General features: G+C 47.0%; 2 protein-coding genes and 1 pseudogene across 2 annotated transcripts; 1 reads left to right on the top strand and 2 right to left on the bottom strand.

The window, feature by feature from the left end:
• Positions 1–18,859: 18,859 nt before the first annotated feature.
• Positions 18,860–22,908, bottom strand: LOC124666763 (subtilisin-like protease SBT3.5). The gene is made up of 10 exons (XM_047204090.1): positions 22,775–22,908; positions 22,595–22,686; positions 22,426–22,523; positions 21,479–21,640; positions 20,764–21,392; positions 20,577–20,647; positions 20,209–20,463; positions 19,995–20,112; positions 19,617–19,788; positions 18,860–19,518 (listed from the first exon to the last, which is right to left on the bottom strand). Exons 1-10 carry the CDS (start codon positions 22,874–22,876, stop codon positions 18,974–18,976), a joined length of 2,244 nt encoding a protein of 747 aa, XP_047060046.1. The 5' UTR covers positions 22,877–22,908; the 3' UTR covers positions 18,860–18,973.
• A 21,426-nt stretch (positions 22,909–44,334) lies between these two features.
• On the bottom strand, positions 44,335–48,306 carry LOC124666762 (annotated as a pseudogene).
• Positions 48,307–63,294: 14,988 nt separating this feature from the next.
• Positions 63,295–71,463, top strand: LOC124668655 (probable nucleoredoxin 2). Its single transcript, XM_047205758.1, has 3 exons — positions 63,295–63,402; positions 69,929–70,399; positions 70,537–71,463. The coding sequence occupies exons 1-3, from the start codon at positions 63,295–63,297 to the stop codon at positions 71,155–71,157; spliced, it is 1,200 nt and encodes a 399-aa protein (XP_047061714.1). The 3' UTR covers positions 71,158–71,463.
• Positions 71,464–72,089: the final 626 nt, after the last annotated feature.

The raw sequence follows: 72,089 nt of genomic DNA, 5'->3' as shown, positions 1-72,089 counted from the left end.
ATTAGTGAATGAGTTGCAAACGTGCATGATAACAAAGTTAGGAAAAACAGGGGCAGCCTCAGTTAGAGTGGACACGATTATATGTCTACAAGGACGGTGTAAGCGAACCAAAGCTCATGCACAACAGATTTGTACACGTAAATGGTTCGCTGAACCCTCCCCGTAAAAATCTGTGCCCACCGATTCATCATAGGCAAAGAAACGATTCCGGATCTGAACTTGAACACATTCCAGATTATTTGCAAAATTAAACGGTTGATATCTTTTGATTCGTGCATAAAATAACTGATTGAGATCCTATGATTACTTGCATAAATTAACCGATTGAGATCCCATTATTACTTGCATAAATTAACCGAACGGCCGAAACCCAAATCTTGAACGAAATCAAGGAGGGATCAAAGCAAAATGGAATAAAATTGGCGCAAATATTAGCCCAATACTCATCCATCCACAGATCCATCTACACCAGCACAAATAGGGTTCAAAAAGGAATGGGGAAACAAAAAAGGAAGCAAACCGTAGTTACCTCGTTCCATGGGTCCTCTATGGAGGTGTCGTAGCGGTTCGGGGGCGGGACGTACGGCACCGGCTCGTAGGGGTCCCATCCCGGCGGGATCTGACCGCGACCGGCGGCAGCAGCCTCCGATGCACCGGCGGAGGCGGCGGCGACGTCCGTTGAGGGGACGGCGGCGACGTCCGTTGAGGGGACGGCGTCGAAGAGGGAGGCGTCGCGCTTGGAGCCGACGGCGCCGTGGACGATGGGATTGGCATTCTCCTTGTCCATCTCGCCGGCAGGAGAGGGAGAGGGAGAGGGTTTTTTGCTTTGGAGAAGATGATGGGACGTGAGAGAGGCGGCGTTGCGTAGGCGAGTGAGAGTGACAGAGATAGTGGGAGGAGGCGTCTATAAAGGCAAGGGGTGGTTAATGCGACCCGCGTCCTACGCGTCCACCGCCGCACGTCCGCACGTCTTGGACTTCGCAATGCGCCACGCGTCCACGATTGCACGTCTTCGACTTCGCACCGCGACCGGCGTCTACGCGTCAAATATTGCACGTCTTTCATTTCGCACCGCAACACGCGTCCTCGAGTCTAACCCCGGAAATTTAGATATACTCGTGTATAACCTCGAGCATTATACTAGCATTTTTTGTGTGCTCGGTTTTCCCCTTGAGTGCTAATACCGGCTAGTGCAATATGCTCAGTTTTACCCTCAAGTAGCTGGTCAACGGACAAGTCAACAAATGGGATTAACTAGTTAAATGAGTCATTTAATGTGCAAAAATTCCGAAAAATAGTGGCACATACTCATGGAGTCTTCACCACAAATTGCCAGTTCTCAAAACATAGATAAGTCATAGATAAATCAAGTTTTACCACAAATTGCCACTTCTCAAAGGCCTTCTCAAATCACCTAGTAGCTATGAAGGTGCATGGTTTTCCACAATAAGCCCTTCCCAAAACAGCTTTCCCCAAAACATACTTTGTCTAAATGAGGCCACAATTCTCACACTCATGTATATTTGTATTGCAAATAGTTTGAGATAGGCCAAGATGGGTTTTATTCTACAAAACACGCATTTTCCATTTTTTAAATCTCATATTTGAATCCCTTAGTCTGTTTATTACATAGGTGCCCTTGGTTTCTTGATACTACTCAGTTTTTTCCCTCTCCCTCCACAAATTCTCTCACACGTGCAACATTGCCCTGATTGGTCTAGCCCATGTCACGCGGATCGTGCCCGCCGACCGTTGATCGTATGATCTAACGGCGGGATAACCCCTCTCTCTCTGTCAGCGGTTACCTTCCACTCTCTAAGTATGCTAAAGGGCGGTTTTCTGTATTTATTTTCACGCGCTAAAAATTATAAACTCTTTTAGGCATTACTTTTCACGCAAAAAATGATAAACCATCACCGATTTGTTGTAGCCATAAATTTTCACGCAAAAAATGATAAACCGTCACCGATTTGTTGTAGCCATTAATTTTCACGAAAATCCCAAATGATAAACCATCACCGATTTATTGTAGCCATTAATTTTCACGCAAAAAATGATAAACCATCACCGATTTGTTGTATCCATTACTTTTCACGCAAAAAATGATAGACCATCACCGATTTCTTGTAGCCATTACTATTCACGGTAAAAATGATAAACGAACCAATCTATCTATCTCTCGTATTTGAAGTTTGGAAGGGTTCACCATCTAGTTATGTTAACTTTCGAGGTTTTGACCTGAAAACAAATGGGTATTATAAAGGGAAATAAAAGTTCAAAAAATGTAAAAACGAAACAATCTACCTATCTTTGTATAGAAGATCGTCCGTATGATTTTTGAGGTCATTTAGAGAAGGTAGAAAAAAATCCCTTTTGAGAAGGTCGAAAAAACCTAACTTGTTACAAAAGCTGGTTTCAAGTGAGACCTAACCAAATTTGGCATACATTATGCCATATCTATAACAACAAGGAATATCTAAAAGGGAAAGTTTCACAAAATTTGAAATTTATGGCGAAAATGATGCCATACATGATGTTGTTTTTCGAGGTTTTGACCTGAAAATCAATTGGATATTATAAAGGGAAATAAAAAGTTCGAAAAATATAAAAACGAAACAATCTATCTATCTATGTATAGAAGATCAGCTGTATGAAATTTGAGGTCATTTAGAGGAGGTAGAATAAATCACCTTGTTAGAAAAGCTGGTTTCGAGTGAGACGAAACGGCATGCGTTTAAGCAAAGTGATTTTTTCGAACATCTCCAAATGATCCCAAATTTGCCATACATGATGCCATACGTGTAACAACAAGGAACCCTATCTAAAAAGTGTCAAAAAAGTTTGCCCAACCGTATAGCTCTATCAAAAAGAACCTCACCATGGCGCTAGTATAATTTTGGGCTTAGTTACAAACTTTCGTTACCTAACCTTCAACACGAAACTTGTTTCAAATCACTTTTGGCGTACAAGAAACAAATCCCTCCTTGATTCGAGCACCACAGCCTCCAAACTTTGCCGATGCCGATATCGGCATGGTCGAACGGCTATGCTCGACGCCACTTGCTAGGTCACCGTCGGGATGCACCCTCAATCCCGTCCCCTCATTCGATCACTGACACACCAGAGATACCACCGAGGCCAATGCCGAACGTACATGCCGATGCCAATGCCGAACATGCATCCACGCCGATGTGGGCACGGCCACGCCGCCCCGCTATGTTGGACGCCACAGACCACCGCGAGGTCTTTCCCTTCGCCACCACACTCTTCTAGCACCCATCTATACACGCCGTAAAGGAGAGACACTAGTTTTCTCTACATTGCTCGCGTTCGTGTCGGACACGGTCAGTCAAAGTTTTGAGGTAGTCGTCGATGTCGTTAACCATTTCTTCTCTTCTTTGCATGGTTAAACGCGTCTAGTTCATATCTATCTAATGCGTCTGGTCTCGCCTCATGCAGTTCTTTGTGGACGTCGATCTCATCTCGGCACTCCGCAGGCCACCTCCTCCGTGCCATCGCTGTAGAGCTCCGTTTAAAAATCTATTCCTACCCGTGTATTGCCCCTTGTATCAGTGCCATGGCCCACTTGTCATTCGATATACTGAAGCCCCACTCGTGCGTGTTTTGGTCAGGGATACAGCGATGCTTACGGTCAAACAAAGATGGATGGTCTAACGTGTCTTTGCGGGCTCTACGTGGCCTCACTAGTCAGAAGATAACGGTCAACCGTCGGGCAACCGGCCGTTACAGCATCTGTGATGGTTTCAGACAAGGTCTTGGGGAAAACTGAGGAAAAACTAAGGAGCTGGGGAAAACTGAGCACAACTAAGGAACCGAGGGCACGAAAATAGAAATCCCTATTCCATAATGGACTTACAGTAAGGAGTGTTTGGATTTTCCAGCATATGACTCTCAGCCAACTGGCGAATCTCTTTGAAATAATTCATAGTGCCATATAAAATACCCTCCACAAGGGCTGTCAGCGGCAATGCCCTATTTCCTCTAAGCACGAAGTTGTATGATTCAGCTAGGTTGGTAGTCATCACACCATACCTAACTCCATGTGTGTCATGCAGCAAAGACCACCTTTCTAATGGCTCGTGCTCTATCCACTCAGCAATTTTTTAATCCGTCCTCTAGGCCTCCTTCTAGTATTGGGTGGGTCAAATCCAGGCAGGTCACATAGCCCAGTAGGAGCTGGCTCTGTGACTTCCGAAACATGTGTACTCTGGGCTGCAGCCACAACTGCTGCATAAGCTGCTGCTAATGCAGCTCGCGCGACTCTCCTTTGTCGCACATGGTCCTTAGTGAACTCATCCAGCTTGCCACGGATAAAAGTGTACTTGCATTCATGATTCTCCTTGCACAACTTTTTGAATAGATTCATAAGACTCTTGCTCCTAAACTACGAGAAGAAATTGGCCCTCAGGTGGCGCATGCACCACCTACTCTGCATATCCTTCCATGGCATCTCTTCATCAGGTCCGGCTTCTTCCAGTGTCTTGATAGCCACAAGTATACATGCATGCCTGTCGTGGAGCATGCACACATTTGGACGATCTTTCACTATCGATTTTTTTAACTGCCTGAAGAACCATAACGAGCTAGAAGTGTTCTCGCTCTCAACAAATGAAAATGCGAGAGGCACAATTCGATTGTTGCTGTCCATTCCAATGGCTGTCAAAATCTGACCCCTGTACCTGCCAGTCAGAAAAGTTCCATCTACTTACATCACCGGGCGACAGTGCATGAAAGCCTCAATGCATATGCTGAATGCGAAAAACACCCTGTGCAGAACCCTGGCATTAGGAAACTCTGGTATCACAAGGTCTTGTATGTCCACATGGGTGCCCGGCTTCCGGTCCTTCAATGTCAGGAGGAGACGGACGACACGGTCATAAGCATCTAGGAAGGTCCCGAATCTGTTCTCCTGTGTCGTCTGTTTAGCCCTCCATGCCTTGCCATATGAAATTTCATACTGATATTTAAGGTGAACTCTTTCCTGGATGGCTTTAACCCCCATCGCTCTATTCTCTACAATCTCCTTGTAGAATAGGCGAGCAAGCAGAGTGGAGGTAAGGTTTCGGTGATCCTTCAGCATACTCTTAAGGACATAGTGTGCGGCACAAAGTCGCTCACATCCCATGTTGTGTCATACTTCGGACAATACCCATGCGTCCTTGATGGACATCTAGCATTGCTGCAGACCACTGTCAAGAATTCTGACTTGAAACGGTGGTTCTGAATACCCTTTGCGTGTTCATTGCCCACTAAGTGATTTCTTCATGCAGATGTCTCTTGTCAGCATATCTAGCACCAATCGAGATGATGTTCATGTTGTACTCCCAGGCAGAATCATGCCGGTCATCCACTATGATTGCCTCCGACAAATCCTGGTTCCAAGAAGAGGGGATCGGATCCTCCTCCTCGTTGTCATCTGAATTATCAGATCCACCGGATTCTTCCGACTCAAGCTCATCCTCCACTCCATCCTCATCTTCCTCGTCCATCATGTTCTGCATCTGCTCTTCTTCTTCTTCCTCGCTATCAACCTCCGCACTACCATCATGACCACCAGCTGCATGTCTACTCTGCCCGGATTAGAAACTGCTTCCTCCAGCATCATAACTTTGACTGCTCTGGCCTGGATGGAACTCACCCTTGCCTTTGCCTCGGGAAGCATTAAGGCGATGAGGTGAGTTCCCATGCGCTCGCACGCTTCTAACCAGTGCACCCACTAAGAGGTCCGCTCAATCGTCCTAAACCGCTAGAAAAATTGGGTACTTGAGCTGCTCCACAAAACATGCACACCAACAGTGGATTCTTCTGGATTAAGCCCGAAATTCACGGTCAACCACTCCTTCAACTACTAACTCGTCATGTTTTTGGGTTTGACAAATGCAACTCCTCATACTGAAACTCACTCAGATCAGCTTCCATCAGAGTTGTTCGGACCATGCCGTTACAGAAGAAAACAACGAATTTTACTATATCTGACATATCTGCTCACCTATACAAATTACAGACTCATCAAAAAAGTCTAGCACCTACACTCATAAATAAATAAAAATCTAGCACCTACAGTCCTAAATAAATATTTTCTACCGGTACCTATATCAGTAACTAATCTGCGAAGCTAACGAACGCAACTTGCATGATTATACCATCTAATATTAGGAATTAGGCTTATCCTTTAAGCGTGCCAAACACCTCCGTTAGCAGCTCAGCTCCTCCACCACGCAGCTGCACCACCACGCAGCAGCAGCACCACCACCAGCTCCTCCTCCACCACCACCTACTCCAACAGCACCTCCACCAAAACGCCTCAAAAACTAACCCATCTATAGATCAAGTGATTCTACAGCATTTGGTGGTCAAACTACAACAATTGGCTGGACAAATCTCTTACAAATGAGAGAAATGTTGCTAGGCTGAGAGCAAACGAGAGAGAGAGCAGATGAACATAGAGGGCAGGAGGAAGAAGAGAGCGTCGTTGCCCCGCTCGGCTCGGTAGATTTTAATACAGGCGCGCTTCGGGTCAGCGAACTCGACTCTGGGTCAGGGAACCCGATTCCCTCTACTCGGGATTCCTCTGTCCGACAAGCACTGCCCTGGACAGCCGATAGGACGACACGGCCCGCGCCTGGCCGATAGGCCCCACTCGGGGTCAGCCAGCCCGACTTTGGCCTGCTGCACGAGATTCCGTCCGACTCGGGTTTCTGAACCCCGATTTTTCAATTTCGGGTTGGCGGACCCCGACGGTGCATTGTTCCTATAAAAAGTGTAAAACAAATATTATTTCTGAAATTAATTAAAAAAGTGTATTATTTTAAAAATATCGCCCGTAAGTTCGGGCAGAACCAAGCAACACGAACACATCCGGCGCATAAAACTTCGGTAGAGAGCATCCAGTCAGCCAAAGCGCTCCTTTCTTACCCATGTTTCCATTAGAGCATCTCCACCGGCGGCCCGATAGCGGCCTCGGTAGCAATTTGGGGGCCGGGAGAGAAAATGGACTCGCACCAGTGCACCCCAAATGGCGCATTTTTCGAGCCCAATAGAAGGGCCAACAACCCCGTGCAGGCCCCTTCGCCAAGGGCGCAAATCGGGCGCGCCGGCGCATCGCGGAATGACGGTTTTCGCGGGTGGGGATGCCTTGTCAGCGAGCGGACGCGGCGGTTCGCATCGGGAACGACGCGGGGAGGTTGGTCATCGGCGTTAATGGCCTCCCGCGCGGAAACAAAAATGGCGAGGGCGGCGACCACGCGGCATCCACCTACCTCACCCACGCGCCTTCAATGCGCGTCCGTCGCCTCCCATAAAACCCCACCGGCACGCACTTCTCTCTTTTCCCCACCGTCCAACCGTAGCCGCCGCCGTCCTCAACCTCCGCGTGAACCACCACCCATGCACCCCGCCGACGCGATGGCGCACAACGACCATGCCAGCGGCAGCATGCTCCCCTCGATGCAGCTGATGTTCGACGAGGCCGACGTGCTGTACTAGCACCGCATCCCCGTGCCAGTACAGTACAAGTTGCCGCACGGCTGGAACGTCTCCAACGGCGGCTTCGCCGTGCCGCCGCCACCGCGATGAGCACAGACGCGGGCCCTCGCCAGGGAACGGCGGGCCGAGATGACGCCGGAGGAGAGGCGCCTGCCGGAGAACGCCGTCGAAAGCCCGTCCTGGGTAGGGCGCTTCGAACACGAGCGCGCCGTCGAGCTCGCGTGGACGGACAAACCCTCGGGCGGCCGCTTCAACAACGTCGGCCGCCGTGCCTGGTGGTACGGCCGCGACGTCGACGACACGCTCTGCCAATACGACTACCGTCCACGCGTCCGTGGGCAACGGGAGCCGCTATACTTCCCGCAGACGGCGAACATGGCACCGCCGCCTACCCGGCAGAAGGCGCCGGAACGGACCGCGGCGTCCGGAACTTCATGCACCGGATCGTCTACCATCGCGCGCACGCGCTCGGCCACGCCCGTGCCTCCTTTCGGAGGCGGCGTCATCCGCGACTACGCGAGGCGTGCGTCCTCTGCTCCGGCTCGTCGGACGACGAGGTCGGGTCGCCGCTCCCGCGTCAAGAAGGAGGACGCTTCGCCACCACTTCCGCCAGCGAAGGAGCAATGGTGGGAGAAGGAAGCCGAGGCGCAGGCGGCCCTCCGTGGCGATGGCGACGAGGAGGAGTTCCCCGGCAAGAACTTCATCCTCGGCCGCTCCGTCGACAAAGACTATCGCCAGGTAGGCGGCCGTGTGGTCCGCCAGGGACCATGGTGCCAACTACGTCGACCTCGCCGGACCATCCGAGCTGCCGGCGCCAAAGAAGGAGAAGGCCGGCGAGGAGGAGGCCGACGATGTCGACAGCTGGTCCTTTGGGACATCCAACGGCGACGAACTGGACTTCAGCGCCTTCGACTCCCAGCACCGCTAGTTGTTTTTTCTAGTTTTTTCATTTGAAATCATGTTAAATTTGTACAAATTTTGTTCGAACTTCGTATGAATATCGTTTTGCAAATTTGAATATAAATTTCAACATCTACCGGAGCCTCCATTTTGGGGACGCCAGTGTGGGAGCAGCATCCCCAAATAGAGGATGCAGTACCGGCATCCCCAAACGGAGGTGCCGGTGCCCCTGCCGGCGCCTATTTAGGGGCTGCCGGTGGAGATGCTGTTAGTTTTCCTCGTCTTGGTTACTTTTTAGAACCAGGAGAGGAACCACCGAATAATGTTGGAGTGGAGTCTTAAGCATCTCAGTGTTAATTTTGTGTGCTAATGTTGGCCACATCATGCCCGTCAAGGTAATTCTCGTGTTTCACTTCTTAGTGCTCATGGTCTTTCCCAACAATACGTCAACGAAAACAGTAAATCATGAGCCTGCGTTACAAGGGGTGTGTTCCGTGCCGAAGTGTTTTCAACGGTCTTAGTTTCTCATCTATTGGGATGGGGGACTCACACATATTTCAAACCCTATGAGGTTACTCCAATGTATGCAAGTTTCTCCTTCTGGAATTTCTGCCCTAGAGATTCAGAGGAAAATCAGAACAATATATGAAGCTAGAGGCAAGGACTCCGAATAATTTCAATGTAAATTTTGGTTGTATCATTGATAATTTTTTTACATGTGTGTTTCAGTTTCTTTGACTTGATACAATTTGTTTCAATATTGAGCAAAGTTAGACCATTCTAAAAAATGATAAAACTATAGCAACCTGGGCTGGGATTATATCATATGGGCGGCCCACATATGTGTTTCCCTTACATAATTTGGGCAATAAATTAGTTCGTCCGCAAAAGTTAAACCTCAAAAATAAAAATCCAAGTTCTAGAAATATATAAAAAAAATATGGATACCACATGTTCATATTAAAATTTAGGATTACATATTTTCAAATTCTTCTTCATTCTCCCACTACTTATTTCCTTTGTATGCTAGACCTTAAGAATATTCTTCTCACAAGTAGAAATTTTCTTTATAATTTTGTGTCGACTCTCAAGTGTCTTCAATGGTTGTTGAGTCACCGAACTCATTGGTTTCATCCCTGTCAATAATATTCTCAACTTCTATAATTTTGCGTCGACTCTCAAGCGTCTTCAATGTAATCTTTTATAAAAATTAACTATTAACAAAGTAGTAAAAGCCGCATGCATCAATAGATGCAGAGGCTAGGGGGTCACTTCCATTTCAAAAAAATAAAACTTAACAACCTCCTCAGATATATAACCTTCTACATTAGGCCAACGTCAATTCTGAACATGTTTCATTGATTGTTTCTATGGGCTGTTCAACAGAGCATGCTCCATGATTACGGGTGTAAACGGATCGGATCGGACCGGATTTTGCTCATACCGTATCCTTGATCATATATTTTTCTCGATTTGGATCGGAGAGGATACTGATCGATCTTGGATTTGAATGCAGATATACAAGATTGCGGATTCAAATCGGAAATGGGGCAGATTCGGACCAGAAACAAAAAGAGTCAGATATATACTTGTAGTTCTTGCAATCTTAAGAGAGATTTAAACTTCAATGTTGTATAGTTAAAAAAAAAAGAGACACAATGCGCTAAACTTCGAGCATTGATATATAGAGCTAAACATACTTGTCAAATAAATATGGTAACTCAATAACTACTGATCTTGCAAGATTGACCTTGGCTTTTGACTCAAAAGTTGAATTATCTGGTTTAAAACCTTCGGATTATCCTAAATTTCTGAGAATCCATACGTCCGGAGCACCACTCCGGAATCAGATATCCTTATCCGCCGGATTTTTTAAAATCGGATATGAATACCATAAAACGGATTCAGTTCTGAAATTATCCTATCCGTTTACACCTCTATGCATAATACATGACCACGCACATCTTTATCGCATACGTTAGGTGCGTAGTGAGATAATTGCAGAGATTTGCTTTAGAGCTCGAGCTACATAGAGCTCGATTATTTAAAAAAATATAATAACATTTCAAAGTTCCAAAAATTCTAAAAACAAACCTTGATATAGAATATGATGTACTCTACCAACACATGAAATCTGGACCTGAAATACCTTATAATTTGGACTTAAAAAAATGACAGAATCTGATAGAATTTGGAGGATTAAAATTTTGCACTATTCTTTAGAGGTCATATTTTGACATTTTTGTGCAGCCCAAAATACGGGGTAATTTCAAGTTGAGTTTTTCATGTTGGTACAAGTACATTATTTTCTACATCTAGATTTTTTTATGAGATTTTTTTGCAACTTCAAAATGTTATTTTTGAATTTTTCTAAAAAGGCTCCGCGTAGCCTGAGACCCACACTCGATATACTGTAACATCAAACAAAGATGGCGGGAATACCTCATGCTGTGTAAAGAGATCTATGAGTCCGAGAAATTGTGTTGAAAAATCTCACAACCTCAAGAATACGTCTTGAACACATCCTGCGTAAACAGTTCTACGAGACGGAGAAATTGTGTCGAAAAATCCCACGACCTCAAGAATACATCTTGAACACATCCTGCGTAAAAAGATCTACGAGACCGAGAAATTGTGTTGAAAAATCTCACAACCTCAAGAATACATATTGAACATTGTCTGGCAATCTGGCACACTTCACGTGCTACAAAAGTTGGTAGTACTAATACGGATGCAACGAAATTAAACCTCGCCATAATTGTTCCTCATTACCGCGACAGCACACACACTGGACATGTATTATCCTGATGCTTCCAAGTTTCCAACTCCCAATTGCACACCACACAAATCACTCACATACAGCTGCTAGTGCTAGCCATCCGTATCACACAATCGCTAGGCGCTGACTGATGCAAAGCAAACAGCTACAGGAGCATGGCTGCGGCGGAGCCGACGCACGCCGCCCAGGTGCCGCCGCCGAGGCTACCGGCGCTGCCGCTGCTGCTACTGTTGTTACTGCTTCGGGTGCCGCCGCCAGGGCCTCCTGCGCCTCGGAACCTCCCTTCCGTGACGTCCATGAGGCTCGCCAAGCAGAGCAGGACGAGGAGGAGCATGCACAGAGGCAAGAAAGCTCTCATCTTCTTCTAATGTTCAAGCTAGGCGGCTAGCACAGGCGACTCCTAAGATCTGATGTCTGTGGTTCCTCTCGGATGTCGTGGGCAGCTGCTGCACGCATGGTTTATTTATGCCTGAACCAGAGTTAACTCAGCATGATCTGCTGGGCAGTACACACCACGTGCCCACAACAGAGTGGTTGTGTTTCTGCGTTTTAATATTTGAAAGCATGTGCAAATGTCCTTTTCATCAACGAAAATTCTTCTTTCTCTTGTAAATAGTATGCCCGGTTGGACTACCGCGTCTGCAGATTAACGCGCGGCCGACTAGCTCTTTTTTTCTCTCTCTCACGGAGTCACGGTAAATGGGAAGTTTCTTACTCCCAGCATGGAATGCACACAACTGTAAGAAACACAAATGATGAAGGCAAAATACATAGTCACTTACGACTGATATAAAACCTAAGAGCATTTCTAGTAGAGTTCGTAAACAAGTGAACTGAAAATGCAAGTTCGGCTCGTGTTTACGGGCCGAAAAGCCCTTGTGACAGATTAAAATCCGTAAAGAGAAACTGAAAAAAACGGAATTTGAAATGTCGCGAGTAAATTAGGCAATGATCATGTATATAGATGAATTTGATGCTCCGATTGAGCATCAAATTTTACATAGTTCGAGAAATTAAACCTAAATTACTTATACACCAGCGAGCGCTACTTAGTTTAAGCAAAATGCGGCCTAAAATAGTGGCCTATGCACGGTGCTGGTGGTGGCGGAGCGTCTCGGCGGTAGACGGTGTCGACGCTGTCGTGGAGGAGCTTCACTCCTCGTCGGTGTCAAGCTCGACTATTTCGAGCTTGACACGGCGGACGCGCTCCTCCCGGCGGGCCGCCTCGTACTCTCGCACCTGGCGGACGGCGTCCGCCTCCTCCCGACGGAAGGGAGCGCGGGCCTCCGCCTCGCTGATGGCCTTCGTCTGAGCGAGCATGGCCTCCTTCTCGTCGCTGCCGTGGCCGTAGTCGCCCGACGAGATGGTGGGCGGCCGCGCGGGGACGAGGTTGTCGTCATCGCTGATTTCCGCGATGGGGAGCCGCAGTGCGCGGCTTGAGCCACCGGACGAGGACCCCTCGCCCGCGTTGCCGTACCTGGCCAGCTTCCCTAGGGGCATGAGCCCCCAGTTCGTCCGCCGGCGGGCGCTGCACTTGCGCGCGCCCTCCGACCTGTTCCGTTTCCGCTGTTCCGCGTCGGTGCGGAACACGGGGGGACGCGGCGGCAAGTCCCCGCTGTCCAATCCGGCGCCGCGGCCTGCTGAGCCGCCACGGGAGGCCATCACGCCGACGAGGAGGGTGGATCGGTGGCTGGGGATGCTCGATTGCTCGCCGGAAATCGGGGTAGGCGGCGGCGGAGGGAGTGGAAGCGGCAGAGGGGAATAGGGTTTGGAAACCGAACTCCCCTCCGAGGCCCCTTTTAATACGGGGCGACCGCTCGATTTCTCGGGGGCCCGAACTCGTTATACGGGTCAGGCCACGAGTTCGGGCTCCGTTCTAGCCTATTTTCGGCCCGAACCCGTATAACCGTCGGAGTTTTTCAGCCGTTCAGTTTACGGGCTCTGCTAGAGATGCTCTAAGAACCCAATCCAAAAACTACACTCGCATCCATGTTGGGTAAAAACATTATTAGCCACATAGCGGCTCATATCATATTATGTCATATCATATTGTCACTACATGATTGAGATCACGAGTGGTCGTACGTGCTTGTGAATGTGTCATACGAGCAGACAAGACTGGTCGCGCAGTAGGATGTAACATCGAAAACGTCTGATCTAAAAGTTTCGTTTATCATTGATCAAGATTTTTATAGTGTCCATACATATTTTCTTCCTTACATCACATCAAGACGATCCTAAATGATGCAGAAAGGGTTCTCACATGTCACGGCGTAGTTTGCACATTCTTTTAAGGAAATTTCTTGAGATTCAGCAAAAAGGTTAAGAAGTGAAAACATGAAAAAGTTTAGGAATTAATCATATAGGAAAAGGAACATTCGGAAAAATAGAGAAACATGTTAGAAAATTAATATCTATTCAGAATTTTGTAGCAGAAATATGCAAAAACCAAATTACGGAGTGGACAAAATTTAAATTTAAATATAGAAAAAGTAATTGTAAGCACTCGGGAAAGATCACCATGTTTGCTAAAAATCACAATCATTTTGAGCATTCATGGCTATCAAAAATTAACATGTCATTAGGGTTAGCACCCAAGAGTACCATAATTATCTTTGATGTTGCATTTTCACGCCTTCAATTTTTATCCTTGTACTAAATTTTAGGATTTAACTTGTTGGAAGTTTTATGTTTCCAAGTCTAATTAGTTAGTTAACTTCCTATTTCTAAGGTTTTTGAATTTTATCTTTTCAGTTATGTATACATTTTATGTTATTTTCTTCAAATTGAATACCTCTAAAATTTTATCTTTTTTTTGTTTGTAATTTTTTACTAGTCTCCGAGAGCCTATGAAGTTGACTTTTCTATCATTAACATGTGGGGTCGATTGTTTGGCATGCGTGAACGTGGGATTTGTACAATGGTTAAGTGATGATCGCTCCATTCATGATTGTCGTGTTCTCCGGTCAATGTTGCTGGATCAACAACAATGGGTGATAACGGTAACAAATGTAAATAGGCAGCCTTGACGAGTGTTCCTTTTTGGTAGTGTATATAACAATTTGTCTTATCTTTATTAATGGATTGACCACTTTTCTTTTTCTTAATGATATATATGGGATATAACTTTTCTCTTCATTAGAAAAATAGCTTTAACAACATAATTGCGCACTCTATCAAAGTGTATTGCAGAATTAGTTTCAAAAAAGAAGTGTATTGCAGAATCACATTTTGCTGCCTCCGCAGTCTTGTAACCAGGATTAAGCATACTCCAAAAACAAACTGAATCTATGAATCTTTTTACATATGTATGTACAACAACAAACAAATCAATGAAGTATTCAGAACAATGCACAAATGGCGGACGAGAGCACATGAGGTCTAGCTCCTAACAAAGTCGAGCCGTATAAAACGAGTACTAAGCTAGAGCATGGCCGCCGCGACAAGCAGAGAGGAGCCGATGCACGCCGCCCAGGTGCCGCCGCTGAGGCTACGCGGACTGCCGGATGCGCTTCCTCTAACACCGCCGCCGCCGCCGATGTAGGCTCGGCGGCCGCCTCCGCGGCTTCCGCCCCTCCCTTCGGCGATGCACGCTACCATGCAGAGCAGCACGAGGAGGAGCGCGCAAAGTAAGAAACGTCTCATCATCATCTTCTTCTTCTTCCTGGCTTCCCAGCTGCAGTGTACAACGCACGCGCCGATTCTTGTGGTTGTGGTTATGTGTGAGATTTCCTTCCCGCTGTTTATCTGCTGCTCCAACTCGATGTCGTGGGCAGCTGCTGCGCGCATGGATATTTATACAGGATCCAGAGTTGCCTCAGCCTCAGTGTTGACTGGTCTACGTACGCCACGTCGACGACGAGTCCACAGTTTAGGTGCCTGGCACCTGCATATTTTAAGCGTGTGCAGATCAGTAGTGGTGCAGATTGAGTCAAAATTGGTTGAGAAATTGCAGACTTGTAAGTTGTAGCCGTTAGCCTCATTATCTATCAGTTTATGGATGATGAATGGTCTTCCGTGTATTGAAGAGAACGATTTGTAACTGTGTACGTTGACAGGATCATATGCGTGTTATTTAATTGGTAGGAACTAGTAACTACAATACAATATCTGCGAGCCTACACTTGTGGCTAATAATATTGCTTCAGGTTTCTTGACAGCGAAGCTCCGCGGTGGGCGCACGTCCTAAGTAGGTTCATCGTTACCTCACAAATGGTATGGTTTGCCGATTTCTTTTAACAGGGGTCGACCCCGATGAACCGAGAAGCTTCATTCGTTACCGCCAGTGAAGTTATAAATTACATAGGTGATCATGATTAAATAAAAAATTACAACTAGGTCTTCACTTTTTTTGCTTAAAGGATCCTAGATCTAAGCTGGAAAAATCAATCGGGTCAAGCTCCTTCTCCACTGCACGTCGCAGCACAACCAACTGTACCATCGCCACGGATGTTACCACTTTGGGAGTGGGCGTCGGGAGCTCACCGTGTAGCAGAGGGTCCTCCTAGTACTTGGCATATAGGCCTAGAGGTCGAACATGGCCATTTGTCGCCTGCCGAAAGAGGCCAAAGCTGACAACGGAGGTGGGAGTGGTCGCCCTTCGACCATTAAAGAAAGCATCCAAAGCTTCGCTATAGTAGATGCACTCCTGAGAAAATCTTTGTAGCTCCCCTGTTGCATAACCGTCCATAGAAGCCAACAACCTCGACACCTTTCTCCACCAAATGTCCATGAACTCATAAGTGTACATGCACAAATCTAGGGAATCTTAGAAATGCTATGTTTTCTACCCTAGACCTATGTTGATGTAGCTTAACTTTTTAATACTTTCCTTTCCATGCTTTGGACATGTAGTTTCCAAGTTCACAAAAGGGATTTTCCCAAGTCAAGTTCATAGGCATTAGCACTTGTCGTTACTTGCAGTGTGGATATGCAGACCTCATCTCATCTAGTCCGAAAAACACAAATCATTTTTTTGTTCATTCATGACAATAAAAATTAATATGTTAGTAGGGTTAGCACCCAAGAGCAACCATGTTTGTCTTTGATGTTGTGTTTCAAGCCTTTAATTTTCTATCTTTTTACTACATTTTATGATTTAACTTCTTCGACAATTCATGCGTTTACAAATTTCCAACTTTAGTTAGCTAAATAGCTTCCTATCTCTTAGTTTATTGAATTTTATCTTTTCAGTTATGTACATTTTATGTTATTTTCTTCAAATTTGACTACCTCTAAAATCTCAACTTCTTGTTTTGTAAAATTTTGAGTAGCAGCCATGAGAGCCTCGGTTGACGCAAACCTGCATATTTCTCCTAAGCTTCGCAAAAGTTGAAATGCATATCGTTGGTGTGCTTGGTCGATTGTTTGGCATGCGACAACGTGGGATTTGTACAATGGTTAATGATAATCGACCCATTGATGATTGTCTAATCTCAAGTCCGTGTTGCTGGATCGAGAACGATGTGTGATAAATGTGACAGAGATGCCTAGGCGGCCTTGATGGGCGTTCTTCCTCAGTAGTGTCTCGAGACTGTGTGGGTAGCTAGGTCGGTCTGTTTCTTTGTGTTGTGCAGTCGTTTGTAACAATTTTGTCTGATTTTTATTAATGGATTGTGCACAATTTGCTTTTGGTTAATGATATCCTATATGGAAAAAACTTTTGTCTCCATTTAAAATAATACTAGTACTACCTCCGTTTTTATATAAAAGGATGTTTTATATTTGTCAAAATTTAGGCCTCCTTTGATTCATAGGATCTATATAGGAATTGTATAGGATTTAGATCCTATGGAAAAAATTCTAGACAAGTTGTTTGATTCATAGGAATATATTCTATAGGAACTAATCTTATAGGAATATTGTAGTGTAAATCTATAGAAACAAAATATTAGCTCATACCTCATAAAAATTCCTTTGCTACAATTAAATAAAATTCATCTTTCCAGTGAATTCAAGTAGTAGATATGACATCTCAATCCTATGATTTTTTCATTTCTATATTTTTTGTCCTATGAATCAATGGAGGCCTTAGATGACGGAGGGAGTAGTAGTTTTATCGATAGAGTTGCGGCCTCCGACAAAAATAAGTTCACAATCACGTTTAGCTGCCTACGCAGTCTTGTAATCATGATAAAACATATTGAATCCATGAATCTGCTTACATACGTCTGTACAACTGCAAACAAATTAGAGATGGCCCCAAGTCCCAAGAACAATGCACAAATGGCGGACGAGGGCACAGGAAGCCTAGCTCCTAACAAAGTCGAGCCGTATAACTATAAACTGAGTACTAAGCTAGAGCATGGCCGCCGCGACAAGCAGAGAGGAGCCGATGCACGCCGCCCAGGTGCCGCCGCTAAGGCTACGCGGACTGCCTGACCCGCTTCCTCTGGCACCGCCGCTGCCGCCGATGTAGGCTCGGCCGCCTCCACGGCCTCCGCTTCCGCCCTTCCCTTCCGCGATGCTCGCCACCAGGCAGAGCAGCACGAGGAGGAGCGCGCAAAGTAAGAAATGTCTCGTCATCGTCTTCTTCTTCTTCCTTGCTTCCCAGCTGCAGTCTAGAGCGCACGCTCCGATTCTTGTGGCTGTGGGTGAGATTTCTTTCCCGCTGTTTATCTACTGCTTCAACTCGATCGATGTCGTGGGCAGCTGCTGCGCGCATGGATATTTATACAAGGATCCAGAGTTGACCCAGCCTAGTGTTGACTGGTCTACGTACGCCACGTCGATGACGAATCCACAGATTGCGGCTGGGTAGCATTTTGTATCTGAATCCGTGTGCAGATTGAGTCAGAATTGGGAAGGAGTACAACACGTTCCTGCACGATGGATCAGAGGTTGTAATGGTTTAGCCTATTAGTATCGATCAGATTATTGATGCTAAATGGTCTTCCGTGTACGGGTTATTGAAGAGAACGAGTCGTATCCTTGTAGGTTGACAAGATCATACGCGTGTTATCCGATTAGAGTAACTGCAATACAATATCTGCGAGTCTACATTTGTGATTTGTGGCACATAATGTATGCTCCAGGTTTCCTGATAGCGAAGCTACGCGGTAGGCGCACGTGCCATTGTGCCAAGTAGGTTCGTCTTTACCTCACATTACAATGGCTTGCCGACTTATGTCAGTGCATACACGCTTCTAAACTCTACACGGGTGACCATTGCTTGCCGGAGAGAAAGTGGCTTCCCATGCCAGACGAAAATGGGCATGTGGCTCGGCAATGTTAAGATGAGAAAAAAAACGAGCTGCTGAAACGAAGAATATTTGTGGCTTGGAGGGGCCCGAGGCTGAAAGGTTACGTGCTTGAGATTTTCTTTAGGACAAGTATGTGAATCATCCGGATAGACCATAAGGCCCATTTATAAGTAACAAGGCCCATGTGCAGAAGCGGAAAAAGGCGGCGATACCGGCACCGGGAGTCAAGTCGATTCCGGCAGCCGGAGGGCGGCGCACGCGGACCCGCATTCCCATGGCGACTGCAGGGGCGGTGGTCACTCTCCAATGCCAATCCGGCGAAGCTCTCCGCAGCCCACACCCTCCAGGTTCGTCCTAGCCGGCCTCCTCCCTCTGCAGCAATTTCCGTTGCGCGATTTTTTATTTTTTTTTGTACGGAGTTTTCCGTTGTGCGATTCATCGGGGTAAAATCAAGAACCGAGCATGTCCACAATTGTTTTATTGCAAAAAAAAATCTCCAAGTACAGTTACAAATGGGTGCACCCGCCAGACCCACTGTAGAGATCACCAATCTTTATTTTTCATACTGTATGACATTCTTCGTATACTACGCAACATCGGCGTAGAAATCTTGAATTGTGATCCGGACTGCTATCGGGATCCTTACGGAGTGGTGCTCGTTGTGCCAAGTCAGGCTGCCGAACGTGTAGTCTCCTTGCACCTTCCACACAGGTGTTATGCTAACCTTGAAGGTGTGCACTTTCTTTGCGGCACTGAAGACTAGGGTAGGTGGTTCAACTTTGATCTTGACTCCTAGGGGTGACTGTATATCGGATTGGTAAACTGCATCGACCTTGCCAACGTTTGTGACTGCTCGCCGCACTTTAATTGGATGCCTTAGTTCAGGAATTGATATGGAAGGAAGGTTTAGGTGATAGGCTGGCAATGTTGTTGTAATGTTGCAAATACCGTATTTCTGGATCTTGCAGGCGAAGAACTTGTTGTAATCCATTGGATCGATGTCGTAAACAAGGCCAGGATTGGCAGCTGCATCAGGATTTATGTTTCCACCTCCATAGTCAAATGGGTCGGCAACCTTCCGGGGTAGGGCTTCTGCTAACATTGGATTGCCATATTCATCCTTGGTTAATGCTTTACCCATGCAAATAAGAGTAAATCGTTGTTAATAAAGGTGTGTATGTATTGGTCAGGATAGTTTTTCATATGGATGTCATATTTATGAAATTTACCAGTGGTAACAATTGCTGATTTGAGCGCAGCATGAGACCAATGAGGATGGACAGCCTTTAGCAATGCTACGACGCCTGCGACATGTGGGGCTGACATGGACGTCCCTGAGTTGAATACATATGCATCTCCTTTGGCCGCTAAGATGTTGACTCCAGGTGCGGCTATGTCAGGCTGTTAAAGTAGTTACAACAGGGGTTCAGATAATTTGACTGTATGGAAGTAGTGCTAATTTATCAGTCAAAAGCAACATCCCTATTTCCGATAGAAATCTTAATATCACCTAACCTCATGTTTGTTCCAACATTGTTTTATAATTATAAATTATAATATAGATTGCAGTGGAAGCCAACATGATGCGCTCATTTTAGCTTGTGTACCTTGAGAACTGTAGGATATTTGGTGGACGGGCCTCTTGAAGAGAAGAATGCCACTTTTGGCCCAGGAACTTGTTTTCCTGTAATACTTCTTGCTGGCTCAATCTTCACAATTGGCAAGCTGTTTAAATTGAAGCACAGTTTAGCTGAGTCTTCAAATGGTTGCAGAGAAAACAACATCTACTAAGCGTGGCAGGTCTCAGAAAAGTGTTTTTACCTCTCGCTTCCGATGTATGTTGTAGCTTGAAACCCAATAGCATTGTCAACAATTATACATGCCATGCCCTTGCAATCATCAGTGCTCAAAAGAACATCTATGGTATATAGAGCAAATATAAAACCAGATGCCCCACCACTTTTGATGTTTGTTATGGCGTCTGAGATCATGTCTGCTGCTGGGCCAAATTTTTCTGCAATGCATAACACAACTTTTCCATTGATTATTGTGCTATTTAGCGCCTCCGGTGAGCAACTGTAAACAGAAAGACAACAATAATTGCCCAATTGGATTCGGAAATTTAACGCCTAAAGATAAACTAGCATCTATCTACTGTTAATCAAGAAATGAAATAGCAACTGACACACCTTCCTCCATGTACAAGTGGTTTAAACCGACTTGTGGATTCATTTTTAAGCATGTAATAGAGTGACTGACCCTGCAAATATGAAAGAGTTATTCATAACTTTTGCGTGGTTGTTTGAGTATGATTAATGGAACAAAGGTGCTCTAAGCCTCTAACAAAGATCATATTTCTCTAGTATACATACTTACCACTAAGGTTTGATTGTTTCCCAGGGTAATTGCAGTTGGAAAAGACCGGTCGATCTTGCTCGCTGCGACTGTAATGACCCAAGGAGCTGTGTTAAAAATGACTTGTGGTCGAGGCCCGCTATTTCCTGCGGCATAAACAACGGTAATACCCTTCTGGACTGCATGGAGTGCACCAAATGAGTTTTCATCAACCGCAAGTGATAGGGATAGGATGTCAACTCCATCATGAATTGCATCATCGAAAGCTGCTAGCACTGCGGCACTAGCAACCTGCACAGTTATTGTTGGGTCTGTTGTGTCCCACCCGACCTTGTACACAGCAAGGCGCGCTTGGGGCGCACCACCACGTGCCACCCCTACTCCAAGGCCATGGAGGCTGACTCCCTCTACCACTGTACCGGCTGCTATGGATGCGGTGTGTGTTCCATGCCCATTTATGTCCCGTGCAGACATGTAATTCTTCTCTTGGTAAGCTTTGTCCACTCCTGCAGCATAGTACCGTGCGCCTATGATTTTCCTGTTGCAGTTTGTGCCCTCCCAGTCCTGTCCCAGCTGACACACACCCTTCCATCTCGATGGTATTGGTCCGTATCCATTGTCGCTGAAGCTTCTTGATTCAGGCCAGATCCCTGCATAATATGCAGTGTTTAGCAAGAATTTGCTTAGTGAAGAATTTTATAATTAACCTGCTAACAAGTAACAATGAAGGACTGACCAGTGTCAACTATCCCAATAATTACGTCTTCTCCATATTTGCTCCTCTGCAGAAGTTTACTTGCTGGCTTGTGGTTCAGGTTCATGCCAAGGAAATCCCAGCTTCTTGTGGTCATCAACTCATGATGCTGATTTGGAATAACGCTGATAACTTCAGGTAGGTCTGAAAATGTAAAAGAAAAAGTAAGGAGCTATATTTCTTCTGCATCTTAAAAAGCTAAACTGGCCCCTCCTACAAATTAAAATCAGAAGTCTGTCCACTTAGTTATTTGTGTGGTGTATACAGCACAAAGTTACAAGAGAAATGGTCATAACCCGACTTAGAAATAGTCATGTAACAGTCAACTAATGATATTCATCATATTAAAAGTTCCTCACCCTTTTTACATTACACGAAAACTTAATTATGGCCAGAGTAGGTTTGAGAAAGGGGTGCGTGGAAGTTAGCTATGCACGTTCCGGAACCATGACTTGGCTTCGAGATCTTATGGATTTCAACTCTAGCCTACCCCAACTTGTTTGGGACTGAAAGACTTGGTTGTTGTTGTTGTAGAGTAGGTTTGAGAAGAACCATAAAACTATCCCCTGGATCTCACATCATGATTGGAAAGATAAACTGCTTAAAATATGCACTTTCTATAAAGAAGCAAATTTTAATCACCAAAGATCGTCATTTCTTTCTTCAGCTGCATCAGGATAGAATTCTTCAATTTGGCTATCTTAGTATTAGATTAGCAGAGAATTAGACAACGGGTAATTTGTTTTTGTGTGGTCTGTCACACTTTGTTCGTTAGGCTTGATTGAAAAAAACCGTGACCTTTCACACCTTTTGATTAGTATAACTTTTCTTTGGACCAACGACTTGTAATAAGATTTGGCTATATGCATCTAGATGCAGAGGCCAGGGGTAATGAAAACTTTCAGTTCCCAAAATAACAATTAGCACACCTGCAAGATCTTGTGCTTGGTCATCTGTTAGCATCGCCGCGAAGCCTGAGAAGCCATGCTTGTAGCTATAAGTGATGGAGGCCAACGCATCTTGCTTGCTGAAACAGATCAGCAACTGATGAGAAAAATGACAGCCTTACTGGAGAGCTAGGAAGCTAGTTCTTTTTACCTTCCAAGAATGGCGCTGAGCATGTCATGGTGTGAAGCTGTGACCAGAGCAGCGTCGTCATGTTTCTTCTCGCCCAGGTAGACGATATACAGCTATGCGTGGGGAGAACAGAAAACATATGTTAGCATCAAACAGAATCAACGCTATGAAATAAGATGTAGAGTAATGCATCACCAATACCTTTTGAGATCCATCTGCTCTGCTTATGCTTGTGCTTATCGTAAGGCATAAGCAGAATATGATGCAAGCTGAGAAACGCCGAGGAGAAAAGTGAAAATCCATGTTGGTATGGTAGAACACATGTTAATATGGTCCAGTTAGGTAGTCGTAGTTATAGGCGTTTTAGTCTGTCTTTTGTGATGACTGATAAAATGCCCATGTCTAGAAAGAAAGGTCAAACATATAGCCAATTTTCCGCCGTGAAGTTTCCAGGGTGTTGCATTTTCGCCTGCTATAGCATTCAACTTAATTTCCCATGGGCGATAAGTCCATACAATCATCCGGAGTGGCATGGAAAAATGGACATACGGACCCGCCGGAACCTTGGCTGTTTTTGCCTGCTGCAATCAGCATCATGTTTTTCAATTTTCAACCCAGGGGGAGAATAGTTGCAACGGGGGAGCCCTGCAAGCCAATCGTGAACGGAGCGACGCAGGCCCTGGGGGAGATGCACACAGCACATAGAGCGGCGGCGTCTCGACAAAGTTTGGGGGTGAGCTGAAGAGAGGGAGCGGCGGCCCGCTCCGTTACTTGTCTTCGAGATGAGCCAGGGCAGAGCATGATGAACGCATGCGCCGTATCCGCAGTGACCGCGGGAGGGGGCGCCAGGAGATGAACTTGGTCGAGCCTCGTGCGGCATTTTGTTGGGCAGGCAGCAGTGCAGCATCATGTGGCTAGCCGTTTCTAGAAGTGGCACTGACGATTCTCATTTCAATAATCCTACCTACCCCGCTTTGTCCTCGGTGAGGCCTTATTTGATTCTAGAGTTTGTTGTGGGGATTAGTGGATAATTTTTAAAGAACTATAAATCTTCACTTGCTTCTAAAAGCATGTTTGGTACTATAAGTATTGAAGAGTTTAATCCCCACTTATTTCCGCTTTTTTCAAATTTTACTGTATTTTTTTTTCAATTCTCAATACTCTACTTTTACTTAGTGGATCGGGGATGGTGTTTTGTGGGGATTGAATGACGGTAGCGGTTTCACTCAAACTCTAGAGTATTATCCCCAATAATCCTCGCAAAAACTCTAGTACCAAACAAGACCTGACATGTTGTGCACTCTCGACTAGACCAGAAGCTAGGAAGAGAACTTCACCCGAGAGTGGGCCCAAGATGCGCTGCTGCCCTAAAGATGTGTTTGGTAGCATGGGCCAACAGAGAATCTCCATCTCCCCCTCATACATGGCGACCCCAGTTAAGTTGGGTTGAGATTTTGACATGTGTTTGGTAGCACGTGTGTGCTGATACCTGCTGAGTTGCGATGTTATTTGCTGGGCTTGTATGTGCTAAGACATGCTCACTCTCATGTTCAGAAATATGAATTTACAAAAGGTCCAAATTTTACACAAAGCACCTTGAACAGAAAATAAAAGATTCAACTAGGTCCTTAGATCCATGGCCAAGCTTTTCGCCGGCGGGCCATGGCGGAGCTTGCTGTTGGCGGTCGTGGCGGCGCGAGGCCATGGCGGAGCTTGGTGCTAGTGGCTGTTGTGGCGCAAGGCAACGAATGAGCTTGCTGCTGGCGGTGCGAGGCCGTGGTGGAGTTTGCGGCTAACAACCATGCTTGTGGCAGGCAGCGGCGGCGTGAGATCATGGCGAGTGGTTGCAGCGGCGGCGTGAGATCATGGCGAGTGGTTGCAGCGGCGGCCTTGGAGACGAGGGGGAATAATATAGTGTTTTCGTGTGGGCGGTGAGCCTAGCGTGCTGTGTTGCCCACACGGGGGACATTTCGGGCAGACTCAGCTAGGCGGAGGTGAGATGCTTAAATCGAGCTTCTTTGTTGGGCAGGGCCGAGGGCTATTTTTCGTATGTGGTGGATAATGGATAGATGAAAAAATTGGACTATTGAAATGAAAATTTCTCAGTTGGTCCGGACTATCAACCACACCCTAAATGAATTGCGCGAACGTGGCCAAAACGGCATAGCTTGTACCACTCCAGAGACCGGAATCATTCTTGGGCAAGGCGCATATGTGTAGAGTCCATGTCATCAAAGAGGGACAGGGCCTGTTTGGAAGCCTAGATCGATTTCGTGCACCACTGCGTCAGGAAGAAAACGCCCCTGCGCGTTTTAGACGGGCCACCTGCCAGAAACAGCCTGTTGTTTGGTCGACTAGGCCGCTCATATCTGCACCTGGTAGGGAAGCGAGCCCCCATTGTTTGATTGCCTGCTTCCAGCTCAATTTCACGAAAACACGAATCTTGTTTGGTTACACAAATGACAGTTCCATATCCTTACCATAGTTTAACAGTGAGAATACCATGTCATAGCATGTTACATACGATCACACACCATTCAGAAGAATAAAATCCTCAAGATCATGACGATCAGGAAGACGATGATGTAATCTTTGACTCGTCTCGCACGTACCTCTGATGCTCCTTGTAGAGCATGCATTGTCTCCGACGGTGGTTGTGCTAACGGCAGTGGCCAATTGATTGCCTTAATTGTCATGGCCCCATGATCCAAGAAGCTCTGCTACTCTTCTTGTGCCTCCTCCAATGTTTCATAACCTCTGTAGTTGTTGTTGGAGTAGCCAATAACTTGGTCCTGGCAGATCCTTCATGAGCTGTAGATTCCTGGAACCCATCCTCGGAACACCACATACCACTAGCATGGCATAATAAGAACAAGTAATCGATCACAACCATGAACCAATTCATAACAGAGTAATATAACTTCAACAAAGTCGTAAGAGAACAACACAAATGTTGACAACAAATGATAAACTACAAATAGAGGGCATGCATGATCATTGCAAAAGTGGATCACAAGTTCATCCTACACTACTATGGTGTCATCCTACCACCACAAACAAAGTGGGTGTCATCCTAACACCGCAAGTTCACCATCACTTGAGGGGTTAGTATACTATATACTACCTCATCATAGTTACAAAAAGGGGCCATCAAGTGTCTTTCAACCCTAGCTACTGCCAAAATATACATCATCATCATCATCAAGTCCATCACCTCCACGCATGCATCCCCTAAGCCACGCTCTTAAGGGCACCACTATAGCTTAGTACTTGGCAAGGTAGTTCCTTAGTTAGAGGACGCGATGTGGCTCGATCATGCCCACGAAGCTGCAACCCTAGGCCTTGTGGTCAACGAGGTGGCTCAACGCCGCCATGAGATCCTTCTCGGAGAAGCCTAGCATGTCCATGAACGCATTGTACATGTCCAGGTGCATGTCTGTGGGCTTGTTGTCTCGGATGGCCCGTGCAACGTCCTTCACAGCAACAATCATGTTGGTGAAGGCCACCAACTCATCGTCAGCGAAGGCACCTCTCTTCCTCTTGCCGGTGGTTTGCTTATCAGGCGCGTCGACAGCCCTTCTCAGGTGGCCGATTGAGGATGACCGTGTCAGACTCCTGAATTCAGCATCCTCAGGTGAAGGCGTAGCTACAACCCTGCCCAGGGGATCAGTTGATCCCATGGCGTACTTGCCGGTGGCGAGGCCGAAGGAGAAGATGGCATGCATCTCGTCGTAGTTCGCAATGGGCACATTCAGGTACTCCGCGTCCTTTGGGTGATTCTACGATATGAAGGGACAATGATGTTAGTTGTGCACGTCGGTGATGAAAAGAGTTAGTGAGGTGGACAGAGCGTGCTCACCGCGACATGCCCGTAATAGTGCTTAGCCTCAAGGATGATACATTTGCTCTCGTTGCACCACTGAGCCCCACCTAGATCGCGGAGCTTGCTAAGTTGAGCCACCTCTGCCACCACTTCCTCGGGTGGTTGTACACCTGAGTGGAGCTAACGTCTACAGCACAATGTTCAAATAGGGCCATCGCCACAACAGTCAGATGGACTTCCTCGAATCCTTTCATCCTTTGTCAGTTCCCACTCCGCTCTTGATCAAGACGCACATCTTCTCCAACACGAAGCTGGACATGAAGGGAAGGCATTTCATGGCCGCGTTCGCCTTCTGTGAGGCTTTCAAGACCTTGGCCGCTTCACTATTGTTCTTGCTCTTCTTTGTGGAGGCCATCCTCGCCGCCACCTCTGCTGCTACCTGAGCCACCAGGTCAGCCACATGCCCATTTATGGCCGACACAGGGGTGACCGCCACCTTGGACTCATAGAGGGGCTGTGAATCGACAACTTGCGAAGGGATCTGAGAGTCTCCAATGCAGACAAGCATCTGACTAAAGTTATCACAGAAGGAGTCCTACACACATCGTAGTACATATAATGTGAATCTAATTGGGAACAAAGACATGGCTAAAGTGGACAACACAAACCATACCAACATCATCCTAAATTAGATAAGCAATACATTATACTTGTAGACAACACAAACCATAGCAAGATCATGATAACTCAACACATTTGGATAAACAAGGAATGGAAAATATGGCACCCTAGCAAGATTATGATAACTCAGCACATTCGGGACTATGGTTGGGGGTCGCTGCTAGTGCTTGCCCGTCTATGCGATCCTACGTGAAAATATTTTTCGACGCTTCCAAACTGGTCACTATAGATTGGGGCTGACGTGAGAGTGGCAGACATAAAATTAGGCCACCCGGGCTGCCAAAAATCATGTGTAAACAAGCCCTTTAGGCACGCAGGTGGAGATGCCTTTAGTGCCATGAGGATAACAGGAGGTGGACAACTTAAGATCCGATGATTTGTCCCATAGCTCATCTATCGGACCAAACTTAATTGGATCCATGATTCTCCAGTAGTAGTATGCATACATGTGGAGTATGTGAAAAACTACAAATATAGCTTGGGTTACATGTAGACCTTTTTTTTAAAGGAGAAATACCATTTCAAAGTTTCATAAAAAATTAAAAAAATCTAAACGTCGACAGGTGATGTATTCAATGTTTACTACTTCTGATTTCCATTTTTATTATTTCCGCACTGCCGGAAATATAAATCATTTTGAGTTATTGCACGTTTAAAGAATACACCATTTACCTAAATCTATAATTTGTATTCAGATTTTTGTGAAACTTTAAGATGCTATTTTTAATCTTTTCTGAAAAGGGAGCTACATGTAGCTTGGCTTACAAAATGCCGCACCTAAGTATATGTACACGACAAACAAATCAACGAAAGAATTTTTTTTAACAGGGATGGGTCCTGAAGGACCTAGAAGCTGGGTTATATTCCAGCAGTGGGATGCCATTTTATAGGAAGGTTCAAAATGTAAAGAACATTAGAGCATCTCCAGCCGCGTCCCCCAAAGCGTGCCCCAAAGGGATTTGGGGCGCGCCGGACACAAAAACCATTCCAGCCGCGTCCCCCAAAGCTCGTTTTTGTCCGGCGCGCTCCGATACGGTGTCCGGCGCCCCAAGCCCGTCCCCGTCCAAAAGGGGACGCATCAGGGACGCCGGACACACCGAAAAGCGAGGCGGGGAGTGGTGGGGCCGACTCGTCAGCGGCACAATAAATTTTAACCTAACCGTCGCCTACCTCGCGACGGAAGTTATTGGCGCGTAGCGACGGTGCAGTTCCCGCAGAGCCGCAGCGACGCGTCCCGTCGCGCCTAGCTCTGCGTGTCGGCGTTGATGAGCGCCACCGCTCCTCCGCCTCCCTCCGGCCTATAAAAGGGCCGCCTCTCATCGTCCCTCTCACACACAAACCCTAGCGTCTCTCTCCCAAACCCTGGCCGCCACCATCTCAACAAGACTGATACGCGTACAGCACGCGTCCATTGGGAACCCCAAGAGGAAGGTGTGATGCGTACAGCGGCAAGTTTTCCCTCAGTAAGAAACCAAGGTTTATCGAACCAGTAGGAGCCAAGAAGCACGTTGAAGGTTGATGGCGGCGAGATGTAGTGCGGCGCAACACCAGGGATTCCGGCGCCAACGTGGAACCTGCACAACACAACCAAAGTACTTTGCCCCAACGAAACAGCGAGGTTGTCAATCTCATCGGCTTGCTGTAACAAAGGATTAGATGTATAGTGTGGATGATGATTGTTTGCAGAGAACAGTAGAACAAGTATTGTAGTAGATTGTATTCGATTAAAAGAATGGACCGGGGTCCACAGTTCACTAGAGGTGTCTCTCCCATAAGATAAATAGCATGTTGGGTGAACAAATTACAGTTGGAAAAAATGACAAATAGAGAGGGCATGACAATGCACATACATGATATGATGAGTACAGTGAGATTTAATTGGGCATTACGACAAAGTACATAGACCGCTATCCAGCATGCATCTATGCCTAAAAAGTCCACCTTCAGGTTATCATCCAAACCCCTTCCAGTATTAAGTTGCAAAACAACAAACAATTGCATTAAGTATGGTGCGTAATGTAATCAATAACTACATCCTCGGACATAGCATCGATGTTTTATCCCTAGTGGCAACAAGCACATCCACAACCTTAGAACTTTCGTCACCGTCCCAGCATTTAATGGAGGCATGAACCCACTATCGAGCATAAATACTCCCTCTTGGAGTTAAGAGTAAAAACTTGGCCAGAGTCTCTACTAATAACGGAGAGCATGCAAGATCATAAACAACACATAGGTAATAGATTGATAATCAACATAACATGGTATTCTCTATCCATCGGATCCCAACAAACACAACATATAGCATTACAGATAGATGATCTTGATCATGTTAGGCAGCTCACAAGACCCGACAATGAAGCACAATTAGGAGAAGACGACCATCTAGCTACCGCTATGGACCCATAGTCCAGGGGTGAACTACTCACTCATCACTCCGGAGGCGACCATGGCGGTGAAGAGTCCTCCGGGAGATGATTCCCCTCTCGCGCAGGGTGCCGGAGGCGATCTCCTGAATCCCCCGAGATGGGATTAGCGGCGGCGGCGTCTCTGGAAGGTTTTCCGTATCGTGGCCCTCGGTACTGGGGGTTTCGCGACGAAGACTATATGTAGGCGGAAGGGCAGGTCAGGGGGGCACACGGGGGCCCCACACGCTAGGGCCGTGCGGGCCCCCCTTGGGCCGCGCCGCCCTAGTGTGGCGGCGCCCCGTGGCCCCACTTCGTCTTCCCTTCGGTCTTCCCTTCGGTCTTCTGGAAGCTTCGTGTGAAAATAGGCCCCTGGGCGTTGATTTCGTCCAATTCCGAGAATATTTCCTTACTAGGATTTCAGAAACCAAAAACATCAGAAAACAGCAATTGGCTCTTCGGCATCTCGTTAATAGGTTAGTGCCGGAAAATGCATAAATATAACATAAAGTATGCATAAAACATGTAGATATCATCAATATTGTGGCATGGAACATAAGAAATTATCGATACGTCGGAGACGTATCAGCATCCCCAAGCTTAGTTTCTGCTCGTCCCGAGCAGGTAAACGATAACAAAGATAATTTCTGGAGTGACATGCCATCATAATCTTGATCATACTATTGTAAGCATATGTAATGAATGCAGCGATCAAAACAATGTAAATGACATGAGTAAACAACTAAATCATAAAGCAAAGACTTTTCATGAATAGTACTTCAAGACAAGCATCAATAAGTCTTGCATAAGAGTTAACTCATAAAGCAATAATTCAAAGTAAAGGTATTGAAGCAACACAAAGGAAGATTAAGTTTCAGCGGTTGCTTTCAACTTATAACATGTATATCTCATGGATAGTTATCAATGTAAAGTAATATAACAAGTGCAATATGCAAGTATGTAGGAATCAATGCACAGTTCACACAAGTGTTTGCTTCTTGGGATGGAGAGAAATAGGTGAACTGACTCAACATAAAAGTAAAAGAAAGGCCCTTCGCAGAGGGAAGCATCGATTGCTATATTTGTGCTAGAGCTTTGATTTTGAAAACAAGAAACAATTTTGTCAACGGTAGTAATAAAGCATATGTGTCATGTAAATTATATCTTAGAAGTTGCAAGCCTCATGCATAGTATACTAATAGTGCCCGCACCTTGTCCTAATTAGCTCGGATTACCTGGATTATCATCGCAATACATATGTTTTAACCAAGTGTCACAAAGGGGTACCTCTATGCCGCCTCGTACAAAGGTCTAAGGAGAAAGCTCGCATTGGATTTCTCGCTATTGATTATTCTCAACTTAGACATCCATACCGGGACAACATAGACAACGGATAATGGACTCCTCTTTTATGCATAAGCATTCAACAATTATTAATTTTCTCATATGAGATTGAGGATATTTGTCCAAAACTGAAACTTCCACCATGGATCATGGCTTTAGTTAGCGGCCCAATGTTCTTCTCTAACATTATGCACGCTCTAACCATTCTAGCGGTAAATCTCCCTTACTTCGTACAAGACGGACATGCATAGCAACTCACATGATATTCAGCAAAGAGTAGTTGATGGCGTCCCCAGGAACATGGTTATCGCACAACAAGCAACTTAATAAGAGATAAAGTGCATAAGTACATATTCAATACCACAATAGTTTTTAGGCTATTTGTCCCATGAGCTATATATTGAAAAGGTGAAGGATAGAAATTTAAAGGTAGCACTCAAGCAATTTACTTTGGAATGGCGGAGAAATATCATGTAGTAGGTAGGTATGGTGGACACAAATGGCATAGTGGTTGGCTCAAGGATTTTGGATGCATGAGAAGTATTCCCTCTCGATACAAGGTTTAGGCTAGCAAGGCTACTTGAAACAAACACAAGGATGAACCGGTGCAGCAAAACTCACATAAAAGACATATTGTAAACATTATAAGACTCTACACCGTCTTCCTTGTTGTTCAAACTCAATACTAGAAATTACTAGACCTTAGAGAGACCAATTATGCAAACCAAATTTTAGCAAGCTCTATGTATTTCTTCATTAATAGGTGCAAAGTATATGATGCAAGAGCTTAAACATGAGCACAACAATTGCCAAGTATCACATTATCCAAGACATTTTAGCAATTACTACATGTATCATTTTCCGATTCCAACCATATAACAATTTAACGAAGAAGATTCAACCTTCGCCATGAATATTATGAGTAAAGCCTAAGGACATATTTTTCCATATGCAACAGCGGAGCGTGTCTCTCTCCCACACAAAGAATGCTAGGATCCATTTTATTCAAACAAAACAAAAACAAACCGACGCTCCAAGCAAAGTACATAAGATGTGATGGAATAAAAATATAGTTTCACTAGAGGAACCTGATAATGTTGTCGATGAAGAAGGGGATGCCTTGGGCATCCCCAAGCTTAGACGCTTGAGTCTTCTTGATATATGCAGGAGTGAACCACCGGGGCATCCCCAAGCTTAGAGCTTTCACTCTCCTTGATCATATTGTATCATCTCCCTCTCTTGATCCTTGAAAACTTCCTCCACACCAAACTCAAAACAACTCATTAGAGGGTTAGTGCACAATCAAAACTTACATGTTCAGAGGTGACACAATCATTCTTAACACTTCTGGGCATTGCACAAAGCTACTGAAAGTTAATGGAATCGAAAAATCCATCAAGCATAGCAAAACAGGCAATACGAAATAAAAGGCAGAATCTGTCAAAACAGAACAGTTCGTAAAGACGAATTTTATTGAGGCACCAGTCTTGCTCAAATGAAAATGCTCAAATTAAATGAAAGTTGCGTACATATCTGAGGATCACTCACGTAAATTGGCATAATTTCTTGAGTTACCTACAGAGAATTAGGCCCAGATTCGTGACAGCAAAGAAATCTGTTTCTGCGTAGTAATCCAAATCTAGTATGAACCTTACTATCAACGACTTTACTTGGCACAACAATGCACAAAACTAAGATAAGGAGAGGTTGCTACAGTAGTAACAACTTCCAAGACTCAAATATAAAATAAAAGTACTGTAGTAAAAACATGGGTTGTCTCCCATAAGCGCTTTTCTTTAACGCCTTTCAGCTAGGCGTAGAAAGTGTGTATCAAGTATTGTCAAGAGACGAAGCATCAACATCATAATTTTTTCTAATAATAGAATTAAAAGGTAACTTCATTCTCTTTCTAGGGAAGTGTTCCATACCTTTCTTGAGAGGAAATTGATATTTAATATTACCTTCCTTCATATCAATGATAGCACCAACAAGACGTAAGAAAAGGTCTTCCCAATATAATGGGACAAGATGCATTGCATTCAATATCCAAGACAACAAAATCAACGGGGACAAGGTTATTGTTAACGGTAATGCGAACATTATCAACTCTCCCCAAAGATTTCTTTGTAGAATTATCAGCAAGATTAACATCCAAATAACAATTTTTCAATGGTGGCAAGTCAAGCATATTATAGATTTTCTTAGGCATAACGGAAATACTTGCACCAAAATCACATAAAGCATTACAATCAAAGTCATTGACCTTCATCTTAATGATGGGCTCCCAACCATCCTCTAGCTTCCTAGGAATAGAAGTTTCGCATTCTAGTTTCTCTTCTCTAGCTTTTATGAGAGCATTTGTAATATGTTTCGTGAAAGCCAAATTTATAGCGCTAGCATTAGGACTCTTAGCAAGTTTTTGTAAGAACTTTATAACTTCAGAGATGTGGCAATCATCAAAATCCAAACCATTATGTTCTAAAGCAATGGGATCATTATCCCCAATGTTGGAAATTTTTTTAGCAGTTTTATCACAAGCAGTTTCAGGCAGTTTTTCGCGCTTTGCTTTAGAAGTGGAAACATTGCCAACACCAATTCTTTTACCATTATTAGTAGAAGGTACAGCAACATGTGTAGCATTAGCATTGCTAGTGGTGGTAATAGTCCAAACTTTAGCTATATTATCTTCTTTTTCATTTTCCTCCTTTTCCCACCTAGCACGCAATTCGGCCATCAATCTTATATTCTCATTAATTCTAATTTGGATGGCATTTGCTGTAGTAACAATTTTATTATTATGATTTTCATTAGGCATAACTTTCGATTTCAAAAGATCAACATCAGCAGCAAGACTATCGACTTTAGAAGCAAGTATATCGATTTTCCCAAGCTTCTCTTCAACAGATTTGTTAAAAGCAGTTTGTGTACTAATAAATTCTTTAAGCATAGCTTCAAGTCCAGGGGGTGTGTTCCTGTTATTGTTGTAAGAATCCCCATAAGAATTACCATAGCCGTTGGCATTATTATAAGGATATGGCCTATAGTTGTTACTAGAATTGTTCCGATAAGCATTGTTGTTGAAATTATTATTTTTAATGAAGTTTACATTAACATGTTCTTCTTGAGCAACCAATGAAGCTAACGAAACATTATTAGGATCAACATTAGTCCTACCATTCACAAGCATAGACATAATAGCATCAATCTTATCACTCAAGGAAGAGGTTTCTTCGATAGAATTTACCTTCTTACCTTGTGGAGCTCTTTCCGTGTGCCATTCAGAGTAATTAATCATCATATTATCAAGAAACTTTGTTGCTTCACCAAGAGTGATGGACATAAAGGTACCTCCAGCAGCTGAATCCAATAGGTTCCGCGAAGAAAAATTCAGTCCCGCATAAAAGGTTTGGATGATCATCCAAGTAGTCAGCTCCATGGGTTGGGCAGTTTTTAACCAAAGATTTCATTCTTTCCCATGCTTGTGCAACATGCTCATTATCCAATTGTTTAAAATTCATTATGCTACTTCTCAAAGATATAATTTTAGCAGGAGGATAATATCTACCAATAAAAGCATCCTTGCATTTAGTCCATGAATCAATATTATTCTTAGGCAGAGATAGCAACCAATCTTTAGCTCTTCCTCTTAATGAGAAAGGGAACAATTTTAATTTTATAATGTCACCATCTACATCCTTATACTTTTGCATTTCACATAATTCAACAAAATTATTAAGATGGGCAGCAAGCATCATCGTAACTAACACTGGAAAATTGCTCTCGCATAACAAGATTCAAGAAAGCAGGTTTAATTTCAAAGAATTCTGCTGTAGTAGCAGGTGGAGCAATAGGTGTGCATAAGAAATCATTATTATTTGTGGCTGTGAAGTCACACAACTTAGTATTTTCAGGAGTACCCATTTTAGCAACAGTAAATAAAGCAAACTAGATAAAGTAAATGCAAGTAACTAATTTTTTTGTATTTTTGATATAGCAAACAAGACAGCAAATAAAGTAAAACTAGCAACTAATTTTTTTGTATTTTGATATAATGCAGCAAACAAAGTAGTAAATAAAATAAAGCAAGACAAAAACAAAGTAAAGAGATTGGGATGTGGAGACTCCCCTTGCAGCGTGTCTTGATCTCCCCGGAACGGCGCCGTAAAAGAGCTTGATACGCGTACAACACGCGTCCGTTGGGAACCCCAAGAGGAAGGTGTGATGCGTACAGCGGCAAGTTTTCCTCGCAAGAAACCAAGGTTTATCGAACCAAGTAGGAGCCAAGAAGCACGTTGAAGGTTGATGGCGGCGAGATGTAGTGCGGCGCAACACCAGGGATTCCGCGCCAACGTGGAACCCGCACAACACAACCAAAGTACTTTGCCCCAACGAAACAGTGAGGTTGTCAATCTCACCGGCTTGCTGTAACAATGGATTAGATGTATAGTGTGGATGATGATTGTTTGCAGAGAACAATAGAACAAGTATTGCAGTAGATTGTATTCGATTAAAAGAATGGACCGGGGTCCACAGTTCACTAGAGGTGTCTCTCCCATAAGATAAATAGCATGTTGGGTGAACAAATTACAGCTTGGGCAATTGACAAATAGAGAGGACATGACAATGCACATACATGATATGATGAGTATAGTGAGATTTAATTGGGCATTACGACAAAGTACATAGACCGCTATCCAAAGCATGCATCTATGCCTAAAAAGTCCACCTTCAGAGTTATCATCTGATCCCCTTCCAGCATTAAGTTGCAAACAACAGACAATTGCATTAAGTAGGTGCGTAATGTAATCAATAACTACATCCTCTGGACATAGCATCGATGTTTTATCCCTAGTGGCAACAAGACATCCACAACCTTAGAACTTTCTCGTCACTCGTCCCGCATTTAATGGAGGCATGAACCCACTATCAAGCATAAATACTCCCTCTTGGAGTTAAGAGTAAAAACTTGGCCAGAGCCTCTACTAATAACGGAGAGCATGCAAGATCATAAACAACACATAGGTAATAGATTGATAATCAACATAACATAGTATTCTCTATCCATCGGATCCCAACAAACACAACATATAGCATTACAGATAGATGATCTTGATCATGTTAGGCAGCTCACAAGACCCGACAATGAAGCACAACTAGGAGAAGACGACCATCTAGCTACAGCTATGAACCCATAGTCCAGGGGTGAACTACTCACTCATCACTCCGGAGGCGACCATGGCGGTGAAGAGTCCTCCGGGAGATGATTCCCCTCTCCGGCAGGGTGCCGGAGGCGATCTCCCTAAATCCCCCGAGATGGGATTGGCGGCGGCGGCGTCTCCGGAAGGTTTTCCGTATCGTGGCTCTCGGCATCGGGGGTTTCGCGACGAAGACTATATGTAGGCGGAAGGGCAGGTCAGGGGGCCACACGGGGGCCCCACACGCTAGGGCCGCGCGGGCCCCCCTTGGGCCGCGCCGCCCTAGTGTGGCGGCGCCCCGTGGCCCCACTTCGTCTTCCCTTCGATCTTCTGGAAGCTTCGTGTGAAAATAAGCCCCTAGGCGTTGATTTCGTCCAATTCCGAGAATATTTCCTTACTAGGATTTCTGAAACCAAAAACAGCAGAAAACAGGTCGTGGTCGTGGTCGTGGTCGTGGTCGTGGCCGCGGCAGAGCTGAACGCTCGCCGTCGCCTCCCACGCCGTCGGCTTCATCGTCGGAGTTGGACGTGGAGCCGGACGTGCTGTTCGAGTTCGTCCTCGTCCTCAAGGGCGACCCGCGCGGCATCCAGAGGCTGCCGGACTCCTTCGCCGACTACGTCGCCGGCGACGACCGCCCGCGCACGATGCATCTGCGGGAGGCTGCGTGCGGCTACTACCGGTGGATCGTCGACGTGATCTACGACGCTCGCGGCAAGATGTACCTCAACATCGGCCGGGAGAAGTTCGCGCGGCACCACAGCCTCGAAGCCGGCTTCATCCTCCTCGTTCTCCTACTTCGGCGACAGGGACATGAGCGTCAAGGTCTTCGACGAGACGCGCTGCCGCCGGGACTACCACGGCGACATCACCGACGAGGAGGACGACTGAGTGTTGCTTCTTCGCAGCGAACACGTGCACGGAAGTTTCTAGATGTTCGCCTCATCGGTAGAACCAACAAGGGCACCATCCTCCCGCTGGATTTTCCAGTTTAGGTGACTGGGTGTGCCCTCGAGTGTTCTTTCTTAGCAGCGAACACATGAAACCTTCGATGCACGACCTAGTTAGATTCTGCAAAATTTTATATTTGTGTCCACGACGGTTCAAACTATGTATTAGTTTGTGGAAAACCATGTTCCAAACTGTGTCTTCGTGTAAACCACGTTCCCAATTATGTATTAGTTTGTGGAAATTGAAATAAAAATGTCAAAAAAGTATTTTAAATGTTTGGGGGACGCGGCTAGGGAGCGACGTCCCCAAAGGCGGCACGAACAAAACACGTCCCCCAAACGCTCAATCCGACGCGGTTTGGAGGACGCTTTGGGGGACGCGGCTGGAGATGCTCTTACAACCACAACCAACAACTTTGCAACAAGAACTCGAAGAAAACCAAGAAATCGGCTCAACCCCTGTGCCAGCACCATCGCCATATCCGATGAACCACTTGGAGAAACGTCGCTATGAAGAGCTCTGACAGAGAGGATGAAGATACTCCATAGTGGCACCAAACATAGATGAAGAATATTCATTGCCATGTGACCACAGAGCGGACCTTAATGGGGGCGAATTGGGCTCTCGCCCCCGCCCCAGCAAAATACTAAATTTTCCACTACCTAGTACTATTTCCAGCCCACACAAGGCCTTGGCCTTTTTCCTTTCCCACAAGGCCATAACTCAGCTTACGTTAAAACGTAAAAGACTGTTAATGGGAAACAAATGGTCTTTATGGTTGCAGTTATGCCGAAGACTTATGAGGATTAATTTATCGGATGAGAAGGATAAGTTTGTTTGGAAATTGACAACAAACGGCGTATTTACAGTGAAATCTATGTACGAGGATCTTATGAATGACCATACCCCTTTTCTGCGAAAGTATCTTTGGAAAGTTAAAGTTCCTCTAAAGATAAAAATATTTATGTGGTTCTTAAGCAATAAAGTTTTACTTACTAAAGACAATTTAGCCAAAAGAAGGTGGAATGGGTGTACAAAATTTGTTTTTTGTGGTGAGCAGGAGACTATTGAGCACTTGTTCATCACTTGTCCTTTAGCTAAAATTCTTTGGCGTACGATTAATTTTACTTTTGCTCTCCCACCTCCAACCAATATTACCAATATGTTTGGTAATTGGTTAAAAGGAGTTGATAGACAATTTAAGGCCTTCATCCGTATTGGGGTTTCTGCCTTATGTTGGTCTATCTGGAAGACAAGGAATGATATTATTTTTAACAAAAAGCCTTCATTTAACTTTTTGCAGTGTTACCCATATGGTGTCACATTGGGTCCGAGCTTATGGGCTCTCCTGTCACCGGAGGGACAGCGGGATGCTATGGTTACCGGATGCACTCGGCTCCGTATGGTCGCTCGAGATATCTTGTGCCAGGCTGGCTGGTGGCACAATAGACAGATACAATGATGTGTAGTCCCTCTGTTTTAGTTTTCTTTCGCTGGTTGATTCTTGTATCAATTCTAGGCGATGCCTGAGATGTTTTAACTTTGTACTCTTATATTTTTAATAAAAGGCCGTGTGCATCATCATGATGCAGAAGCCGGGGTTTCATTCCCCATTTCGAAAAAAAGTTAAACAGAAAAGAGGAGTCTGCATCGTCCCCAGAACGCGACCGACTCCTCTGTCCCGTCGATGCTGGTTCTCTCGCCGTCTCGCACGCACAGCGACCAAGCCAATCGAGCTCCGCCTCCATCTCCTCCTCGCTGAGCTCCGCCTCCAGCGCCCCGCCGCGCGAGCACCCCCGCTCCGCCTCCGGCCGCCCCCGGCTCCGCCTCCGCCGGCCCCGCTCATAGAACTCCATCTCCGCGCCGCCCTCCACCGGCCGCCGACCGACCACCACCCACAGGCGACGGCGGCGAGGCGAACCCTCTCCATTCCCGCTCTCCCTGTCCCTGATTGATGGTAATTACTTGCTAATTTTTTAGTTCTGATTATTCAATCTTAAATTTGGGAAGATTTCAGCTAGGTCATGGAGTGATTTAGAAATTGAAATTGATAGTTCCGATTTTTTTGTTTCTCTGTGTAGGTAGGAAGTAGTGATGGGCAAGGCAAAACCCATTGATTCATTTTTCATAAAAAAGAGAGATGAATGTGAAGCAAATGAACTAGTTGTTCCTCCGTAAGAACCCAATGTTCATGTCCAAACCCTCTCGTTGTTGCTCGAATTTGAACAACAAAGTAATGAAGAACAGGTGCATCAAACTCAAACAAATGATGTTATATTCTGTGGTATTAAATCTTTGGAGCGGGATCCAGCCTTGCGTCCACAGATTTGCCAATATCCCGCTAATCAAAGAGATGATGTGCGACAGGCATATTTGAAACTTGGACCTATGCAGCCACTTCTGAAGAATTACAAAGTATATGGTACGGGAAATCAGAAACGCCGCTTTCAAGACAACTGGTTCAATCTTTTTCCGAAGCATGGTTGGAGTACTTGAAAGTGGTCATCGTGCATATTGTTTATTCTCGCTTTCTATTCAGCACAAACAAGAGCAAGCGAGGAGGTTCCGATATCTTCACAGTACATGGATTTGTAAAATGGAAGAAGGTCAATGATGGAAGGAGGTGTGCATTCTTAAACCACATTGGTTCCGAACCTTGCTCTGAACATAACAATGCCACCAATGCATGTCAAGATTTGTTGAATCGGCGAGGGCATATAGAACATGCCGCAGCAGTGGGCAACAAGAGGGATATAGAAAGAAACCAATTGAGGGTGAAAATCTCAATTGCAAGTGTTAAATGGCTCACATCACAATCTTGTGCTTTTAGAGGCCATGATGAGACAACCGAGTCGAAGAATAGCGGGAACTTTCTAGAGTTAAGAAAGCCAATGGTGAGAAAATATTATCCGGCACTCAACAAGAAATTTATGGCCTGGAGCAACAACTTAAACACTTTGTTGTGGATGCTTCTAATGATGAAGAGTTGAAAAATGTGTCAACATTAGCAAAGCTATGTCGCTGCCTTGTTGAGAGTGGGAGACATTCTATCTACAACTTGATTGATAGATTGCTGCGATTGCTCTTGACACTTCCGGTCTCTACAGCTAGTGCTGAACGGGCATTTTCTGCTTTGAAGATTGTTAAGACAAGACTACGCAATAAGATGGAGGACGAGTTTCTCGCCAACAGTTTGCTAGTCAATATAGAGAAGGAAATCGCAGAAAAGTACAGCTACGAGGATGTTCTTGAGCATTTCACGGGTGCAAAGAGGCGAAGAGCAGATCTGTAGCTGCGTAGCTTGTAGTTCTTTTGGACAATCATGGTAGTTTAAGCATATATTGCTGCTAGAAATGTATTTTGTGGACAAATCAATCTAGTTATATGAGTTTCTGAAAATACAGTTTATTCTAACTTCTCGTTGTTCGTACAGTTTAGTGTTCCAAAGAAAATTTTCATGTTATTTTGCAGCTTCGCCCCCCCAAAGATTTTCTGCAAGGTCCGCCACTGCATGTGACTGAGGAGGGCCGCCCTTCGGCCATGAGAAGCAAGGGCAAGATAGTGTCGGATGTCGCACATACCCTACTCGAGTAACTCCTAGGAACTTCCGCATCCCAAGATCCCCGCGCCGCCGATCGAGAAGAAAGCTTCACGACGCCATCTTCCCGCCGACCATCACCAAGATGGCCAACCCCGAGAAGAAGAGTGGGCGAAATCACCAAGATCCGCACCGCAACCGAGCTTATCTAGGTCGCCGTCGCTGAGCTTATTTAGGTCGCCGGGACCCACTCCAAACACCATCCTCCATGGACAATCGATATCGCTCGCGAGTACCAGGAAACGAGAGAGAAGTGGCATCACAGCATACTCCATATAGGAAAAAACACAAAGCTAGTCCTACTGCTAGTACTACTACTATGGACAGGGGGCCGGCCTCCTCTTTTGCATCCCAGCAAGCCGGCAAAGCCACCGGAGGAGAGGGGGAGAGGAGTCGGCAAGACACCGGAGACTCTCAAGGGCGGTGGAAGAGAGAGAAGAAAGGGGGAGAAATGAGAGCCTTTGACCTCCTCAACGAAAGCATTCAGAATTTCAGATGGCCCCAAGTGGGAAGAACAGCTCAAATATCACCTGTCGGACCAAACTTAACTGAATCCACGAGTCTCCTCACGTAGTTGCATGTATGAATGTACACAACAAACAAATCAACAAAAGCATTCCGATGCCCAAAAGTCGGAAGAACATCGCACAAATCACGAACAAGACTACAAGAGCGAAAGAAAAATACAGAGAGCTAGCTAGCTACTCTAGTTGCTAAACGAAGTCCTAAAACGAGCCGTATAAACTGTAAGCTAGAGCATGGCCGCCGCGACAAGCAGAGAGGAGGCGACGCACGCCGCCCAGGTGCCGCCGCTAAGGGTACGCGGACTGCCGGATCCGCTTCCTCTGGCGCCGCCGCTGCCGGCACCGATGTAGGGTCGGCCTCCGCCCTTTCCTTCCGCGAAACTGGCCACCAGGCAAAGCAGCACGAGGAGGAGCGCGCAAAGTGGCAAGAAACCTCGCATCTTCTTTTTCTTCTTCCCAGGTCAGGTTAGCACGCTCACGCCGATTCTTTTGGGTAAGATTTCTTTCCCTCTGCTTATCTGCAGCTCCAACTCGATGCTTATTCTTGTGGGCAGCTTGATGCCCGCATGGTAAATTTATGCAGGATCCAGAGTTGACCCGGCCATAGTGTTGACTAGTCTACGCCACGTCGACCACGTGTCCACAGCTCAGTGGCTGGGCAGCATTTTATATCTGAAAACGTGTACAGGTTGATTTGAGACTAGGAAGTCGTAGGACTACGTTCTACGCCAGAAGTTGTAGTGGTTAGCCTGTCATTGTCGATCAATTTGTTGATGTTAAATAGTCTTCCATGCGTTGGAGAGAACGATTCGTAACTGTGTATGTTGACAAGATCACTACTATTATTTGAGCTAGTGGCTAAAAAGGGATTCTCCACACAGGCCCCCGCGTCGCTCCTCCCCGGGCGACACGGGCGGCGACACCAGCCTCCAGCAACCACCCCTCCCCCTCCGCCCCCTCCTCCCCTGCCGTCGCCGGTGGTCTCCGCCGGGCAAAGCCCGCGCGGAGCGGCGGCGGCAGGACCTGTTCTCTCTCCGGCCGGCGGAGGCTAGCTCGCGGATTGGGGGAACCGCGGCGGCGGGATGCGACGGGCGCGGGGGCGTGCTGCGGGCGCGGCGGCGTGCGGCGGGCGCGGCGGCGCTGCTGGCTTCGGCCTGCTCGTGGTGGCTGTGCGGGTGTGGCGGGGCGCGGCGGCGCCGGGAGGGGTCGGGCTCGGCCGGGCCGGATCCGGGCCTTGCGGGCCAGCTCGGGCGCGGGGTCCGGGCGTCGTGGCGGCGGAGGTGCCGGCCAGCCGAGGGGCCCCGGCCATGGAGGTGCCGCAGGCTGCGGCCGGCCGCCGGTTGGCGGCGGTGTGCCGGGCGGAGACCCCGGCGCCGCGCGGCGTCATGGCGGGCGAGGTGGTCGACGGTGCCGGCGCGCATGATGGCGTGCTTCGGATTCCCCGCCGGTGAAGGAAGCCTCGGCGGGAGGGTGCTTGCTCCGGCGAAAGCTCGCCCGACTTGGTCGGTGCCGACGATGGCGACGCCTCGTGGCGCCGTTCCCCTTCTTGGAGGCATCGTCGTGGAGCTTCTACCTCTCCTCGCCTTCGAGGATTCGTCTCCTCCGGTGAAAACCCAAGCTCTTGCCTCGGGCGGAGCGGGCGACGGCGGCGGTCTCGTCGCTTCCTTCTTGGAGGCGTCGTCTTTGGAGGGCGTGAACTTCACTCGGCGAGGTGGTTTGTTTGCCGGACCGCGTTGCCTTACCGTCCGCGTTGGAGGACAGCGAGGCGGCGGCCTCGGGTAGGTGGCCGTGAGCCGGGCGGCGGCCCCGAAGGCGCGTGCGCAGCATCTCTATGGTCCGGGGATGCGGCTTGTCACGGCTTGGGTGGCGACCCCGGGCCGTGTGGGCGTAGGGGCGGCCGGCTCGGCCGGACGCGGTCCCAGAGGGGACGGCCGGACGTTATGCCGGGGCGGCGGCCCCGGATGAGTTGGTGTGATGCCCGTGGTCCGCGGCCCTTTGCCCCGTGCAGCTTGGGTTGCGGGTGGACGCTCGTGCGGCGTCGCAGCTCGAGAGCGAGCGGTGGTACGCCGGGCCGGCGGCCCCGGAAGGTGGTGGTCTTGGTGGATGCGTAGGGCGCGATGGAGCAGCGGTATGTCGGAGCGGCGGCTCCGAATGTTCGTCATCTTCGAGGGTGCTTGACCTTGGGTCGCTTGGGCGATAAGGTGACTCTCGACGGTGGGCTTGGGCGGCAACGACAATGGCGTTGACCATGGTTTGGTTGTTGCAAGACCGTGTTAGTCGGCTCCGTCCCGGCGTGTCCGAATGTCTTCGGTGTTGGCCTCCTCTTGCCGTGAAGTCGAAGCTGCCTTTGGGTGGTGTACGATGACCTTCGAGGGGCGGTTCGACGGTGAAGGTCCTTTTCGGCGCAGGTCTTGTGCATCTCCTCTTCGCGGCTCGTCGTCGAATCGGAGCTACCGGCCTTTTCTTGGGAGCCATCTCGTTTGGTATAGGCCAACTCGAGCTTCGCGTTTGTGTAGCTTTTGTGGGTAGCCAGTGTGGCTCGGTGTGCCTTCGCGGCGTCGTGTGGGTGGGTGTGGGCTTGGCCCTGTCTTTGTAGGTTTTTGCCCGGTTTTCTCCTAAAAACCAGACACCTTCTACTTAATTAATGGATGAGGCAAAGCTTTTGCCTCCGTTTCAAAAAAAAAAAACTACTATTATTTGCAAAAATTGATAAAAATGCTTTTCTAAAAACTTTTAAAACTTCAACACAAAATAGACTAAGGTTGATTTTTTAATGGCCTCCTAAGTCCTTGCAAACCGTTGTTATGGCAAGTTTAAGACGAGCGAGCTGCCGAAACGAAGAGTGGCTGTGGGGCGTGTGGCTCCAGGCAGATGATAGCAAGGCCGGCCCATCTATCAGTAATGAGGCCCATGTACAAGACCGGGAAAAGGCTGCGGACTGTGGTCGTCAGCCGCACGGCGATACTCGGATTGCCAGTCACGTCGATTCCGGCGGCGGCGCAGGGCAACGCACGCGGACCCGGCGACCCGCATTCCCATGGCTACCTCAGGGACGGTGGCTACTCTCCAAGGCAATCCGGTGAACTCTCCGCCGCCCTCCGCAGGTTCGCCCCAGCCATCCTCCTGCCTCTACAGCGATTTCCGTTGAGCGATTCGTGGGGGTAAAATCAAGAACCGAACACATAGCCACACAAATCAAATAGCAGTACTGTTTTATTGCCAAAGAAAGTAATCTCCAAGTACAATTACAAATGGTATTGTGAGCACCCGCCAGAACAACGGTAGGAGTCACCAATCTTTATTTTTCATATGACATTCTTAGTAACTATGCAACGTCGGCGTAGAAATCCTGGATTGTGATCCGGACTGCTATTGGGATCCTTACTGAGTGGTGCTCATTATGCCAAGTTAGGCTGCCAAATGTGTAGTCCCCTTGCACCTTCCAGAGCGGTGTTATGCTAACCTTGAAGGAGTGCACTTTCTGTGTGGCATTGAAGACTAGGGTTGGTGGGTCAACTTTGATCTTGACTCCTATTGGAGACTGTATATCGGATTGGTAAACTGCATCCACATTTCCCACGTTTGTGACTGCTCGCTGCACCTTAATCGATCGCCTTAGTTCAGGAATGGCAATAGAAGGCAGGTTTAGGTGATAGCCTGGCAATGTTGTTGTAATATTGCAAATCTTGTATTTCTGCATGTTGCAGGCGAAGAACTTGTTGTAATCTCTTGGATCGATGTCGTAAACAAGGCCAGGATCCACAGCTGCATTCGGATTTATGCTACCCCTCCATAGTCAAATGGGTCGGCAATCTTCCGGGGTAGTGCTTCTGCTAACATTGGATTGCCGTATTCATCCTTGGTCGATGCTTTACCCATGCAAAGAAGAGTGATTTTTTGTTAGTAAAGGTGTGCAAGGATGATCAGGGCAATGTTGCATATGGATATCATGTAATTTACCGGTGGTAACAATTGCTGATTTTAGGGCAGCATGAGACCAATGAGGATGGACAGCCTTTAGCAATGCTACGATGCCTGCTACATGTGGGGTTGACATTGAATTCCCTGAGTCGAATCCATATCCATCTCCTATGGCTGCCAAGATGTTGACTCCAGGTGCGGCTATGTCGGGCTGTTGAAGTAGTTGTAACAGGATTAAGATAATTTCATTGTTTGAAAGTAGTGCTAACTTATCATACAAAAGCCTTTATAATCCCTGTTTCCAATAGAAATCTTAAGATTACCTAACCTCATGTTTGTCCCAGTATTGTTTTTATAATAATCATATAATCATATAATATAGGTTGCAGAGGAAGCCAACATGATGCACTAATTTTAACTTGTGTACCTTAAGAACTGTAGGGTATTTGACGGATGGTCCTCTTGAAGAGAAGAATGCCACTTTTGGAGCAGGAACTTGTTTCCCTGTAATATTTCTTGCTGGCTCAATCTTCACAATGGGCAATCTGTTCAAGTCGAATCACAGTTTATCTGAGTCTTTAAATAATCATAGAGAAAACAGCATCCGCTAAGTGTGTCATGTCACAAAAATGTGTTCCTCACCTCTGGCTTCCGATGTATGTTGCAGTTTGAAACCCAATATCAATGTCAACAATTACACACGCCATGCCCAAACAATCATCGGTGCTCGAAAGAACATCTATGGTATATAGAGCAAAAATAGCACCAAATGCCCCACCACTTTTAACATTTGTTATGACTTCTGGGAGAATGTCTTGTGTTGGGCCAAAATTTTCAAAAATGCATAGGACAACTTTGCCGTTGATTATCGTGCCATTTAGCGCTTCCCCTGAGCAACTGTAAACAGACAGACCACAATAATTTGTCAATTGGATTCAGAAATTTAACGCCTAAACATAAACTGGCATTATCTATAAATGCAGTTAATCAAGAAATAAATAGCATCTGACACACCTTCCACCGTGTACAAGTGGTTTGAACTCACTCGAGGACTCATTTTTTAGCAGGTAATACAGTGACTGACCCTGCAAATATGAAAAGAGTTAATCGTAACTTTCAGTGATAAGTGTTTGAGGATGATGGTGGAGCAAAGGTGTTCTAAGTGTAGCAAATATCATGTTTCTGTAGTATATACCACTAAGGTTTGATTGTTTCCCATTGTAATTGCTGTTGGAAAAGACCGGTCAATCTTGGTCGCTGCGACTGTAATGACCCAAGGAGCTGTGTTAGAAATGGCTTGTGGTCGAGGCCCGCTATTTCCCGCGCCATAAACAACGGTAATACCCTTCTGAACTGCATGGAGTGCACCAAAGGAATCATCATTGAGGACGATTGGTAAGCATAATACATCTACTCCATCATGAATTGCATCATCCAGAGCTGCTAGCACTGCGATGCTAGAAAGCTCCACCCTTTTTGTGGTCTGCCACGCGACCTTGTACACAGCAATGCGTGCTCGGGGCGCACCTCCACGTGCCACCCCTACTCCAAGGCCATGGAGGCTGACTCCCTCCACCACTGCACCGGCTGCTGTGGATGCGGTGTGCGTTCCATGCCCATTTATGTCCCGTGGAGACATGTAATTCGCCTCTTGGTCAGCTTTATCCAGTCCAGCCGGATAGTACCGTGCACCTATGATCTTCCTGCTGCAGTTGGTGCCCTCCCAGGCCTGTCCCAGCTGACACACTCCCTTCCATCTTGACGGTATTGGTCCGTATCCGTGGTCGCTGAAGCTTCTTGATTCAGGCCAGATCCCTGCATCAAGTGCATTTGCAGTGTTATGGCAAGAATTTGTTTGGTGAAGATTTTCATCATTAACTTGTTAACGGTGAAGACTCACCAGTGTCAAATATCCCAATAATTACGTCTTCTCCATATTTGCTCCTCTGCAGAAGTTTATTAGGTGGCTGGTGGTCCAGGTTAGGTGGCTGCTGGTCCAGGTTCATGCCAAGGAAGTCCCAGCTTCTTGTGGTCATCAACTCGTGATTCTGATTGGGAGTAACGCTGATAACTTCAGGTAGGTCTGCACATGTCAAATGTATATGTTAGGAACTCCATCGCTTCTTCATCTTAAAAAGGCAACCCCTCCCCTCCTAAAAACTAAAGTCAGAAGTCTCCCCAGTTAGATATATGTGTGGTGTATACAACATCAGGTAACAAAAGAAAGGATCATAGCCTGACACAGAAATAGATTTTCTCAATCAACCACTAATAGTCATCAGATAGAAATATTCTAATCCCTTTTACACTTACATGGATACTAATTTCTGGTCGTACAGTTCTCAGTAGTGACATAGAAATAGTTATCTCTGTCATCTTATAAATAGTGACTGGTACCAGAATAATAATCAAGCACAAGCAGGATTGTAAGGTTACTGCAGTGTGCAGCTTCGTAGTAAAATTAGCGACAACTAAATATAATTGCATTACATGCAGAAAAGAGGCTTGAGATTGAGCCAGAGTTGGTTTTTTTTAAAAAAAAAAAATGGGATGAAGAACCATAAAATTACCCCCGCGGATCTCACATTCATGATTGCAAAGATAAACTACTTAACAGATGTACTTTCCATAAAGAAGCAAATTTCAATCACCAAGTAAGCTTTGATTGTTTTTTCTTTGTTCAACTGCATTAGGACTAGCAGAGAACTAGACGAGAAGTAATTTGTTTAGGTAAAGTGGTAAACTCATCCCACCTGCAAGATCTTGCGCCTGGTCATCTGTTAGCATTGCCGCGAAGCCTGAGAAGCCATGCTTGTAGCTATAAGTGATGGAGGCCAATGCCTCTTCCTTGCTGAAACAAATCATCAAGCGGTCAGAAAAATTGGCAGCCTTACCCTTACTTCTGGAATTGTTAAACGTCTTTTAGAAGTATTGTTCTTCATAAAATCTGAATCAAACTCTAAAAGCTAGAAAATTAGTTCTTAGGTTTACCTTCCAAGAATGGTGCTGAGCATGTCATGGTGTGAAGCTGTGACCAGAGCAGCGTCGTCATGTTTCTTCTCTCCCAGGTAGACGATGTACATCTATGCATGGACAGGAACAGAAAACATACTTTAGCATGGAACAGAATCAGTGATATGAATAAGATGTAGGGTAATTCTTTTTCTAAAAGAATAGGGGGTAATACATCACCAATACCTTTTGAGTTCCATATGCTTTGCTTATGCTTATCATAAGGCATAAGCAGAATAAGAGGCAAGCTGAAAAACGCCGACGGGAAGAGTGAAAATCCATGTTGGGATGGTAGCACATGTTAATATGATCTAGTAGGCAATGATATTTATAGGCCTCTGTCTCTGTCTTGTATACTAATCAACTGTCCATGTCCACAAAAAAAGGTCAAAGATATAGGCTCAGTTCGATGAAATTCATTCTTTCTGCTATGTACCCCTATTTTCCTCCATGAAGTTTCCCTGGAACTAGCTGAACTGAAACGCGTTGCACTTCTCAGCATTGAAACTTTATCTGCCATGCTTAGTATTGGCAGTTCAAAGTTTGCTACTCCCTCCAATCCAATGAATAAGGCGTCCTCGTCTTCTGTGTTTTTTATTTGACGAAGAATTACTCTAATATATAAAGATTATTGGTATAAAATTAGCATCATTAGAAAATGTATTTAATACAAATACAACGATACTAATTACGTACAATATAATCAAGATTTTGTGCTCAATTTTTTGTCACAGTTCGCTTTGCAATATGTGTGCACCTTGTTCATTGAAACGAAGGTAGTAAGGTGCACTCCTTTTTCCTCTCCGGAAGCACAGTTTTTTTTCCCACCCATGTGCTAAGCAAATAATGTGCTGTGCAGGTAACCAAATTTCAGGGATATGCTGCAGGTTCCGTTCAGACATGAAAGCAAGGACCCTCCTGATAGTCATGTGTGAGTATTGACGGTATGGTGGTTCTCAATCGGCGGCTGATGTGTATGCCATTTCTTTTTTCCTTGCGCGCCACTGCATATGATTGTACGGATCCATCGCCCGTGGCTGTACTAAGCGTTCCAAAGAACATTGACTTGGGAACAGCATCTCTTCCGCATTTCTATTTTTTTTTCAAAAGAAGAACGTTGACTTGACTATGAGTTTATGTCGACCATCCATACGTAGTGCCAGCTCTTCCTGTGTTATCTTATAGACGTCACTTACTTATCCTTTGTTTCCTCAAAGAGAAGAATGCATTGGCTTGAAAATTAGAGATAGAAGTACTTCCGTTCGTAACTAAATATGAGCTTTGATCATGGTTGTAATATTTTGTTAGTGCCTTAGTGGTTGTAAAATTGTGATGATCAGAAGAAGTGCTTTCTTTTTTTTTTGAACTTTTTTTTTTGAACTTAGAAGAAGTGCTTTCGAAGGTTAAACCAACGGTAATAATCTTGTGTACCATAACCCACATATCACTAATTGGCAATGCTTGAATTTTGAGAAGTCCGAACGCGCTTTGAATGGACGGTGAGAGTTTGTATGCAGAAAGAAGCGCATGCATTGTTCTTTTTGGTGAATCATTTATTTACCCTGTGGTTCTGCAACTGTGACTTGTATTTGTTAGACAGAACAGACATGCTTTGTTGAGGTGACGCGACAAAAATTGTAAGATGTCCGGATTTCCCTTGTCCATCTATTCTATCCCTCCTTGTTGTCCTTGTCATCATCTCACACCTTGCCCAATAGACATACATCAGATAAGAAGTGACGAAAGTTTGTAAGGTTTAAAAATTCTCGGATTAAAAAAAATTATTTGAATTTCAAAATTGTTTAAATTAAAATATGTTCAAACAGAAAAACTAAAAAAGGAAACAAAGAAGAAAATGAAAGAAAACCAAAACACCTAAGAGCCAAAAAACCAGGAAAAAACCGACTGGAACATTCTAGAAAGTTCTCAAAATTTGGAAAAACAAAGGATCCCCTCGCTCCCTAGGCATAGATGGCCCGGCCAGGCGAGTCTACCATATTACCGCGCATTCGACCCATCACGAACACGAAGCCGGCCCCGACCCCGACATACCCTGCCGGGTGCCACTCATAAGGGCATCTCCAACGGAGCGACGTAAACGGTCGTCCGTTTGCGTCTACACGGACAAAAAACGCGCTCCAGCGGCTAGACGCAAAACGTTCGCAGCGTCCGTCCTGTCCGTCCTAACGCAAACGTAGACTAAATATGCGTCAGGAATGCGGGACCCGTGCGTCTGTTTGGGCTGCATGGCCTCTTCTCTCTTCTCCTTTAATGCTGGACATTCCTAGCCACACAAATGGAACTTGCATTCTCTCTCCTCCCTAATCATGCATGGCAGGCCCTTGTAGTAAAAAAAATGCGTCTCTATCGCTGGAGAAGGCAGACGCATGTGAACATGTGGACAGGGGCGGAGCTGGAAAGAAAAGTTCCCTCATGCACTTATCAAGTTTGTAACCTTGCTAGTTGAATTTTTTTTTCCTCCATGATGCACTTTTCTTACCCTAATCTGATGCACTTACCTTTCTAAACACACAAATAGTACTAAAATTTTCCTTTTATCCTGATGCATGTGTATCCAGGTAAGCCTATACAGATTCGTTTCTGCATGTGGGCATTTTCTGTGTCCGTATCCAACGTAAATGAACATAAATTGTGTTGATTCGTTCCTGCATGTGGGCATTTTCTGTGTCCGTATCCAACGTAAATAATGAACATAAATTGTGTTCAAACTGCATCACCCCGTTAAAGATGGCCTAATACAACGAGAGCGCGACGGCTGCCGAACATGCCGTTGCGGCTGCGCGTACGTGTCGTAGCCCCCGGACGCGTCGCCGCGCGAGGCGAGGCAAGCACGTTCAGGCGACGCCTCCAGCTGTTCACGTCTCCGCTGTCTCTAGCCGTGGAATGTGATCGAGGACGTCTACAACGTGCTAGCTCAACGGGTCGTGGCTCCAGTGCAAGCGACAGGTGTAGACGAATAATTAATCACGCGAACGACGTCTGCGGGCAATAAAATGCATGGCTAGCTGTCGACGTGCTGGTACGAGAATATGAATATGGATCAGGTTTGTTCATCAGGAATTCAGGATAAGTGACAAAGGGAGAGCTTTCGGTGTTGTCCACTTGTCAGGGCCTTAATTGGCAGCGCACGGAGACGTAAAAATTTGAGGTCTGAACGCAGCGCGCGGTGCGTGTGGCTGGAAGATGCGTCGTTGAGACCATCACTTGCAAATTTGGGGGCTACAAGACCTTCACACTTCACGGTGTTGTGGTTGCGCGTGTAAAACGTAGGATCAGGTAGGAGAAAAACCTACTCGGATGATTTCCGAGGTAGGGTTGTCGTTCTATTTATATTGGGCTCATAGCCGGTTGTTACAGAGTTTGTTACAATATCAACACAACATCGTATCCAATACAAACTACTACGATGTCTAACACCCTCCCTTAATCACAACTTAGTCAAGTTGAGATTATTTCTAAACTCTGTAAAACTCTTCACAGGAAGCGGTTTTGTGAAACCATCTGCAACCTGATCCTTCGAAGGAATAAAGCGAATTTCGAGCTTCTTACTCAAGACTCTCTCGCGAACAAAATGAAAATCTATCTCAATGTGCTTTGCTCTTGCATGAAACACTGGATTTGCTGATAGATAAGTTGCTCCAAGATTATCACACCATAAGCATGGCGTTTGTGTTGTCTTTACTCCAAGTTCTCTAAGTAAAGATTGTATCCAAATTACTTCGCTGTTGCATTGGCTACGGACTTGTATTCTGCCTCCGTACTAGACCTCGGATACCGTAGCTTGTTTCTTGGCACTCCATGAAATCAGATTGGGTCCATAGAACACAGCAAAGCCTCCCGTTGAGCGGCGATCATCCACACAAGCCAGCCCAATCAGCATCCGAAAAGGCACTAACAAGTGATGACCTTGACTTCATGAATGTGAGACCAAAACTCGGAGTATGACCGACATATCTCAATATTCGCTTGGCAGCAGTCCAGATGTACCGTAGTAGGAGCATGAAGGTACCGACAAACCTTGTTCACAGCAAATGAAATATCCGGCCTTGTGAGGGTTAGGTACCGTAACGCACCCACCATACTTCGTACTTTGTACTATCTTCAGGACCCAACATATCTCCATCATGTGCAGCTATCTTATCGGATGATGACAAGTGGTGTAGACACACCGGAGCACCCCTGTCATATTAACTCGTGCAAGAACATCCTGAGCATATTTTGCTTGATTCAGTACTATGCCATCACTTACTTTATGCACTTCAATTCCCAAGAAATAGTGAAGATCGCCAAGGTCTTTTAACGCAAACTCTTTACTTAAATCTCGTAGAAGAGCATCTGTTGCGCTTTGAGACGAGCTGGCAACTATGATATCATCAACATAGATAAGCATAAAGATAGTGATATGGGACTTGCGATAGATGAACAAGGAGGTGTCGACTTAGAGGCAAAAAATCCAAGAGCAATTAACCGAGAGCTCAATCGAGAGTACCATGCTCGAGGCGCCTGTTTTAGTCCATAGAGAGCCTTGTCAAGTTTGCACACATAATTCATTCTCCCCCTGTCTTCATAGCCAGGTGGTTGTCGCATATATACTTCCTCTTCGAGAACACCATGAAGAAACGCGTTCTTGACATCTAAGCTGTCGCAAACTCCATCCCCTAGATACTCGAGATAGCCATGACAAGTCGAACGGTTGCTATTTTGACAACAGGACTGAAAGTGTCTTCATAATCAATACCATAGCGTTGCTTGAATCCATTTGCAACGAGGCGAGCTTTGTATCTGTCAATGGAGCCATCTGCCTTGCGCTTGACTTTATATATCCATCGACAATCAATAACATTGGTGGCTTTATGTGGAGGAACAAGCCGCCATGTTTTGTTTTTCATGAGAGCACTATATTCTTCATTCATTGCATTGGCCCAATTGGGATCACGGAGAGCAACTTGAAGACTAGCAGGCTCTTCGGTAATAGCAGACATACCCCATCGAACAGTGCCATCAGTGTACTGCTTGGGCTTTTTAATCCCCTTCGATGCACGAGTAACAGGACGAGGGCCAGCAGTAGGAGCCACAGAGGAGGACGCACGGTGAGGTGGAGCAGAAGATCCAGGCGCTGACGGGGCAGCTGCATGGGCAGAATCGGCAGCGCGGGATCCTGTGTCGTCTGTCCGGGCAGGAGATGCCGCAGGCGATCCCGTGTGCGTGCGGATGGACGCAGACTGCTGCTGGGAGCCGGAGTTGGCCGCAGAGGATCCGGGAGTGCGGGGACCGGGGGAGGCAGGCGGGAGGCTGGCGCCACGTGCGGCTGCGCGAGTGGGGGAGCGCGCTGCAGCGCTGCCAAGGCTGCCAGGACTGCCAGAAGCGTGATCCGAGGTGGATCTGCCGGATCCCGATGCGGCATTGCGTCACGTGAATCCGCCTCGTGTTCCGAATCATTGTCCTGTAGTGCGTAAGAGTCGAAGAGGCCGGAGTATGTTCGGGAGCACCGTTTTGACCCAAATTTTCAGCAGGAGCTCGGGGTGTGACCCGCACAACATGAGGAACACTGGGAGCAAGATCATTAGTAGGAAAATTAGCCATATGTGAGTCATCAATAGTTGCAGCTCCATGATCAGAATTTTGAAGAGAAGGATCAAGGAGTAGAATCTCTTGCCGAAGAAGAGCACCTGCATTTGGATGCAAGGCTTGGAAGGGAAAAACGGCCTCATCAAAGACCACATCTCGAGAGATATAGACACGACCCGAGGAAACTTCTAGGCACTTGACACCCTTGTGACGAGGACTATAGCCCAAGAACACACATTGTGTAGAGCGGAAGGCAAGCTTGCGTTTATTATAAGGGCGTAAATTGGGCCAACAAGCACAACCAAAGACACGAAGGGAACCATACTCAGTTTTAGTACCAAGAAGACGATGAACAGGGGTGTCATACTTTATAGTTTTGCTGGGAAGCATGTTTATGAGATATGTGGCTGTAAGAAAGGCTTCATCCCAAAATTTTAAGGGCATGTGAGCATTGGCAAGAAGAGCTAGACCTACTTCAACAATGTGACGGTGTTTTCTTTCAGCGGAACAATTTTGTTGATGTGCATGAGGGCAGGAAACATGATGGGAGATGCCCTGGGATTGAAAAAGGGAGTTGAGTTTTTCATATTCACCACCCCAATCAGATTGTACAGCAACACTACAACAAGACTCCCCCTACAGCAACGCATGTATGCGTATCTAGATATCAATATAGGCGTTGCTAAGGGTCTTACCAACAGATAAAAATGTGTTGCGTTTTTGGGTGTTGCAAAGGTACAAGGCAACGCATAAAGACGCGTTGGTAATCAATGATATAAGCATTACAAAATAGCTACATAATTTATGCAACAATTGTATGCGTTGTTAGATGCATCATACGGATTGAGAAATCTATTTCACAAAACAATATTTTTTTGGACTGGATGGATTGATCGCACTAGAAATGGCAGATTACTTTTCTTCAGGACAATAGAGCTAGTACAAGAGATACCACAACACACAAGTCGTAGAATTGCATCACAAAAAATTTAATATTTATTATTGGAAGACCATTCCGTACACAAATATTATATGAAGAGTACACAATTTACAATCTTGCATGAAAATATGACATTCTACCTAGTCCTACAAATATTGTTTTTGGAATACCATTCAATACATGAAAATTATCTGAATAATGGAAAATTTACAATCTTGCATCAAAATATAATATTGTAGCTACTCTTGTATTTGGCCTATCATGGCCAACTGATATCCAAATAGCAAGTATTGCTGATTTCCAAATGTTGTTTATGGCCTATCGTATCCATAGCTGATATCCAAATAGAAGTATTGCTAATTTATGGAACCTGCAAATACAAATTTCATTGTTAGTATCAAAGTGGCAAAAAGAATGTGAAGGGTATAGTGAATTCTACTAAATACTTGGCTAAATTTTTGTAGGTATACTGACCTTGGTTGCATGCCAAAGCTAAGTCAGCACATAAGGAAATTCTTGCTATCATGTGCATTTGATATAGCCTATCATGCCCATAAGCCACGGTGGCTATAAGCCTATCACACATATGGAAATACATATGAAGTCTAGATAATAAATAACCACGGTTAGAGTGTTCATCTAGCAGCAGGACATAATTTATAGTTTGATCAATAACAGTACTGTATCACAAAGCAGAACTGGGCATGATATAAATAGAAAAAACAGGAGGAATTAATATCTAACGTCCTGCACCTACTTGATGCGGCAACTCGTGCCGCTGCCACCAGCAGGGCTGCTCCAGCACCATCACACATGTCTAGCCTGACATAACATGAGTAGATCAAGGTCAAGAACATTGAAGAAATCAAGATGCATAGGTTGGCTACAAATTGTGTCAAGAATGACAGTAATACTCCCTCCGGATCCCAAATGATGTCTCAACTTTATCAAAAATTTAGATGTATCTAGTGTATAGATACATCTAAATTTTTGATAAAGTTGAGACATCTTTATGGGACAGAGTGGGTACAATTTTAGACCAAAGAGTATTGATGGTATTTGTGGACTGATCACTGAACTAAGAAAATTAAGTCTTAATTTTAACAAAAGGGTAATATTTCTAATAGTACATATGAACCACTGAGAGAGGTGTGAAGGGACTGCATACCTTTATAAAAGAGAAATATATACATATAGGAGTATCTCAAATCCAAAATACAATGAATTACGTTCTTTGATCTCCTTTGGTAGAGTGAATTAGCTTTCTGCATATCTAGCCAGATGATGTGACCGGTAAAGATAACTATATCCAGAAGATCCGGATCAAATGTATTTTGGAGCAAAGCAAAGAATCATATGTGCTAAATGTTCCACGGCTGGTACGCGCCTGGCGACGAACCTTTAGCACCGGTTCGTGTTACGAACCGATGCAAAAGGTAGCTCACTGCACCGGTTCGTAACACGAACCGGTGCTAAAAGTCTCTCAAACGTCCAAAGGGCACGAACCGGTGCTAATGACCCCCTTTAGCACCGGTTCGTGCCAAATTCGGTGCAAAAACTCTTTGGGGCAAAAAACCAAAGCCCTTGTTTCTACTAGTGCCTACTGCAGAAACTAAAACAGCTAAATGAGCACAATCTCTCTTCAATGTTCGTGGCATTTTTTTTGGGTAAATTTACATCTGTAACATAATCTTCCTTTACCTTAGGCCTGTTAGAATCAAACTAATCTGAACATGAAAAAGTAACTCCATACTATGAGCCGCCAACAATGGGAACTGGATGGGATGCACATAAGTCCTAGAAAATGGTGAACACGAGTCAGGCCAAGGGAAACAGAGAGAAAATTTACAGGGAAAAGGAAGAAACTGTACCTCGAGCCTGAACCTCAGCCGAGCCAATCGATTGCTCCAACTATCCAATGCGGTTCTTTGGGAAATCTCAGCGTGATGGATGTAGGAAAAATCCGTCTTGGATGCACGAGCCTATCCCGGATCTCCTGGAACGTGAACACCAAGAAGTGGATCCTACCAATAGGGGCGAGTAGTGAGAGGTACCAGCGTGAGCCGCATCAATAGATGCCGCTGGTCACCGGTAAGGGAGACGCGGCTCCTCAACGACCGAGAGGCAACCCAGATGAGCGGAGGGAGGCGATACTCACCTAATGGAGCCGGCGTTTGGTTAGGTCGCGATGGGTACGGCCGCGGCAACCGGAGCACGAGGTCCATTCCATCCGGACTGAGGCGCTACGGCGACCCTGAATCTCCTCTTGCTTCACACCCTGCCGGATCCAGCAGCGTCTACCAAAGGCACAGCCACGCAGGATGGCGGCGGCGAGCGAAGGATGGCTAGGTTTTGGGGAGGCCAGAAGTGGGATTAAGGGAAAATTTGCCACGGGACACCGTTATTTTCTTGCGTTTGCCAAAACACACCGCTCGATCGATGTCTTCGCTGCGTACTCATTATAATTCTGTGGCACATTTGCCAGAACACACCACCTGGCCGAAAACGGAAAGTTTTGCATTTTGTCTTCAAAACCAGTCATTCCAGGTAAAAGTGCAAAACTTCCGTTTTTAGCTAGGTTGTGTGTTCTGGCAAATGTGCCACGAAATTGTAATGGTACCTGGCAAAGACATAATCGAGCAGTGTGTTTTGGCAAACGTCAGAAAATAACGGTGTCCTGTAGCAAATTTTCCCTGGGATTAAAGGGGATGGGCGTGGGTTCGTGGCTTGTAGGGTCAACCGGTTAAAGAATAAGAAGTCGTGCTTAATGGGCTGTGTTTTTCTATTTGTTCTGATTTGTATGTATAATGGACAACGCATGGATCAACAACACATACATGTGTATCTACGGTAAATCTTTGCAACGAATATGCAGAGGGTTGCTAAGTATGTATAGCTATAGGATGGGTTTTCTAGTAGTGCAAGAATCTTTCTATCAAGTTTGCGTTCAACGAGTTTTTGGAAATTGACAAAAGCAGCAAATGCATCAGATTTTTTCTTAAGCAAATATATCCAAGTAAATTTACTAAAAGCATCGATGAAGCTAACATAATAATCATGACGTCCAACGAGAGGTGGGAGCAGGACCCCATACATCAGTAAAAACTAATTGAAGGGGTGCAGTAGATACACTGAAGGACACAGGATATGGAAGTTGATGACTTTTGGCTCGTTGACAAGAGTCACAAACCGACTCAATAGTGGACTCCCTAACAAAAGGTAACTTATTCTTGCTAATAATTCTTGTAACTATAGCTAAGGATGGATGACCAAGACGACTATGCCACTTGGAGTACGAGGGCTTGGAGACGGCAAAGGCATGCTTCTGAGATTGGTTGGAGGACACCAGGGATGATATGAGAGGATAGAGCCCTCCGACACATCGCCCTCTATGTATGATGCGCCGTGTGACCTGATCCTTAATCAAGAAAAAGAAGGGGTGAAATTCTATGAAAACACCGTTATCATATGTGAAGCGATGGACGGATAGTAAATTTTTAGTGGCATGTGGGACATGAAGCACATTGCGAAGATGAAAATTCTGAGCAGGAGTGCGAACTAAAGAGTGACCAACATGGGAAATTTCCATACCTTGACCACTGACCGTGTTCACACGATCATGTCCTTGATACTGGTCGCGAACTGTCAAGTTGTGGAGCTCGCCAGTGATGTGATTTGTTGCACCGGTGTCAGAGTACCAATTGGTGTCTACCCCGTATGAGGCAACATGGGCCTCCTTGTCATCAGCGGAGTCATCATCATCATCTTCAAACCACCACCAGCAGGCCTTGGCCGGGTGACCCTCCTTGTTGCATATCTGGCAGATGACGTCGACCCAAGGGGTAGTACGGCGACGTCCTCGTCCACGACCACGCCCCCCTCCTGGAGAAGCACGGCCACCGCCACGGCTTGGAGTAGAGCCGCGATCTTCACGGCGGTCCTGACGCCGATCATCACGCCGTTCCCCACGGTCACCACGGTCACCGCGGTCACCGCGGTCACCACGCGGACGAGAGGAGAAGCGGCCCCGGCGCTGGCGATTGGCGAGGTTGGCCGAGGTGTCGAAGTCTGTAGTAGTGGAGCCATTGAGGAGCTCCTGGCGCTGCTCATAAGCGTTCAGCTGCGCATATAGGTGGCTGAGAGTGATGGGCGTCGTGACAACGCCAAGGGCAGCCACAAGCGCGTTGTAGGGGGCACCAAGACCTGCGAGGATGAAGGAGACGTGCTCTCTGGTGGAGACCGTGCAGCCGGCAGCCGGCAAGTTCATCGACTATGCCCTGCATCTTGGTGAGGTATGCCGACGTGGGCATGTTCAGCTTCTTCGTGTTGGCCAGAGCGATGCGGAGGTTCGTGACCTTGGCTTCGCATTGAGAGGCGAACATCTCCTCAAGGGCCTGCCAAACTCCGGCGGCATGCTCAATCCGATGCACATGAGGTAAGACCTTAGAGGAGAGCGATTGGAGGAGATAGCTGAGAACGGTTTGATCCCGACAGATCCAGGCATCATAGGCTGGGTTGGGCGCCGTCTTCAGCGTCTTGCCGGTGTCATCGGCCGCCGGGGAGACCGGCAGAGTCTCAGGAGGAGCCGCATCGGTACCATCAAGGAGACCGAACTGGCGAGCTCCACGGATCGCCGGTAGGACCTGGGCGCGCCATCCAGGGAAGTTGGACCGCGTCAACTTGTCGGTTGGCGGATTGCCAAGGTGCAGCACCGGAGCACCGGAAGAGGACGCCATGGCGAGGCGTCCGAACGGCGGCGGCGACCGAGAGTAATCTAGGGTTTGGGGCAATCGGTTTTGTCGGCGAAGAGGCCGGCCCGATACCATGTAAAACGTAGGATCAGGTAGGAGAAAAGCCTACTCGGATGATTTCCGAGGTAGGGTTGTCGTTCTATTTATATTGGGCTCATAGCCGGTTGTTACAGAGTTTGTTACAATATCAACACAACATCGTATCCAATACAAACTACTACGATGTCTAACAGCGTGGGCCTGGACTGGTATAGCTGGAGGAGGAAGACGATGCTTGGAATAAACGCCGGCACGCTGGAACCACCGATGGTCCCGCATGAGCCTCCGGGCCGGGTTTCGTTCAGCGGAGCATGCATCATCAGTCTCCCATCTCCACAAGTTACGGACCAAACCGAACATTGATGATCGTCTTCCAGGTGTCTTGTGCTCCCTTGTCGATCCCAGTAGGCCAGACTTTCCGAACAACCATGATCGGTCGACGGTGGTCCGCGCACGCACCCACCCTGCCAACGACACCGGGGTATGGCAGAGAGCCCTGGGTGCCATGAATCACCGCGAGGAGGCTCGATCGTGTCTAGAGTGGAGGGCGTCCCCGACGGCGGGCCCTATTTTAGACACCAAAACTATCTGTTGCGGTGGCGCGCGCACTAGCCCGCGGTCCATATCCGTTTTGGGGTGCAGTGTACATAACGGGCTATTTCATTCGTGGCCTCGTGAGGCTAGCTCCGCCACACTGCCTTAAGCAGTGAACTAAAGACGGTCGGCTTCACTAACCAAAGGTTAATATAAGCACCACCGTTTCCCGCCCACGCCACATCTTCCTGTCATGTTCTTCCGCCGGCGCGAGCAATTTTCCACCCGCTGCCCAGGCCACCGCTGCTATAAACCTGAAGTGCCGGACTCTCCCTCCAGGCAACACATCCACGACCATGACTTGCCGCCATCCCACCACTTGGTCCAAGACGATTGAATCGTAAACAAAGGGAAGGAGACCTGCTCCCCTCGCGTCGCCGAGGGGGCGAAACACTAGCGCCTCCGCCAACCCTTCTCCCCTCCAACTCCTCCCTCCTCATCGCCCCAGAAACACTCCCGGTCTAAGATTACAACGCCGATGAAGGGGGCAACGGGGATCTGGGCCCTCGGCTCCCTGCGCACTGAATAGGCCGAGGACCTCCGCGCTAGGCTCGCCACTACTGTGGCGGCTGCTTGGCGGTCTCCTCCTGCTCCGATAGCTGGCTATCCGAAATGGCCTAGGTAAGGGAGGCGTCTGTCGATGCTCTGCTTGGTGGGGGCTTGGGGAATCAGAGCGGTGGCACTGAGTTGGTGGGCGACGTCGCCTCTCCAGAGGGGTGACGCTCGTGTGGACGCTGGCTGCCATCCTAGGCTGCGTGGGCAGCGACTAGTCGGCAGGTGCTGGTCCGGCGTGTTGACCTCTCTGGCGTCACGAGCATCAGATCTGAAGGACGCCCTTCTTCTGTCAGATCTATGGCCCTGTCTGGCCGCCAGATCTTGGCTAGGTGGGTCACGGTGGGTCGGTAGGATTGGGACTCCGGGAGAAACCCCTGGTCAGTGGCCACGACGATGGTGGCCCCGCGGGCATCATTCCCTTGTTGGAGGCACCATCAAGAATCCCCTCCCTCCTACCATTCCCCGTAGGCCCGGGTGAAAACCCAAGTCCTCTTGGAATGGGCAGCGACAACGCCTCCAATGTGGTGTCCTTCTTGAAGGCGTTGTTTAGGGTAAACGAGGCCGTTTTTTTTTTGGTTGGTCCAATTCGTTTGGAGGTAGTGGTTGGTTTCTCCCGTGGCACCTTCCTTCGGTTCTCCTGCGAGGGTGCAAACTTTTTGTGTTGCTGCTCCTTCTCGACACCGTAAGCTTGCGTCTGACTCGGGTGTCCCCTCATGTCCGTTGTTGGAGTTGGTCTTTTGGCGTCTTGGCCGTTCTTTGTGCTGAGGTTTTGTGTCTGCTCTTTGGTCCCAGTGTCATTGTCTTCCGTTCGAGCTCTAGGGTGAACAACTCCAGCCGAAGGTGCGCCACCCTTCGATCCAAGGCGAGGGCGCAGGGGCCTCCTCCAGCTTCGGAGAAGGATCGTGGATCTTTACCCTTTGGCGTATGCGCAGGCTAGTATCCCCTCGATGGCGAGCTACCTCCGGGTGTCAACTTTCTCTGCCTCCCGTGTTTGGCTTTGCCTTGGTGGATGAGGACTCCGACGATCAAGTGTGATCGTGTGTGTTGGTTTCTTGTAAGGTGATCTCTCAGCATCTTGTATCTATAGCCGTTTCTGGCTTTATTAATGTAAAGCTGGGCACTTGTACCTTATGTTTAAAAAACTTGGGCCGAGATAAGCCATGTCATGGCTGAGCGGTACCCTCCCAGCCCGACAGCAAGCACCGAAGAGAGCAGGGAGGAATAGGACGAGGACAGAGGCAAAGAGGACGACCTTCAGGCATCGACGGGCGTGGATTAGGCCGCCCTCCTCGAGTCTCCAGACCGGTGACGGGCTCTAGAGGCATCTGTGGCAGCCATCGACGAGGTCATCATCTCCAGATGTCCCGCCATGGAGGAACGCGGCCGCTAGTTCATGTCGAAAGAGCAGCGTGCATGGGAAGTTCTCGGCAGAAGTGGGTGCCCCTTCCCCTCAGTGTGCTGCCCTCAAGCCCACACTGGAGATAGAAGAGGCCACAGCCTCCTGCCAGTGTGCTGCCATCGTTGTCGTGTAGACGGCTATGGCGGCCGTGCGGCTACGAGAGGATAAGATGGCGTTCACGATGTGGCAGTCGGCTAGGGCCACCAAAATCGAACCATCTGCCGAAGCAGAAGCGACGGCCTTGATGAAGGCGGCGGAATGTGATGACATGACCACCGTCCGCATCAGGAGGTGTATCCTGGCCGCCGCCGAGAGGATGCACCGGGCTAGCGTAGCCATTGCACCGTGGCGTGCAAGGCGGCGAGGGTCGAGGAAGCTCTGGTGGTCGTCACTCCGTCGAGGGCCATGGCAGGACCAGTAAGCGGCAAGGCAACGAGGGCCAAACTAGATACGATGATATGGGCCACAATAGCTCGATGTAGTTTAATTCTAGGTTAATTTTTTTTACTTTAACATGTAGTGGCTATCAACAAAATAGATGAAATTTCCTAGCAACACAAACTTGCGGACCATATGGAAGGACACCGCGACCTGTCCACCGAACTGCAAAGGCAACCCAAATTTACGCTGGACACGATCCGTTTACAGATCATCGTTGGACGGCGCTTCCGGTTGCTGAAAGTTCACTCCCGCGAGCGATCGTTGACCGAAAATGAAGGGCCCTTCAATTTTGCCTCCCAACCTTCAATAGTGCAAGTCGAGTGGGGATTTGAGGGTTTAGCCTTCGAAAAAATTTATGAGTTCAAGAGTATGAGGGTTATGTTCCGCGCCTCGTTTCGACCTCAACCCTAGAAAACAGTTATTTTAATGGTTGGACCAGTTTGAAGGTACTGCTAGTGATGCTCTTACTGCGGATAGCTTCTACACCAGATGTTCGTTTGCAGGTCACAGTTGGTGATACCCGGAACACGTTGTTGGCCGGAAACGGTTCATGGACTGGACGGGACGTGCTGACCGGGACCCCGCCGGTCGGGCTCGCGGCGCACTACCGTCGACTCCCCCACGTACCCCAAGCGCGCGCCAAGAAGACGACGGGCCCCATAGCCTTGCCTCCCCAGCCTGACAGCTGCGCCAACGCCAGCCCACCACCACTCCGCTCGCCGCTGCGTCCTTCTCTCGAAAGGAACCGCTGCGACTGGCGTGGCTACAGCCTCCATCGATGACGTGAACGCCTCGCCTCTGTGAAAAGCGTCGCAGCAGATGCGGCGTCGTCCCCCGCCCCGCCCCGATCCTTCATTTATTTATTCCCGTCGTAGCTCGTGTCAGCACAAACCACAGCTTGATAAGCTTCCCAGTCTACGGCCGCCACGAGATCAGGCACACGGAAAGTGCCGGATCAGAGCATGGTCGGAGACCCGGAGATAGAGAGATCGCCGGAGACGGAGCTGGAGACCGGAGGCGTCCGCGCCATGCTGCCCGTCGGCTCCCTCGTCTCGCCTTCCGGGGACGAGGTGCGTCCAAGTGTCCTCCTCCACTTCATGCTCTGCTCCTGCTAACTCGGTTCTTTCGCCTTTTCTTCTCTCATCCGTTCTTCGGTTGGATGTTCCCTGCTGCTTTTTTTGGGGAGTTAAAATCAAATAAAATCCACTCACAGCCCTGATAGCTAGATTCGATCAAGCACATGGTGGTAAGTCGGGCAGAAAATAGATTGCATAATACATTAGATCCAGCTTAAATTTTCACAAGATTTGCAGCTGAAAAAAAATCCCACTTAACTTTTTAACTTGACTTGTAACTAAAAAAATATCGGTTGCAATCCATTTGCAACAAAATATCAGAGTTGCAATCTAACTTGAAACTTTTGTTTTTTTTTTTATAAAGGATGCTTTATTACTCTTGGGAAGCAATTACATCCAGCCTCTGCATAACCAGGATGCACACAGCCGTTTATGATAGTCAAGTCTAGAATAAAAAGATATAAAACTAGAAATTAGGCGAAATACATATCGGAACGATGAAACGTAAAACGCCTAAGATGGGGGTGGGGCTTCAATCCGTAGACTATGCTGCCACCCATGTAGGGAAAAAGTATTCCTCGCCGTAGCCTCCAATCGTGTACAGACCTCCGTAAATAGGTCTCGGTTCTCTATACGCTGAAGAGGCAACCACGAACGAAGAATCCCCGTACATCTGTAGATAACCTGCAACAAAGAGGAGTTAATGTCGTTAAAAATCTTGTCATTTCTACTCAGCCAAAGCGCCCAGATTATCGCTAGCGCCCCCACCCTAAGAAGCAACTTGAACCTTGAATCTATACCATGAAGCCAATTACCAAAGACATTGGCCACACTAGTGGGAGGATACAAGGTAGACGCTACTTGGATGACAGACCAAATAGATCTCGCAAACTGGCACTGGAAGAAGAGGTGTTTAATAGTTTCATCATGATGACAAAAAACACATCTAGAGCTTCCTTGCCAATTCCGCTTAATAAGATTATCTTTAGTGAGGATGACTCCTCGACGAATGTACCATCCAAAAATTTTGATTTTTAGCGGTATCTTCATCTTCCAAATTTTCTTATTATTATCAACTGGTAAATCAGAATGGATTATGGCATTGTATAATGATTTCACCGAGAAAGAGCCATCTACATGTAAATTCCACCTAAATTCATCTGGTTCCGGTGATAGAATAACATCCCCCAACCTATGAATTAAAGCATTCCATGCCTCTAGCCTTTGCCCGAGCAAAACGCGTCGAAACGTCACATTCGGTGGAGAGGTGGCCATCACCGTGGCAATGGTATCCCCCTTGCGACGAACGATACTATACAACGCAGGATACTGTTCATTTAAGGGTGCATTGTCCAACCAAGCATCCTCCCAGAACCGTATCTGTGCTCCATTCTTAATTGAGAAAGTACCATGACGAAAAAAGTCATTTTTTGACGCCATTAGACCTGCCCGTAAGTGTGAATCACCAGGTCTCCAAACCACCTGGGATAACGTCTTGGAGCCGATATACTTTCTTCGGAGTATAGTTTGCCAAATCCCGTCCTCGGTAAGGAGCTTGAAAAGCCATTTACCTAGCAGAGCTGTGTTTTTGACTTCTAAGTCATGAACACCAAGCCCGCCTTGATCTTTAGGACTACAAACTACACTCCATTTAACCAGTCGATACTTCTTTTTCTCACTATCTCCTTGCCAAAAGAATCTGGATCGATAATAATCGAGTTTGTGCAGAACTCCTTTTGGCAAAAGGAAGAAAGATAACATATACAGTACCATATTTGTCGACATCGAATTAATGAGTACCAATCTTCCTCCCGGAGATAGTAATTTGCCTTTCCAACTACTAAGGCGCTTCGTAGTCTTTCCTCTACTATTTTCCATTCAGCGATCGTGAGTCTCCGATAATGAATCGGAATACCCAGATAGCGAATGGGAAATTGGCCTTGCCCGCAACCGAACAACTCTGTATAAAGAGCTGTATCATTTTGGGCATCACCGAAACAGAACAATTCACTTTTATGGAAATTAATTTTCAATCCCGATAATTGCTCAAAAGCTACCAAAATTAATTTCAGGTTCTGAGCTTTTTCGAGATCATGATCCATAAACAGAATTGTATCATCGGCATATTGAAGGATTGATAAACCACCATCAACCAGATGTGGAATCACCCCTTCAATTTGACCATCAGACTTGGCCCGCTCTATGAGTATTGCCAGCATATCCGCCACAATGTTAAATAACATCGGTGATAGCGGATCCCCTTGGCGTAACCCTTTTCGTGTTTGGAAATAATGGCCGGTGTCATCATTGACCCGAATTGCCACACTACCTCCATTCACAAAATCATTAATTAGAGCGCGTCATTCAGGAGAAAAACCTTTCATCCTGAGTGTCTGTTGTAAGAAAGACCACTTTACTTTATCATAAGCTTTTTCAAAATCTAATTTTAAAATAACCCCATTTAATTTCTTAGTATGCATCTCATGTACCGTCTCATGTAAAACCGCCACTCCGTCAAGGATATTTCTTCCTTGCATGAAAGCTGTTTGAGATGGTCGAACTACATGATCCGCGACCGTATTAAGTATAATGGTGGCCACTTTCGTGAAAATCTTGAAACTTACGTTTAAGAGGCAAATAGGTCTATATTGTTGAATCCTTTCTGCTTCATTAACTTTTGGTAACAAGATTACTTCACCAAAATTTAGACGAAATAATTCTAGTTGTCCAATATGCAAAGCACTGAACAAATCTAGAAGATCCCCTTTAATAGTATCCCAGAAGGTTTGGTAAAACTCCGCTGGAAAACCATCTGGACCCGGTGCTGTGTTGCATTCCATCTGGAAAACAGCTTTCTGCACCTCCTCCTCTGAATAAGGTGCAGTAAGTAGTCCGTTTTCCTCAACAGAAACTTGGGGTATGTCAGCTGTTAAGTCCTCATTTAGAGAAAATGAGCTTTCATCTGGAGGACCAAACAAGCCTTTATAATAATTCGTAATGTACGACTTGAGTTGCTCATGACCTTCAATCAACCCTTCATCTTGGATAAGAGAATGAATACGTTTTTTCCGATGTCTCCCATTGGCAATACCATGGAAATATCGCGTATTGGAATCTCCTTCTAAAATGAATTGGGTCTTGGATCGTTGGTACCATTTGAGTTCCTCTTCGCGAAGTAGACTCGCCATCTGTGCATTGGATTGATTCTTAACTTCAACCTCTTGCGCAGTCAACGGTCTTACCTCAGCAAAAGCCTCGAGCTCATCGATTAAGGTTGATAAGCGAGACTTTTCTTTTTTAAGAATGCCTGCCATATGGGTTGCCCATCCAGAGAGATGTCTGCGCATTGCACGCATCTTATTGTTCCATCTCACGATTGGGGAACTACCACCAACTTGCCTTTCCCAAACCTTCTTAACCATCTCATGAAACCCTTCTCTCTGTAGCCAGCCAAGTTCAAATTTGAAAGGCCGCTTACAAACAGGTCTAGGGTTCCCAGTAGTTAAGAGGATAGGAGCATGGTCAGACAATTTTTCAATACGTTCTAGTGCGCGGACAGTACACCATAGGGTATTTATCTTCCCATTCAGCATCCATCAAGACGCGATCTAGTTTTTCGTATGTGGGCTCAGGCAAGCTATTAGCCCAAGTAAATTGTCGACCTGACATAAACACCTCTCTCAAATCAAGACTATCGATGACAGCATTGAATAAGAAAGGCCAATGTCCATCAAAGTGGCCTTTACTTTTTTCATGAGGAAATCTTAGTAAATTGAAATCACCACCGATCAAAATCGGGTATGGATTATCTTTAGCAAGATTTACCAACTCACGTAGAAAGTCGGCCTTAAAAGCGTCCTGGGCAGCACCATACACAGCAACCAGACTCCACATGAACCCATCAGCTTTGTTCTGAATGTCGAGTTTAATGTGATACTCACCATCCGAACTAGCTAAAACCGTCATGGTGTCTATGCGGACGCCAAGTAAGATGCCCCCGCACCTACCACGAGGTGGGCGAGAAAACCACCGAAAGTTAATCCCGCCCGATAAACGGTCGAGAAAACTCGTGAGAAGCTCCGCCTACCCGTCTCCGATATTGCAATGAAATCTAAATCATACTCTCTACAACCATCGGCAATGTGCGAATGTTTAGCCAAGTCACCAAGACCTCTGCTATTTCGAAACATGCCAATCATTGAGAAACAATTTTAGATTTAGATCTCTTAAAATATCTACGAGACTTTTTACCAGGTGACGACCTAGAACCACGCGCTGAAACTTTTAGATCATAAACTGAACTAAGCTCCGAGTGTTCTAAGTCGACCTCTGATACATTACCAATAATAGCCGAGAGAATCTGACCATCTAGGATGCCATCATCATCATCATCGGCTACTACGGAGGTTTCAGGCCCAGTGTTAACATTCGGAACAACCGTTAAACGGTCAAGTTCCGTCTGTCTCAACATCTTAGCCGAAACCAGGATCTCATCAGATGTGTTACCCAATGAGACCCCGAGACTACTTAAATTAGACGAAATACGTGAATCAGAAAAAGAAATAAAGGCTTGGAAGGTTGTTTCATACCAGCGTTGTCGAGGTTCATCTCCGCCTTGCGTCTCATGGCACGCTGCATGACATCCTCATCCGTAGCCCCCGATCCATCCTCCGCAACGGTATGCCGCCCGCTCCGTCTCACCGTCGGCTGAACGACAGGCGGAGGAGGAGGAGGCCGCTGCAAGGTAGGACTCGGCGACGGTGAAGCCAAACTCGACGAAGAGGCCATCGACGCGGAAGAAGAACTCGGTACTCCAGGGGTAGGTGTCGGTGAGGCCCCCTGAAGCAACTCCACCCGCGGCGAACCTCCCTCCAGAGGCGGCAGCGGCGAAGCTGGCATACCTTCCTCCCGAGGTGGCAGCGCCACAGACTCAGGGGTGGACCGGCATGGCAGCGAGTCGGACGTCGTCGCGACCAGCTGTCGCATGGCCAGCGAGGCTCCCTCACCCGGGTACTGTAGCTGTGAGGCCGCCTGGGCCTCCTGGTCGGGCATCGCCTCCGGCGCCTTGGGCGACTGCCCCGAGGCCGACGAGGCCGGCTGCTGCTGCAAGGCCGGTCGCACCAAAGGCACCGACGGCAGCTGCAGCTGTGCGGACCCAGCCGTGGCCAACCCTACGAGTGCTGCAGCGGTGAGGCCGCCCAGCGGTGAGGCCGCCCGGGCCTCCTGGTCGTGCAGCACCACCGGCGCCTTGGCCGGCTGCACCGAGGCCGACGAGGCCGGCTGCTGCTGCAAGGCCGGTTGCTCCAATGGCGCCGACAACGGCTGCTGCTGCGCCGAGACCAGCTGCTACTGCAGCGAGGACCGCGCCGAAGCACCGGACCGCTCAACGTGCGTCGCCGAAGTCGAGAGCGACCGCTGCGGCGGAGGCACCAAGTCCATCTGCGGCGAGGTAGAAGACGGAACTGGTGCCCCCCGCTGCAAACCCGGTGAAGAGGCCCGTGAAGAAGTCGAAGAAGCCGGACGAGTACGACCCTACATAAAAGACCGAACTCTGGACGGTGAAGCAGCACGAGAAGACGTCGGCGGTGTAGCAACCAAGTGTGGGCACTCCTCCCTAGCTCGAGCCACGATCTCACGACCTCTGCTCGTCGAGGGCGAGTGGTTGAACGGAGTCAACGCCACCTGCGTAACTGGCGCCGCCGAGGTACCAGAAGTATGTGTCGGAATATGTCCATCAACATCCATATTAGCAGACTCCGGCGCCGCATCAGGTGCGGCGTCATCAAACCTCTCCTCCTCAGAACCGTGCGCTCCATCATCATCTCCTCCGTCCTTCCAGAAATAAGGCCGGAACCGAGTGTCTGGCTGAAACCCCACTGCCTCACGACGGAAACGAAATCTATTGGTTGTAAACTTGACTGGGCACTAAGTTAATTTTGATTTTTCTCAGAATTAGCAATTCAGTTTCAAGATCAAGCTAGTAAAAAACTATTTGATGAAGCAATCATGGCCTTAACACACCTCGCTGAAATGAAAGGGCGTGATGGTAATAATCTTGGCCTCCCTTTTGCTAGCTCTTACAAACTCAGGACTCTCAATAACCAAGAGAAGCCCTATATCCAATCCCAAACAAGGTCCCTAGATTGTTTTCTTCTTTGCGAATTTTTGCCTTAGAAGTTTCATCTCGATGAGCCAGAGTAAAGTACTCAGAAACTCTTGTGCTTCGCTTTTTCATCCAATTTTCACGGCCGATGAAAAGGTGGTTTTCGCTTAACCAAGCCTCCGCCTTTACGACTTGAGCCTTCCGTATTCGTACACACGTCAAGAATCAGAATACCCAGCGTACCTCTCGACATGTGTCTGTCTATCCAAAGGTCGATGGTCTTCTTTTTCTGCCCGCACTATTTCTTTCTTTTTTTCCTTCTCTTTTTGCCATCATTTCGCTTCCTTTTCCGCGAGTCACGATCATGGCTCGTGTCTAACCTAGAGCAGCGAACACGTGTCCTCTCCACGCGCGCAGGTGCAGCTTCCGGAGCTAGAGGGCAAGGTGGTCGCCCTGTACTTCGCGGCCAACTGGTACCCGAGGTGCGAGGCCTTCACCCCGGCGCTGGCCGCCGCGTACGGCCAGCTCAGGGACCGCGGCGCCGGCTTCGAGGTGGTCTTCGTGTCGTGCGACGAGGACGCGCCGTCCTTCGAGCGGTTCCACCGCGGCATGCCGTGGCCCGCCGTGCCCTTCGGCGACCTCCGGCGGAAGAAGGGCCTCAGCCAGGCGTTCCAGGTCGAGGGAATCCCGCGACTGGTGGTGCTGGCTCCGGACGGCGAGGTCATATGCTCCGACGCCGTGGAGCTTGTGCTTCGGTATGGTGACCCGGCGTTCCCGTTCACGCCGGCGAGGGTGGCGGAGCTGGAGGCCGACGAGCAGAGCAAGTTCGCCTCCCAGACGCTCGAGAAGCTCTTCTCCGTCAGCTACGTGAATGGTGGCAACGACCAGGTAGGCAGGTACTACCGTGTGTTCATTGTTCTAGGCGTATGCATGGTGTGGATCATGAGCTAGCAAACATTGCCATTGATTCCATCATGGCGTCATGCATGTGCATGCATCCAGTGACTAAGGAGGGCTAGCTGCAGGTTCCGATATCGAGCCTAGTGGGGAAGACGGTGGGGCTCTACTTCTCGGCGCACCGGTGCGAGCCCTGCCTCAAGTTCACCGCGCGGCTGGCCGCCATATACGTCAACCTGAAGGGCAAGTCGGAGGACTTCGAGATCGTGTACATCCCTATGGACAAGGAGGAGGACGGGTACCTGCGGTCGTGCGGCGACATGCCGTGGCTGGCGCTGCCCTACGACGGCGCGTCGTCGCGGGCGCTGGCAAGGTACTTCGACGTCCGGGAGATCCCGACGCTGGTGGTGATCGGGCCCGACGGCAAGACGGTGACGAGGGAGGGGAGGAACCTGGTGAACCTCTACTTCGACATGGCGTTCCCCTTCACCGACGAGCAGATCAGGATGCTGCAGGAGCTGGAGGACGAGGAGGCCAAGGGGTACGCGCCGGCGCTGCTCCACGCCGGCCACCGCCACGAGCTGAGCATCGTGTCGGGGCAGTCCGGGGGAGGGCCGTACATCTGCTGCGAGTGTGACGAGCAGGGGTTCGGCTGGGCGTACCAGTGCATCGCCTGCGGCTACGAGATACACCTCAGATGCGGCCGGAACGTCGTCGACGGTGGCAGTGCGGGGACGGCCGGGCCGTAGGCAGGATCATGTACAGACAGCGGGTAATTTTACGTGTCATATCGAACTGAATATGGTGTATGTGCATGCTCTCTGCTCTGCTCAGACCAAGTTCAGGTTGCTCTTTGTGTGTGATGATAGAATAGGAGAGATGCGGGGTCGATCTGGACTTCCTCTTGTTTCTGATGAATTGATGCTTGCATAGACTAGTCTCGAATGCTGGCTGCAGCTGCAGGTGCCAAGCAAAAATAGTACAGTACTGGTGGAGCAATTCTTGGGCAAAGCCTTGTCCTAAGGAAACAAGAAACATGAAAAAGAAAATGCTGGTATATACAACAATTTACAATCAACTATATAGTGATATTTTGGTAAGGTAGCTCTATTACAGTGTGTGAAGTTCTAGTTACCTCTGTCCATAAAAGAATGTTCTAAATTTGTCAAAACTTGGATTTATGTAGACACTTACATTCAAATTCAGACAAATTTAAGACATCATTTTTTTATGGATGGAGGGAATACTTGTTTTGTGCCTCCTTTTTATCTGATGATCTAGCAACGAATGAATCTGTGATACACAAGCTTCACCGCGCTTGTTATTAGCTGATCAAACAGGTTGTGATACACAAGCTTCACCACGCTTTTCGGGACGTCGGCTGTCACGAATCTCCCTAAAACATCAGTTAAGATCACTATCTTCCCGGAATAGTTGGGTGAAAGTTCTGATTGCTAAATTCAGTGTAAACCTAATGTGTAAATGGTGTGGAGACTGGAAGAATATTTAGCCGAGGGTGGTATTTTTGGCATCAATCATAAGCTATGGGTTAGGCACTTTGGTGGTACATGTCAGGCAGGTATTTCTGGGTGAAGAAAAATAAGTATGGGCAGAAGAACAAATTTCTAGGGCGATGCTTGGTGTGGGTCAACACCATTAAAAGTTCCAGTAACTTTTCATA

This window comes from Lolium rigidum, chromosome 6 (assembly GCF_022539505.1).
Source record: "Lolium rigidum isolate FL_2022 chromosome 6, APGP_CSIRO_Lrig_0.1, whole genome shotgun sequence".
Classification (NCBI taxonomy): Eukaryota; Viridiplantae; Streptophyta; class Magnoliopsida; order Poales; family Poaceae; genus Lolium; species Lolium rigidum.
The sequence above is the reverse complement of the archived record's forward strand: the minus strand, read 5'-3'. Positions and strand labels throughout refer to the sequence as shown.

Bases quoted from the DNA above. Each gene is read 5' to 3' on its own strand.
- LOC124666763 (XM_047204090.1), bottom strand. From the start codon at position 22,876: ATGGATTTTCACTTTTCTCCTCGGCGTTTCTCAGCTTGCATCATATTC. The intron at 21,641-22,425 runs GTGTGCTAATTG...TTACATTTTCAG, and splicing joins CCAAGCACAAGATCTTGCAG to ACCTACCTGAAGTTATCAGC. The intron at 19,789-19,994 runs GTACACAAGCTA...CTACTTTAACAG, and splicing joins AATATCCTACAGTTCTCAAG to CCTGACATAGCCGCACCTGG.
- LOC124668655 (XM_047205758.1), top strand. From the start codon at position 63,295: ATGGTCGGAGACCCGGAGATAGAGAGATCGCCGGAGACGGAGCTGGAG. The intron at 63,403-69,928 runs GTGCGTCCAAGT...CCACGCGCGCAG, and splicing joins TCTCGCCTTCCGGGGACGAG to GTGCAGCTTCCGGAGCTAGA. The intron at 70,400-70,536 runs GTAGGCAGGTAC...GGCTAGCTGCAG, and splicing joins TGAATGGTGGCAACGACCAG to GTTCCGATATCGAGCCTAGT.